Genomic DNA, 72,089 nt, shown 5'->3' on the forward strand with positions numbered 1-72,089 from the left:
GATCATGTCTTCGTAGATCTCTGTGAAGCGGGTAGTTGGTGGATTGGGGTCTGTAGGCTCTAAACCTGCATTGTTGGTTCCTTTGGCCTTATTGGCATCATTAGAGTCTCAATTGTTATATGACTTGGTGATGAAGAAACCTTGTAACTCGATAGTGGAGTAGGAATTCGGTACTACGGATATGCAGGTTCAGAGGCACTCGGTCTTGAATACACCGGTCTCTTGGCTGAATCTGATCTGGAAGGAAGAGACGTCTGGGATTGACTAATATGTCCCCGGGATATCTGTAATTCCATCATTTCTCGCTTTCGACCACTAGTTCAGTCTGATTGCGGTGGCATAAGTTTTTCATCAATCTTGTTAAAATCAGTGGCCTTATTATTCCTTAAGTTGGCCCATCTAACATTTTTCTTAGCCACGGATCTTTAATCGGTTGATGTCAACCGGAACATTGCTCCCCTCTATGTCCTAACTTACCACATTCGTAACATGCCACTACTCTTTCTTTTGACTGATTTAATATTATATGTTGTTATTTCTTGTAAAACTCTTCCATCTCTTGAACATATATTTCTATAGTCTCGCTTCTTATGCATAGTTTTTTTCCCCGTGACTTTGCTAGTTTCGTAATTGTTTGCCTTTTATTAGATTCTAATTGTCTTTCTTCAAATAGGCTCTAAGTCGATGATTGTAATATCCCTACTCCTTCTCGCAATCCTCCCTGTGTTGGGATGTTTACCCTTGAATCCTTTTGGGATTTATCCTTAAGATGGTGGTCGAGCTTTTCTTCTATCTTCTCTAATCTCTTTGTCAGTTGACTCACCATAATCATTTGAGCCTCAAACATCTCCGATTATCTTATTTCCATACGAGCCTGCCTTTGGGATAACTCCAAGACTACTTCTATCAATTGTTCTAATTTGGTGAGTTTACTCGACCTAGGTAGGTCTTCCCCACCAGTTTGACTCCTTGTCACAAGTCTAGTTGCACCAATATTTCCTTACATCTTTCCTAACTTGTAAGTTCAAAAATCTTCACTTTATCAGAAGCAAGGCACTTCTCTGAACCACACCGACATCATTCTCATAGAAGCATTAACTACTAGTACAATAAGGAATCTAGTAATGAATACCATTTTCATTTCTAACATAATGAACCTATAGTCTTATCCTACGCTTGCTAAGCTCTAAGGATTTCTAGACACAGAAGAGCTCGCAATCCCAATATGGAACTACTAATGAGCTCGAATATCAGACTCCTAATGACACTCTATGATTATCGCTAATGTCTGTGGTATCAGTCAACTCCTCAAAACACAATAGATCAGTATCCCATACGGATCTATTACTGTGCTCTGATACCATCTGTCGCACCCTGCCAAATACTAACACAAAACCCCATGTCAAAACTCGAGGTATTAGGTGGCACCTCGAAATTTCAACATGGTCTCCTCTGTTTATGTTAGCATTCCAAGGCGTTCAACCTGCACCTGATAAACGACATACAATCCTGCATATATATATACAAAATATAATACTAGCGGAAGCCTATATACATCTTGTAGACACCCCAATTTGAACGAACCCTCACTCGAAAGGGCCCAAAAACAATAATGTTCCAATAAATTCAACCAACGGGCCTCGATGGCCCGAATCATCAATTTTCACCAAAATCAAGGCCTCTAACACCTCTCAATGGGTTAGTGGGTCCATTAAAAGGATTCGGCATGATCCCATCTACCCTACTCCATTCAAAATATCGGTTTCCCAACAAAATAGGCCAACGGGCTTCTAAGGCCCAAAACGATAAAATATGGCAATTTTGAATAAATCAAGGCCCTAAGACCTCCTAATGGTCTAGGGGACCTATAAGAAGGGTTGCAACCCATCTTACACATGTTCAAAACCCCACCACACCTCCTTTATATCCAAGAGGAACCAAACGATTGATGAACTCTTCAAACGGGCCCAAAAAACCCGATTCGCCAACACGTGGCATTTTAATCAAATCACTGATTTCAAAAATTTCAAAAAAAAAAAATCAAAAAATAAAAGTGTGAGACTTGGGATGCCGACCCTTCATTTATCATCCACCACTCCGCCTTGAAATTCGTGAATACCCGAAACCTACCTAAGGCCCACAAGCCCAACTCATCCTCCTAGAATTCATTCTTACCGGACCCTAACCCAAATTACAATATATCACCTAAACCCTAACACCTACCCGCCCTCAAAAAGCCAATCCATAAACAACCTTGTATAACCCACAAACCCCCTAAACCCAAGCCCAACACTTAAAAACCCACTAACTATTACCCATATCCATCCAACTCATTACCGAACCCTAAACCTTAACCCATTACCCATTACCCATTACCCACATCAACCAATCAACCCCTCAACATCAAAAGATGACACATGTCATCACCACCTTTCACCTCCCTATCTAATCACCCACCCCATCACCATTCTCTAAACACTCAATCTAACCCACATCATCTCTCTCCAAAATCACCTCAACCCATACCCTACCCTAACCTACCCTATCCCCATTCTCTAACATCATCAACCACCCACACCTCAACCTATACCCTAATCCACCACCATTCTCTAACATCAACAACCACCCACATCACAACCAATATCTACACCCAACATTTTTCGTAAAACACTCCCACAAAATCACCTCAACCCCTACCTCCCTCATCATCAACCAACTAACCCACACCCCTCTCTCTAATCAAACAACCACCATCAACCAATCAACCAATCTCATCACCTCATCCTTTCATCACAAATGCCACATGGCATCATCCCCTCTCTCCTCCCAAAAATCAATTTAACAACCTCTTACACAACCCATTCTCCAAAATCTACACACCTCACCTCATCAACCAACCTAACAGTCCTTCTCTAAACAACCCTCTTACACCCTCACTTCCCCCATCAACCATCACTCATCTCATCTCACCAAACACTCTACCCAAATGGATTTGAGTAGGATCCAAACCATTTGGGTTGAAATACAACCCATTTCCCTCACTTACACAATTATCCTGACTTACACTTCAAATTTCAAACCTTCCACCTCTAAAACCCATGCCATTATCATCCCTTTTAAAATTTAACCCCATCATACCCCCAAACCTCCTCCCAACATCTATAAATACCTCCCCTCTCATCCCAAAAATGGTTATCAAGTCTCACAAGAAAAAAATAAGTTTTCTCTACTTATCTCTACTACTCTCTCCTACCACCCTCTAAAAAAGAAAGTAATTTTTCTCATACTCCACCAGAACTTGAAAAGATCTAGAAGAAGAAGAAAGAAGAGGAAAGAAGCTTCAAGGTGGGCTCTAAACTCCCCCTCCCCTCTCTCTCTCTAACCTTCTCCTCTTCCCTTTTCTAATACCCCCCTCTTCTATTTTATTTTATCTTTTTAATGATTGGACCCCAAGGCTAAAGGCTCATAAGGGTCATTTTCATCAATGAAATGACCCTATGATCAAGTAAAAAATGAATCCCTAACGAGGGTACAAACACTTCCACGTGGCACTTTATTTCCCAATATTTTGTCAAAAATCAAAATGATTGAGTTGTGTAGAGGTTACTATCACTTGACGAGGAGAAAAGGGTGCCTAACCCCTTCCCTTTTCTCCAACCAAGCCATTTATCCGAACCTCTAGGTTTGATTGGTTCCCTATCCATTGCGAGTCACTAACGCCAAAAATGGCAATTTTCCAAAAAATGTACACCGGGTGACCATTCACACCCATTTACAATTTGAATGGTGGCGACTCCAAACCATCGTAGATGTGACCGTCGTAATGACGAAAATCACGTATCTACACATCTAATAACGTACGATAGATCAGAATACGGAAGAAGAAATTTATATACAGGATTATACAAATATTCCTCACTCTAACAAAAGTCCTAACGCTTATAACAAAATCTATAATACTTTTAGACAAATCGATACCACTAGGGGTTATAACCCCAATACTCACCAAGTGATGAACTCTGGCTATCTATTTGACCCACCAGATGATTCTCACTCGTGCTCTATACCTTCCTCGCCAAGCTTCGGATATGAAACTAAAAAAATAGAGAAGGAAAATATGAGTAACAATGGTTACCCAGTAGGGAAGCAAGCAATTTCTGTCAATAACCTCCTAACATGAACAAATAAACATACTGAATCATTTTAAAATATACAAAATTTTACAAAAGAAATTACGATGAACTGATACATATAATCAAAGATGAGCAACTAAACATTTTAAAACTGATATTACATCAACCAACAGTACTGAGTATAGTATTTTCTTTTTATACAAATCTAATTTATCAAATGGGAACATTAAACTTGCATTTCATTTTATATATTAAAATAAGGCAACATATACATAACATGGTGGAGTAGTGGAATTAGAGAGTTGGGATTCACGACTGGATCACTCCTAGTCGGGACATGATGGTACAATTCTTTACTGACTTTCAGTTCCTGATTTTGTGGTCGGTCGCTGCATTTACCACGTTTGGTTGACCATTTATCCGGCTCAGGCCAGCCGTTTGCTGTGACCGTAAGCAATGGGTCTCTTTTCGATGTGTCAGAACGTTCGACTGCTATAGATTGTTAGTAATCACTGACTAATCATCTTCGTCTATGCCTATCAGGCGTACATGTGATTCCCAAATATACAAACCATTCGTATACGACCACCTTTACATTACAAGTTCACTGGTAAAGATAGAGAGGAATATCCCGGATTCAGGTGTGACTCCACTCTCATACGCGTCCCATACCACGTATGAGCTTGATGGTCCCTACTGTACATCCCAGGATAGTACATCACTCCGGATGATATGACGCACTATCCCTTCAAACATTCACAGACTCTTTAACAGCTCACAAAATAGCTACATATATATATTATTTGTTAACTAAAAATATTAATACTGATCCACACTGATCAATGTCATGGAAAATACTCAACAGGTTGATACATGAGATAATAGAAGTGTATTTGTTTGCATTCTACATCATTTCTTATTTTTTCAAATCTAATTTTATACTGTCAACCATCACATAAAGCATTCTATAGATTTCAACATTGCCTATTTTTGCACTCCTTTTTCACACTTGTGATAGAAGAGGGCTCAAACTCTTTTGATCTCTTATAACATCTTCTAGGTATTTCTTCAATAAATTTTTCAACTAAATCAATTGAAATATTTGGTGTTAACCTTTCATTCATATCATTAATATTTGCATCTAAATCATTGATAGAAACACGACTATCTTGCATAATTGAATAAGTATCATTTGGGGTCATACAATATTTTTTTGTTACAACGATCACACCAAATATTTAGTCTAGCTCATCTTCGTACTGTAATACCTTATATCGAAATTGATTGAAATGTTTATTTAACTGATAAAAGATATAAAATATAATCAGAAGAAAAAAAAATAACTAACTCATTTAACTTCAATTATCATATGAAAACAAAAAAAGTTATCAAAACATATAACTTTCATTGCTCATCAGTTGCTTCAAAGAATCTTGTATGTACATCTCATCCTAACCCAGATTTCATTATAAGATTCTTTCATGCTTTCCATTTATCATTTACATAATCCAATGATGCTTGTATTGATCTTTGGTGTAAGATTTTTTTACTTTTCTTCAAATATAGTTGTAAAATAACCATGTCCTTTTGAGGTTAGACTTTTTTCTCCTTTATCATATTTTTTAACTACTTCAATATAACATTCCATCCAAATTTTATATATCGTTGAATCCCGATATACCTTTACTGATGGTTAACTAAACATTATCTTGATAAAACTACATAAATAAAAAAAATTATAAATTTAGTGAAAAAGAAAGTAAGCTTCTATTCGCATGATTCTAAACAAAAGTCCTAAAAGGACTATTGGTGAAGTTATAATTTTATTAGAGAGCTATTAATGACAACCCAAATTTTACTTATTAAATATATAAAACAAGTAAATGGTTGGAAATAAGTAAAAGTTGTGGTGCCAATAGTTGTTGTTATTGAAGAAGAAGAAAAAGGAAAAAAAAAATAATGTTTAATAAAAGTCATTGTTGTAAATTTAAATGATTTTAATGAAAAAATCATGTTTTTTTTCTTTACAAGAAAAGAAAATAGTAATCAAGAAATATCATAATGCAAAGAGCACTTTAGAAAACATAGAAGTAAACAAAAACAACTCGAAGAATGCAAATTTAAAGAAAAATTAGTATAGTCAAGCACAAATAACACATACCCACACAGACCTGCACACACACACACACATATAGATCATATCCAAATCAAAAAACACGAAATCATCAAGCTTAGCTTCTAAAATTCATTAAATTAACAGAAAAAACTTATAGAACCAACTCAAATAACACTTTGATTTCTCTGAATATCGCTACATAAACAAAGAATAGTTAAAGTAAATCAAACCCTAATTCCTTATACTTTACTACAATAAATTGTGTTACCCAGAAGAAGAACTCTTTAATGGTTGATTTGATCAGAGATGAAGAGATCAAAGAAATAGAGAGAGTTTAAGCTCTTTAATGACAGATTCAATTAGAGATGACATGAGGGTTTGAAAGAGAAAGAGTTCGAAGAAGAAAGATTTGAGTTCTTTAATAACGAATGTGATTGGAGATGATGAGAGTGGAAACTATGAACAAACAAGAGATAATGGAGAAAAATCTTTAAAAACACCGAGTGGATGCTGAAAAGATTTGCTATCATGTGATTTTTGTGGAACCCTATTCACTTATTAATGGTTGAGAGGATCGACTAAAATTTCTGGATGAATCGACTGTCAAAAAGAGTTTTTACTCGGAAACTAGGAATGTGTTCAACACGTTGAGGCCTTTAGATGGGTTTTCCTAACAGAGCATTAGACATACATCTGTTTTCTCAGTCGAGTCATTTCTTTCACTCAGTTGAAGAATTCGATTTTGTTGACGGGCATATTCTTGACGCATAATGACGGCGCAATCCTATTGGAGGATTGATTGGAATATTTTTGCAACAATCCCTTCATTTTTAATTTTGTTTACATTCCATATACTCTTTATTAATTAAATTCAAATCCAAACATTGACATTTTCAATTGAAATATCAAAACACTTGTCTTACCTATGTAATAAGATTTTAATCCTTATTAAGGGTCTTTTTAGTCATATGGATAACCACATCACCAATCCAACATTACCACAACTCTCTAAATTTCATCGAAAGCCTCAAATCAAAAAAATAAAATTCAAGAAACAATTTTTTTTTTTTTTAGCTTAATGTAAGTTTTTGAAAATTACCAAATTGGCAAATCCAAAACTAAGGTTTCTGATCCTGAAAAAAAAAAAACTATATTTTTTTGAATGAAAATGATTTTCTCAAAAAATTCATATAAAAATAATAATAATGAATGAAAAATATTTTTCTAATTAACCTGCAAAAATAAAAGGAGGTGTTTCAACTTTTTACTATGAGAGATATTTTAAGAGAGGGGCTATTGACACCCCAACTTTTACTTTTTACATCCCAATTACTTAAATTAATTATCACACCCCAATTAAAAATCAAAACACACTCTTCAAATATTACTAAGGTTTGCCTCAAATTACAATCTCATCATAATAAAATATTATAGCACTCATTTAAACAATTTCAGTAGCTTTTTACAATTAAAAAATGTTCATATAAAATCCTAAACTTAAAAGAAAAGAATCTAAGAAAAAATAATGAGAGTTTCTATTGGCACCCCAACTTTTACTTATTCTCAACTATTCACCTATTTTCTTTATTTATTACTAAGATATGCCTCTATTTACAATCTCAACCAAATAAAAGATTATAGCACTTATTCAAAGAATTTCAATAGTTTTTTACAATTAAAAAAAGGTTCGTATAAAATCTTATACTTAAAACAAAAGAATCTAAAAAAAAAAATTAAGAATTTTTATTAGCACCCCAACTTTTACTTATTCTCAACCATTCACCTATTTTCTTCATTTATTACTAAGGTTTGCTTCAAATGACAATTTTAACATAATAAAATATTATAGCACTCATTCAAAAAAATTTAGTAGTTTTTTATTATTAAAAAAAGGTTCATATAACATCCTAAACCCAAAATAAAAGAATCTAAGCAAAAGAAAAGAAAAAAAAAATGAGAGAATTTCTATTGGCACCTCAACTTTTACTTATTTTCAACCATTAAATTGTTTTCTTTATTTTTAATGGAAGTGTAATAAGCAAAAGTTGGTGTACCAATAACACCTATCATAAAATATCTCTAATAGTAAAAAGTCGAACACCTCCTTTTATTTTTGCAGGTTAATTAGAAAAATATTTTTCATTCATTATTATTATTTTTTTCATTTTTTTATCTAAATTTTCAAGGAAATCATTTTCATTCAAAAAGCATAATCTGTTTTACATAAATTACTTTTTTATTTTTTTTCATAATCGAAAACCTTGGTATTAGATTGCCAATTTGGCAATTCATTTGAGCTCAATGACCCTTAGTAAGATTTCAAATTATACTAAGTAGGAAAAGTGTTTATCTAAAATACTTTATTGTGTTCAAGTAACCTTGGGCTCGCCTTGTGGTATCCAAAAACATGATCGGATGCTTCAATATTTTCGAGGACAAAAGTATATGAACTTTGTATAAATAAATCCCCAAAAAAATTATTTTTCACTGTTGTATTTCAATTTTAAGTTTGAGAGTTATTTGGAAGTTCAGTAATTTTCAAAAACTTATATCAAGCTCAAAAAAAAAAAAAAATTTATTTCTTGAATTTTATTTTTTTGATCTGAGACTTTCGATGAAATTTAGAGGGTTGTGGTAATGTTGGACTGGTGATGTAATTATCCATATGACTAAAAAGACCCTTAGTAAGGATTAAAATCTTATTACGTTAGTAAGACAAGTGTTTTACTATTTCAATTGAAAATGTCAGTATTTGGATTTGAATTTAATTAATAAAGAATATAAGGATTGTAAACAAAATTAAGATGGAGGGACTGCTATAAAAATATTCCAAGCAATAATCCTCCAATAGAATTGTACGGTCACTATGCATCAAAAACATACCCGTTAACAAAATTGCACTCCTCAGTTGGATGGACACGTGACACTTCTTGGAATGAATAATTCATGCACTAGACTAAATGATTGGTCCACCAAAAGCATTACTCCGTGTGTTTAGAAAGATTCTCTTATAATGAATTGTCGTTATAAAGGTACCACCGACCATTAAAATTCTTTATGAAAAGTGTATTTCATTTGATTGTTCAAGACTTGTCCTTAACACTTTTTGTCAATAGTTCTGATTAGTTTGATTTGGAAAAGTCCGACTATTGCTTTTGATTATATTTTCATCCAGAGCTTTGAAAATCTCTAGATTTGTTCATACAATTTTTCTCTAAACTAATTAATGGATATGACATCAGATATTAGCCAAACATTTTTGAAAAAAAAAATAATAATTATTTCAAACTAACAAAATAATAGATTTCGGATTGGGTATTTCTAATAGATGATTTAATCAACAATTTATGATTGTTAATGGATCTGAAATCCATTCGAATATGGTAACTTTGTTATGGATCGAGAATTTGAGTCTATTAGTGATCTGATTTGATAATTTATCTGATTAGTCATGTTCTGATACACTAGATGTCAACTCAATAAAATGTGAGAAATTATGCAAATTATATTATATGTTTTATTTAAAGATTAGGTTTCAATGACTCATATATTTATAAATTTACAACATTTATTCAAATTTTTCATAGCAAATTAGATTTCATCTAATTTTGATCCAATCTGATTATTATGAAATTAGATTCAATTCTTATTACATCAATTCGGACAGACCCCAGATTGACTTAATTAGAACAGTGGATGACATGACACAACCTTACAATTTCCATTTCTTGCAGCCACACCCACGTGTGCTAATCAGTTATATCACGTGGATTTGTCCATATATAGTTAAATTTCCAATCCAAAGTCAATTTATGAACCTCCATACTTGTTTGACTATTTAGGAAAGTGTAAGGGATTTTCGTTGAGATGATGTCATGCATTACGTCATTGTGATTGAGGATCCATTTGTTTGGATTTTTGGAGCAGGCTTTTTTTATTTTTTTTTTGCTTTTAAAATCAAAAAAATCAAATGTATGATATTTATTTGGACTTTTTTGGCCATGTAGATTTCAACTTAAACCTAAAAATAATTTTTAACAGTAATTATCCAAGAGAGGTTTTTCTATTTAATTTTTGCACAAAATTAAATACTACAAAATGACTTATGTGTAGTTACCGAAATACCCTCCATCTTTATTCTAATTTTCAATCAAAATTTTAACCTAAAACCCTCTTTCATTTTTTCGATTTTCAGCATAAAAGTTTAAAGTTGATCAATCGACCTCACCGCCACTTCGCCTCTCTGATCCTCCTAGTGCCACTTCTCCTCTTTGATCTTCCTCACGACGACCTCATCTCTTTGATCCTCTAAAACCGATCGATTACAGTCTTCATTGAAGCAAAAACTTGATAGCTTGTAATTTTTTCGTTCAATATGTCATCGACGCGATCAAGGTAAATCCGATCAAGCAAAAGATCAATTACAATCTCCATTGAAGCAAAATCGATCAATTACAATCTCTATTGAATACGCCATCGACACAATCAAGGTAAATCCCCATTTCTTCTTCTTCTTCTTCTTATTTTAACTTTTTTTTGCTAAATAAAAGATTTTTTTAATTACTAATTTTATTTTATTGGGTTGAATGTGTGATTATCTTTTTGGGTACAAAAATTGTAATACCCCAAGTTTTTAATTCGTATCTCGAGAAAATTAAATAGGAAAATTTTGCAAGTGGGACTTAAAGTAAAATACTCAGATTTTGTTATGTTCATTTTTAACGAAAACTAATTTTATCATTGGATTGAAAATGGCTGAAAAACATACTTTAGCCTGTAAACAAGCTCAAATTCGAGTTCGAAGATAAAAGTTACAGAATCCTCGATTTTCGTATAGGATAAGACCTAAAAAGGTAAATTTTTGTTAGAACACAAATTTGTAAAATACAATCATACCATTAGGTCCGCAACAAAAAATTATATAAAATGGAGTATTCATTCGTCATTTTTCAAATCCAGAAAATCAAAATATCGTCAACGATAAAACAAATGAAAAAATACAAAAAAAAAAAATGCCCCTTTGAAATTGCCTCGACAAGGCCATCCGCTAAATAACGAATAATGGTCCGATTACGTATCTCAAAAAATTTTAAAGAATAAGGAGTTGCCACCTAGTTTAAGTCTAGGAACTATAGATAACTTCAAAATGGATCGGGTATGTCCACGAGTAATAGGTAAGGGGTCAAATTACAGGTTTCGAAAGGTGTTAGGCACCGAACCCACCTGATCAAGATGATCAGTCTCTACTACGATCAAAAAATATCCTATGGTCAACATTCAAAGACTAAAGGTCAAATTAGAGTCCAATCATCATCGAATTACATCGGATTTACTAAACTAATCTTACAGCCAAAATAACTACATGGATTCTCAAATTTCGCATGATGAAACCCCACGATTTAGTAAGACTTACGTGACACCAAAATTAATTGATCAATTCGATCACATTTTGAGGAGTATGAAATCAATTTTCAATGTCATGTACACAAAATTAGTAAATTGGCTCATTGACAACATTTTATCAAAGAAATTCAATTTTGAATCGTTACATATGTTAAATTAGTGAGTTAACCTACACATTTCTAATCAAAGAAATTCGATTTTTTAAATTGCCACATGTATTACAATCAGTGAGTCGACTCGTTAATTTTTATTGAGAAAATCGATTTTAAATTTTTCGTTTACACAAAATCAGTGAGTTGACTCACATGCATATTTCATAGAAAATTTCAATTTTAAATTTTCAATGTATACAAAATCAGTGAGTTGGCTCACATATCCATTTTATAGAGAAAAAAATTAATTCAAATTTTTAATATACCCAAAATCAGTGAATCAACTTACAATTTTGATCAAGAAAATTTTGATTTTCTAAAATCACCACGTGCGTCAAAATCATTGATTTAACTCACATATCCATTTTATAGAAAAAAATCGATTCAAATTTCTAATATACCCAAAATCAGTGAGTCAACTCACAATTTTGATTTAGAAATTTTTGATTTTCCAAAATCACCACGTGCGCCAAAATCATTGATTTAACTCAAATATCTATTTTATAAAAAAAAAATTGATTCAAATTTCTAATGTACCTAAAATCAGTGAGTCAACTCATAATTTTGATGAAGGAAATTTTGATTTTCCAAAATTGTCATGTGCGCCAAAATCATTGATTTAATTCACATATCAATTTTATATAAACTAAAATTAATTCAAATTTCTAATGTACCCAAAATCAGTGAGTAGACTCAATAATTTTGATTAAGAAAATTTTGATTTTTTAAAATTGTCACGTGCGTCAAAATCATTGATTTAACTCACATATCCATTTTATAGAAAACAAATCGTTTCAAATTTCTAATGTACCCAAAATCAGTACATCGACTCAATAATTTTGATCAAGAAATTTTTCATTTTCTAAAATTGTCACGTGCGCCAAAATCATTAAGTTAACTCACATATCCATTTTATAGAAAAAAAAAAAATCGATTCAAATTTTTAATGTCCCCAAAATCAGTGAGTCGACTCAACAATTTTGATCAAGAAAATCTTGATTTTTCAAAATCGTCACGTGCGCCAAAATCATTGATTTAACTCACATATCCATTTTATAAAAAACAAATCGTTTCAAATTTCTAATGTACCCAAAATCAGTGCATCGACTCAATAATTTTGATCAAGGAAATTTTCATTTCCTAAAATCACCACGTCGCCAAAATCATTAAGTTAACTCACATATCCATCTTATAGAAAAAAATCGACTCAAATTTCCAATGTTCCCAAAATCAGTGAGTTGACTCAACAATTTTGATCAAGAAAATCCTGATTTTTCAAAATCACCACGTGCACCAAACTTAATAAATTAGCCCATACATTTCACAAAATCAACGAATTAATCCATTAATATTACAAAATGAGAAAATCGATCCAGTAATATTAATAATCAATTGATTGATCCATCAATATTTCATAAATTTTAAAATTTGTCATTAGTACCACGTACACCTCAAAAATCGACGAATCCATTTAGGTACATAAAAAAATTATGAAATCAAGAATAAATAAATAAAATAAATAAGTAAATAAAAAAAATTATCTTTGCCAAACGATTTCGGACGCTTGGATTCCTTCAACAAAAACTCAAAATAGCTTATGAGTAGTGCCGTGATCTTGCGAGTCTGATGTGTGAATCTTTCTCCAAAATTAATTTTTTGTTTTGTTTTGTAATTTTTTTTTTTTTTTGTTTGAATGGTTGAAAAAAATGATGTAGTGAAGAGGAAGAAAAATAGAGAGAGTGAAAGAAAGAAGATGGTTCGGGAGGTATCTTCTATTCTTGATTTTTTTTGTTTTGTTTGAAGAGGAAGAAAAAATGTTAATGGAAGAAGATAATTGTTGCAGATTTTTTTCTTTTTAAAATGGGAAAAAAGAAGGAGTGGGGTTACCGTCCAACGTGAGAGAGAGGAGTTGAGGACGTTAATGGAGAAGAAGGTGTGATTTTTTTTTTTTTAAGAAAGAAGAAGAAGGTTGTAGGTTTACTGGTGGAAAAAAAAAAATTTTTTTTAAGGGTAGCCTCAAAAACGTTTTTTCTCTCATTCAATGGTTCCCTTGATCCTATTTTATGGTGGTTTTATCATAAAACACGAAAGAGGAAGAGATGGAAGAGGTGGTGGAGGACATGGGTAGTTATGAGAAGTTGGAGAGAGGGAGATGGAGGACATGGGAAAGAGAGAGTTTGAGAAGAAAATATGTGTCCACGTTTTTTTCTTTCTCTCTTTTTATTTTTTTATTTTTTTATTTTTGAAAAATGGGGGTGGTGATCCCACGGTACTCGCCTTAATGATCTCTCATAGACCATTAAATTAATTGGTCGATTAGAACTCGATTTTAATTCAATCGGATTTGGATTTCAATTTGATCGAGTGGGTTTTGCTTTTGGTTGATTGATTTAATTTTGAATTCGATTGGACGATTTTAGTTTTGAATTTGGTTGCTCGATTTTAATTGGTCGATTGGATTTTAATTTCAATGTTAATTGATAAATTGGATTTTGATTTAAAAGTTTGATGGATTTCAATTTTCACTTTGCTTAATCGGTTGGATTTTAATTTAAATTTTGCTTGATTATGATTTGATTTTGAATTTCAATTTGATTTGGTTGATTCAATTTTAATTTAATTTTGATTTTATTTTGATTGGTTGATCGATTTTATTGATTCGAATGATTTTCAACTTGATTTTCAACTTGATTTGAATTGAATTTCGATTGGTTTTTGTCAATATTTTAATTTGATATTTAAGTTTAATGTTTAAATTTTAATTTTAATTTTATATTTTAATTGATTTCTTGATTAAATTTTAGTTTAATTTTTATTTTGTATTTTAATTAAAATTTAATTTGATTTTCGATTTTAAATTGTTGTTAAATTTTGAATTTTAATTTGATCTTAGTTAAATTTTAATTTAATTTTCAATTTGAATTTTATTTTGATTTTTAGTTAAAATTTGATTTGAATTTTAAATTGGTTCCTATGGTTGAATTTTAGTTTGATTTTTGATTTGAATTTTATTTTCCTAGAGATCAAGGTCTCTATGTTAGAGTTTGATATTGAGAGGTATTTTGATTTTTATGATTTTTTGACGATTTTTCTTGAATTTTTCTATTTTCATCGATTTGGGTCTCTTTAGACTTGAAAACACATTCTGAGTGCAATGGAGGTACTTTCGAGATTTTTTGGAAGTCCAAAATTTATGAGGGGTATTTTTATCATTTTGATGATTTTATTTGTAGATTTCTCTGTTTTCATCGATTTGAGTCCTGTTAGACTCGAAATCGTATTCTAAGTATAATGGAAGTACTTTCAAGATTTTTCAGAGGTCCAAAATTTATAAAGGGTATTTTCGTCATTTTGATGATTTTTACGGATTTTTTTGAATTTTAGCGTGAGACTTTTTTCAGTCCCTGTGTGATTATTTCTAAGTTATGATGTTGTATTTTTCTAGCGTAGCGTGATCTCTAAGTTATTGAACTGTGTATTGAACCTAAGCGTACGTACTTGCTAAGTCGAGTGTAAGATGTAGCGATCCTAAGCGTGCGTAAACTTCTATGTCGAGTCATGACGAGTAGGGGATGAAAAGGAATTAAAATTTGAAGGAATCAAGCAGTACTCACAAGCTTTCGAGTTCTTTTATGTTCATCATTAGGAATCCATAACAACCGAGTGACGAATTGTCGAATTGGGCAGATGCAAAAATGGGGTGTCTACACCCTCCAACCTTTATATAAAAGAATTATTTTCTTTTATTTCACTTCTTTCTCTCCAACAACCTAAACCCCCAACCATTTGAAAACCAAGGATTTCTTTCCTCTTCTCTTCTAGATCCATCGCGAACGAGCCATTGTTAAGCTTCGCTAAAGAAGAAGAAGTTGTCGGCGTCGACAAACTCTACGTCCTTACCTCCTTAGATCTTCATTTAATTTCTTCTTCCCCATTCTTCCATAAACAACCAATCACATACTTTGAGTTGATTCTAATGCATTCTACTCGAGGGCTTCATCGAATTAGCATTTGACTCGTCTTCCATCTAAGAAGGAAATGAGAGTGCCATTTCCAAGATCTTCTTGCAAAATTGCCGCAACCAAACACACCCAACCTTGATTTCCGTATTAGCTCATCATTTTCGACAATCACGAACTTCAGTAGGGGACTCTCAATTCTTATTGGTAATCGTAGATTGCTAAAATTGCATTTAGGACTTTTATCGAAATTGCGATGTTGTTTCGAATCGTATCATTTATTTCAAATTCATGTGAAACTTTCATATTTGATGGGTTTTTATTAAATTTTTAATTAATTGAATCGTGGGTGGGATAGTGGATCAAAAAATCGACGTGAAGACTCGAAAATTGGAGGAAAATCCAATTTTTCGCGTAATCTGCTAGATCTGTTTGCAAGACTAGCGGTGACATCACCAAAACTATGGTTCTGCCATCGCCAACTGCCACCAGAACTGAATTTGACATTTTGAATTCCGCACATTTTTGGAAACTCATTTCAATTAAATTTGTAATAGTTTTTAATTAAATTGTTAAAAATGAACTTTAAAGTTTGAAAACGATTAGTATTAAAAAAATTACACTGTTTTGATAAACACCAAAAAAAGTAGTTTGTCTTCGAAAAGGTCGAAAAGTGTAAATACTGAAAATGGGAAAAAATGAAAGAATCGATAAAATGGTAGAATCACACTCGAGGGGTGATGCCTGCATTTTACATGGTTGTGTTGTGTAGGGGTTGGTGAATGGATATCCAAAGGTAATTAATTGTGGTTGCATGTTTATTTCCTTTCTGTAGTGTGAAGCGCAATTTAATTTTTGTACTGTTATTTATTCTAAGCCAATGAGTCACTGTTGCATGATAAGAAACTAGATATCCATTTATTAATCATGTAATGTTAATTTCTTATTTGTTTTCAAATAAAAATGATATATATGTAGCTATTTTGTGAAATGTTAAAGAGCATGTAAATACTTGAAGGGATAGTCCATTTTTAATCATGTAAGGACAACAAAGCTTATACATCGTATGAAACGCGTATAAGAGTGGAGTTTATTCATCACTATCTTTATTAATGAACTTGTAATGTAAAGGTGGTTGTACACGAATGATGATGTATAATGGGAATCACATGCATGTTTGATAGACATAAACGAAGATGATTGGTTAATGATCACTAATAATCTAGAGTAGTCGAACGTTCTAACACATTGAAAAGAGACATATTGCTTACGGTCACATTAAACGGCCAGCCTGAACTGGATAAATGATCAACCAACCGTGGTAATGAAACGACTAGTTACAAAATCATGAACTAAAAATTCGTAAAATATTGCAACATTATGTCCCGACTAGGAGCGATCTAGTCGTAAAATCTCAACTCTCTAATTTCAATACTCTATAATTATGTATTACGTATATGTTATTTTATTTTAAATTATAAAATAAAAAGCATGTTTACTATTTAAACTTTATCATGTAGAATTGTATAAAAGGAAAATGTTATAGTATAAGTACTGTTGATTATTGTGATGTGAATTTTAACTCTTTATATGCTCATCCCTAACTATATGTATCGATTAATCGTAATTTATCTTATAAAACTATGCACATATTGAAATGATTGAGATTGCTTACTCGTTTATACTAAGAGATGTTATTAGCGGGAATTGTTTGTTTACCTATTGGGTAACCATTGTTACTTACCCTTTCCTTTTCGTATTTTAGTTTCAGAGCATGTTGTTGCCTAGGTGGGCGTGAAACCGACGAGTAAGGCACACCTGGTTGGTCATATTGATGACTAGAGTCTGCTACTTAGTGAGCATTAGGGCATATCTAGCTGCATTAGTCCTATGGACACCTCATTTTTGCACTTGCCTAATTAATCAACTCATCAACTCGATTACGACGGTTTCCAATAATGGATGAAATATCTTCAGTAGTCTAGCTATAGAGTCGACAATCCCAAGTCCTAAGATAAAATTTCACAACCAAAGAGTATGACTTGAGGCCTCAAAGTATGCCACTAATTCAGCCTCCATAGTAGGCAAAGCAATAATGCTCTGTTTCACTCTCTTTCCCATGATAGCTCCTCCTACTAGCAGAAATACGAAACTTGATGTAAACTTTCTACTATTAGAGCATCCAGCAAAATTTAAATCTGAGTATTCGATCATCTCTAGATTATCTAATCTTCTGTAAGTGAGCATATAGTCCTTTATCCCTTGTAGGTACCTCATAACTTTCTTTGCAACTTTCCAATGATCTATTCCTGACTTACTTTAATATCTCCCCAACATTCTAACTACAAAATTGATATCCAGTCTGGTACATGTCTAAGCATACATCAAACTCCCAATAGTTAAAACATATAAAATATCCTTCATCCATTCCCTTTCTAAATCATTCTGCAGACATTGCATCAAGTTCTCATTTCCCGATAGGTGCGTCACCATTAGAACAAGATTGCATATTGTATTTCTTTTAAGACTTTGTTGATATAATATTTCTGAGACAGTCCTAATAATCCTTGAGATCGATTCCTAAAGATTTATATGCCAATGAAATATGTTGCCTCACCCACATCAATTATCTTAAAATTCTTAGTGAGATAATTCTTGGTTTTGTGCAACAAACCAAGATCACTACTAGCTAAAAGAATATCATCTACCTATAGAACTAACATAATAAACTTGCTACTACTGATCTTCAGATATATATACATTGGTCAACAATATTTTTTTTAAATCTAAAGGAGATAATGGTATTGTTAAACTTTATGTACCATTGTCTTGAATCTTATTAAGTCCATAAATGAATTTCTTAAGTCTGCAAGTTAAACTTTCATTTTTTTTTTCTAGAAGTTTCATAATGGGCTGATTTTTGGCAAGGACACCATAGAGATCATCCTCACAAAAAATCAGCTCATTCCAAACATTTTTGCCCATATAAGACAAAACACGTTGTAGCTTTATGATTAGCTTTATGTGTATACGGATCCTAATCCTATATATATATATATAATAAATTAATCTCCATTTATTTTGGTTATACAAGTCTTGAGTTGAAAACCAAATCGATTTGATCGATTCTGTATTTTCTTAACTCAAAACCGAACAACTTGTTCCAAAGAAGCCAAAAGCTTTTGGTTTGGTTCGATTGTTGGATTGCACTAGACCAAGTTGCAACCCTAGTAACAACACCTAAGGGGCATGTTTTGTAATACTCAAAAAAACCTTATCTACCAGTGTACTTGCTTACCCTTTTAGTGAACCTACATTCAACTCAAGGGCATTAAGGTAATTTTTTTAATTATCAATACAATAAAAATTTATTAAAGAGATTAACTAGTTGCACACCATCCCTTATCAATTGCATTCCATCACTTATAAGTTCCCCTTCGCACTCTATTTGGAGGATTACATTCCAAAATAATTTAAAAAATGATACTCAAAACCTTTCATGAACCGAAGGGTAAATGGTTGAAGTCAAATCAACTATCCCCAAAGAGTTATCCTAGGGCCTAGCCATTGTAAGGCTTAATAAGTTGATGGAATTCATGTCAATACTTCAAATCAACATAGATAATGAAAATCCAAGAGATGGGATTTAAACGCAGGTTCATGTTAATTTATAAACAAAATCCAAATAATGATTAGAACATTAGTACCTTAGATTAAAGGCAAAGAGAACATAAAGCATAGAGTACAAGCATAGAATACAAAGTTGTAGGAAGATAAATAAACATTAAACCCGAAAGAGCTATGTATTGAAGTACAATCAAAGAGGTTAAAATAAAGGTAATAAAAAATAAAAAAAATTAAAATTAAAATTAAAAGATTTTTTAAGGTTGGAGTGCAAGCAGCGATTAGTGGTGTGCAACTAGTGGATCCCTAGAGCTATTGGTTAGGTTAGACTCTCAGCTTGAATCAGACCAAGTTGCTCTCCTAGTAACAACACCTAAGGGGCATGTTTTGTAACACTCAAAAAAAAAAAAAAAATTTATCCACCACTACACTTGGTTGCCCTTTCAGTGAACCTATTATTCAACTGAAACGCATTAAGGTACATTATTAAATTATCAGTACAATGAAGATTTATTAAATTATCAATACAATGACCAATCATTTTTGTAAAAAAATATATAAATAAAATATTATGATCGGTAGACTCATGGAAGGGGAACTCATATGTTCACTCACAATCCCAACCCTGCAAACATGAAATCCAACGATTGAGATAAGATATGTATCTCAAGAATCTCCATTCACATGGCCCTGAGATTTATCTTAATCGTGGGATTTCATGTTTACACTATCAATGTTAAAGATCGTGAGTGAACATATGAGTTCATTTTCCATGAGTCTACGGATCCCCACCCATAAATAAATATAAATTTGGATTTATAATCTTTCCATAAATATCAAAACACATGGATGGGATGATTAAATAATTTTAACAAAATACATATCTATTTTAGTAAAAAGAGCTTCTATTGCCACTCAACTTGTACTAATAGCACCCCAAGATGTGTGTTAATTCTTTGGTGATTTACATAGAGAGTTTATATTGGCACCCCAACTTTTACTTATTCCACCCCCGACTAAAATTAAAGAGAATAAGTAAAAGTTGGGGTGCCAATAGAAGTTCTCGTGTTTTTTTACTAGATTTTTTGGTTTTTGAATTTATATGAGCCCAATCATAATTGTAAACAACTACTGAAATTGTTTTAACGAATGTTATAATGTTGAGAAAATAATTTGATCCAAACTTTTGTAATATTTGAATGGTGTACTTTAATCTTTAATTGGAGTGTGATAAATAATTTAAGAATTGAGGTGCCAATAGCATCTCTCTTTATATAGGCCGAATTTCCATTTAGTGTGTTAAATATGACGAAATTTCAGTTTTGGTATATTATTTATTTTAATTTTGAAAACATGCTTTTATAGTGAATTCGTCACTTTTATAATCTATGAATTCGTTAATAAAAAATACTAGTGATTTTGCTTTATCAACTATCTCACTCATTGGTAATTTATCAATGAATTCATTGATTATAAAAGTGACGAATTCACCGGGAAAAACATGTTTTGGGAATTAAAATGAATAGTGTATCGAAATCCGAATTTTGGATATAAGTTGGACACGTTTGAATTGGGGTGATGTTAACAAAAGTTGGTGTGGCAATAGAGTATCTCTTTAGTAATTTGGCAATGAAAATGGGTCCCCGAGTTGTGACGTGCAAGTCGTCACGAAATTAAATTAAAGTTGAGTCAACCCATCCGAGTTTTTATATCAAGTTGCAGAGTAGGCCAAATGAACTTGTTGTCCCCAGTCCCCACCAGTTGGCTATTGTCAGAGAGAGAGAGAGAGAGAGAATGGATGGTGGCCACTCGGATGTCGGATTTCAAATGCGGACTTTTCGATGCTTTTTTAATCTCTAAAGCACTATTTTAAAATACCAGTTTTATCCTTCACACTGTTTTCTGTTATTCTCTCTTCATTTTCTTCTGTTTTTCTCTGCTTAAGCTCCAATGGCGACTGTTTCTGCAACTTCACTGAGTTTCGGATCTTTTTCCAAGCAGTCGATTGGGGCTGATTTGGTAGACTTCAGCTCTTCTATATTTTTATTTTTATTTTTATTTTTTTGTTTAAGTTTAGTAGGGTTTCAGATCTGCTTTATTTGTTGCTCTGTTTGTATGTGTTTTTTAATTATTTGGATTTGTGTTTGATGAGATTAGATCTAGGTAGATAATGAAACTTGGAAGATTGAAGAGAAAATGCTTATTTTTTGTTATGTTCTGTAGCTTGAATTTCGAATTTGCTCTCTCTATTTTATGTATATTTTGAATTTTGGTTGATAAATTGTTGCAGAGGCATCCATGCAAATTCTCTGCAACATGGAAACAGAATAGGTGAAAATTCAAGAGGGGAAGATTTAATCTGAAAATAAAAATATTTAAAAAAAAAATTAAGGTAAAGAGGATGCAGAGTAGTTTTTAATCTATTTAGGGAGCTGCTATTGCCACATCAACTTTTACTTCTTACACCCCAATGAAAAATAAAGAAAATAAGTGAAAGTTGGAGCACCAATAGAAGCTCTCTCTTTCTTTCTTTTTCCTTTTTTTGCTAGATTTCTATTTTTTGAGTTTAAGATTATATATGAGCCTAATCATAATTGTAACCAACTAATAAAATTGTTTGAACAAATGTTTTGCAATGTTGAGATTATAATTTGAGCAAAACCTTAGTAATGTTTGAAGGGTGTGTTTTAATCTTTAATTGGTGTGTGATAAATAATTTAAGAAATTGGGGTGTAATAAGTAAAAGTTGGGCTGCCAATAGCAGCTCTTTTTTATTTAAGGTGTAATTAGAATACCCTTTTTTCCTATTTTGATATTTATTAGAATTTGGAAGTATTAAGCTGGAGTTTTCTATGTAAGAGTCTATTAAGGTGAAATGTTGAGGATTGAGAATTGTGTTCTTTGGTTCGATCTTAGGAGTTTTAGCTGATTAATTTAAATCATCATGACCTGTGAAGGATCAAACCTAGGTGATCACTGCATCAGAAATATTTACAATTTTTTTCTCATAATTTTGAATGAAATCTAGATATAGTTTGTTTGATTAACTTAGAGACAGTGACATAGTGGGATATTATACCATTGTACCATACTATGCGAGAATGCATGTCATGTAGGGTTATGATATAGGTCGTGCCCTATTTGATCATGTTAAGGAATAATTTACGAAAATTATCATGTTAAGGAATGCATTAATCATATCGTTTGGATTCTGTGGATATTTGTTGCGGGCAAGAACATGTGATTTCCATGGAAATGAGTGGATGACAAACCAACACAAATATATGTTAAACAGCTTTTGTTTGAAAATTCTTGCTAGCAATACATAACGAATACAAACTGATTAACTTGAAGGCTTCGAATTCTAATTCTGTGTAGGTAACTGGAAGGACCTTGAATGCAAAGCTGGTCTCCTTTGGTTGCACAAAGAAGGGTTTTCCTTCTTTGAGGTCCTCACGCTTTCATGTCTCTTGCGGGGTATTCCTCAACAGCGCTTTTATTTTTAATGAAAATGATGTTTGCTAAGACACAACTTGACATGCTTCAACTTTCTTAATCCATAGGCCAAACCCGAGACCATAGAAAAAGTTTGTGAGGTCGTGAGGAAGCAATTGGTATTACCTCCAGACTCTGAGCTCACCCCAGAGTCCAAATTTGCTGCCCTTGGTGCCGATTCTCTTGACACAGTAAGCCACCATTATATTTTGAACTTTTTGTTATTTTCTAGTTCTATATGAAAAGCAATGTCGCCACACAGAGTAGTTAACAATTAGGGATGGTGATGTGTGTAGGTTGAGATAGTGATGGGATTAGAAGAAGAGTTTGGAATTATCGTTGAAGAGGATGACTCTCAGGACATAACAACAGTAAAAGAAGCAGCAGAGATGATAGAAAAGCTGATTGAGAAGAAGGATCAAGCTTAGAAAATGAAAACTGCTTTAGAAATCGGGTAGTGAGAGTAAGTAGAAGTTTTGCATCAGTGAAGGTTGTTTTGTTATGTCCTGTTGTGTTGTGTTGTTTTCTCCATTTTTATTTATTTATTAGCAGAAAAGCTAAGTAGGGGTGGTGGATGTTTGAATGATCTCACAAAAGTTACTGACTGGTGAGTGAATCTGTTTATGTCTAGTTTGTTAAAAGCTTCATTTTTCTTGTCTATCTTGCTTTTGGAGAAAGAGATGCATGCAACATGGTATTGAGAACTGGATTTTGGGATCATCGTATGAAATATCATTTTGTATCGATCATAGACATTTAAATTCTGAAAGCTGTTTATGTGTTGTTTTTTAATGAATTTAATTAAGAGTCGTGCTGGGGTGACACAGGATTTAATGTGTTTCTCACAATTCTGACATGGAGATGCATGCATAACCATAGATGGTTTTTTTTTCTCTCATATCGCGAGGAAACGCATCTATGGTTATATGCACATCCTACGTCAGACTTGTGAGAATCGCAGTAAATACTGTGCCATTCGAGCATTTTCCTGTAATTAATATATCATGTAGAGATTAATTTGATTAATAGCAAACATTTAAATAACTTTTGAATATTGTGTTAATAAATAACTGGGAATATTACTTTTTTGTTGCTTTAATTTTCACATCAATTAATGAGTGGAAAGAAGTTTCCTATTTGTTTTATTTTTACATGGATTGATGAAGTTTATCTTTTAATATAAAAATAAAGAGATCCTCCACCCTTTGGAATTGGACTGCAACTTGGGCAGGCTAAACCCAAACCCAATGGGTTCAACGTGTGACCTTGAGTCAGGTTTGGGCAAAATAAGTTGACTGAATCAAATCGGGTTGGTTTAAGTATAGATATCGGATTTTGCGAACCTAGCTTAATTTGGTTATAATTTACAAAAATAAATAAATAAATATATGTTTTTTTTTGTTTCTCATTCACATTTCAAACTTTAGTTAATCATCATCTTTTCAAGGACAAATCATTGTAATCTCTTTTTCGTTATAATTTAGAATAAAATAAATATATTTTATTGTTATATAAAATATTTACCAAAATGTGGAGGACCTTATCTTATTGTGTTGGTTGAAGATGACTGGTTTGGGAAAAATAAAGGTTTTTAATTCATTTTTCCTTAGTTTATAAATTGAAGATTTGAGGTCAAGGAGCATGTCATCGATCTTAAAATCATAGGAGGTGTTTAAAATATTCAAAAATTGCAGGGTTTAAATAAAACAACATCCCACCTTTTTCCTATAATTGATGTGTACTCTCTTGGGAGAGAACTCTCTTCAGGAACCCCCCGGGAAATACTAATGTTTAAGACTTCATGATAGTATTAGTATCTTCCATAATTTTAATTTTTCAGAAATTCTATTAAAATGTAATTATAATTTTATAAAAATATTTATTGTATTTATTATGCAAAAATTTATTAGGGTGGTACCTTAGTAAAAACACTAATTGTATAATACTAAGACATCCTTACTTCTTTCACACCCCCAAAAAATGCTTCAGATTCAATTTGGCTGAATTCTCTCAGAAAAAAAGAAAAAGAAAATCAATTTTAAATGATTCTAGTTGGGTCAAATTAACAATAGAGTCATGATAATATGACTCACCAGGTGGCATACTCAATCAACTCCCTGACTTGGACAAATTCGAGAATAGTAGATCTCGACGCATCAGGGTATCCCGAGACATAGATCTACGGTTCCCAAACTCGTCCACATCAGGGAGTCGATTGAGTATGCCACCTGACAAGTCATATTATTAACTCTTAAACAATATCGGTCCTACTTCCTACTTTGCAGAAGCATGCCAAGTCAAATGGGACTCAGTTTGAGTTTTAAAATCATGTTTTTTTTTTTTTTTGGAAAGTATAATATATTGACCAGAAAGGGGAAACAAGAAACAAAGAGGCCGAGAAAGTCTCAAATAAGAACAATAAAGAAAAGAAAAACAACATTAGTAATTACAAAATGAGTGCCATCTAAACACAAAATCATCAAATGTAGTCCCCGCAAACTCTATATGCTGCTTTGACCAAAGGTATAACAAACCCAAGATCTCCAAAAAACCTGCATGAGAGCTGCTACTCTGATTATTGAATACTCTGTTGTTTCTTTCGTTCCAGATCTCCCAAGCGATAGCCGAGGGGAGCAAAGCCCAAAGAATCTTTTTTCTGGTGTGGAAAATGTTACTAGTCCATTCTACTAACAACGAGGAGAACTTACGAGGAGGAACCCAATTCAAACCGAAGAGACCAAGGAATTTCGATCAAATATTATAAGAAAATGAACAATGGATCAACATATGATCGACAGATTCCCCATGTTTGGAGGAACATAGTTGGTGAAGTTATAAAAAAAAATGACATTTGAGGTGAAGTGAATAAAATAGGAGGTAAAATTGAGATTGTTGGCACATAGCAACACTTGAGTTGAGAAAATAGCAAAAGCTAATGAAGAAGATAAGTATAGAATAGAAGAAAAGTTGGTGACAGTACCTCAGGAGCTCTCAATCTTATAAATTAAGCTAAAGTGAAAAGTTACATATAATGCACGAATATGGGTTATAAGATGGAAGATAAGGTGGGCAGTTTGTAATATATCAACATATAAGATGGAATGCCCACCCATTATATGTATAGTGTAAAGTAAAATTTACATCATAGTACATTTGTCATAGTTTGCACTTCCATATCGCTGCAATTGTCAATATCGATATCACGAATAAGACTTGAGAGCTTGTTAAATTTGTTTGGAAATATACCATCATAAAAGAAGATAGAAGTTCATTGCAAGGTATTTGATCAAATATGATCGTTCAGTTGTTATAAAATAAATTACTAAAATACCACTAGAGAGAGAGAGAGGAGCAAAAAGAATTTTTCAAGAGATGAAAAATGAACATAAAGTTTGTGAATTAAGTGATTGTCTGATTCCATCATGTTCTGCTAAACAAGATCCAAACCCTTTTCTACTCTAGGAGTTTGGCCTTGGACTTGGAATCTGATAGTTCATACTTTTAGATGGAAAGAAAAGATAATTAATGAACAACTAAAAAGTAATTTATAAATTAGATGCATATAGTTAGTTATTTTCAATAAAAGAAGACCTGGCCATGGTACCTGCCACATGAGGAAGAGAGAACACTGAAATTGAATAAATAAGAAGAAAATACAAATAACATTCCAAGTTATTGAATTCTAAGACAAATTATTTTGCCCAAATCCTGAATATAGATTAATGTCTCACTCCTTACAGAACAAAATCTTTTTAAGTTCTAAAAATCAAAAGAATCACTTAAAGAGGAAAATGCTCCAACTCTAGCAGCTTTTTAGAGTGGGTAGCTGAGAAATACATAGAAGCAAAAGGCTCTCTTATGAGACACCAAATATTAGTAATTTACGTCGGTCGGTTACTGACCAATCACTAATTAAATACTGATAGTCTAAGCTTTGTGGTAAACCAATCAAACCAACTTACTCACAAGTGGCAGCAAACCCAATCGATAACCATAAAAATGTCTGGCCATTAATCAACTTCATTTGCCCATATGTAGAACTTGTGTGTGGTGGCTTCACATATTTCGTGACTAGAAAAGCCTCAGATGTGAAGTATCATTGAGTCTCTTTATTTGCCAACCCGTTCTTAAAGAATATTGTAATACTGTCATCGAAGAATCATCTATACAAATCTTATGTGACATCACTGGTCCACACCCAAGGAGACCTGTGAGGAGACACTTAATTGGTACTACATGAGTGAAGACGCCAATAGAGGTGGAGCAAGAAGAGGAAGAGCTTCTGACATTTACTTCATGAAGGTGGTCTTGGGTGGTGTTGTTCACTTCATGTCTGTTTATATCCTCCTCAGTCTCATTATCTCCAATTGTCGTCACAAACTGTAGCCTACTCTTACCAGATTTCTTCCTTGATAGGCCTAACCTAGGCTTATGCAGAAAGTCATAATGTGCTGGCGGGAGCACAGGTGTGTCCCGATCATGAGCTGAGTTTTGTTGGGGAAACACCTTGCTCTCATTCTGATGGAGTGATGGAAGATTATCCCCTCTCAGCTTTTCGGTCAATCCAAGGATTGTGCCATTAAGAAATTGGATCATCCGGAACTCCACTTGCCTAAGTGATTCTCCAGATGGCGCAGAGAAATCAGGTTGGAATTTGTCGATTAGACTCACCCTTTCAGGGGTGTATATCTCTGATTGGAGACAACCCTCCCATTGGCCTTGACTCATCTCGAGAAGTTCATCCGAGGATTGTATTTGTTCCTCTGCAAAATTCAATTCCTGACAGGTTCGATGCACCAATCATTAACTTAAGTTCAGATCAGAGGATGGCAATGGATCACAAATACTACATTCTCGGTTATATATCTCAGCACTCAATTACACATTCAGGAGACTACAATACAGACCACCCATGTTCCATCCAACATGTTGATATTATTCAATTAGTTTTTAGTCTTAATTATTAAACACTATCTTTCTAGTCTTCCTAATCTAAATTTGACAGATTAACATTCAGTCGGTACAGTAGGACCTTTGCAAGTTGTAACACCCACTTAGATGAATTCCAGAAATGGAACAAATAAAAAACAATTGTTATATAACACTGGAAGAAAAAACAAAGTGTATGTCATGCATCCATGCAGAACTTGATATCAGAATGTACAGTTTATCGTACCAATACCAATGATCTATGCCAAACGTTTTTATCAGAAGTGAAAGTTCAAAAAGAAAGATGGCACAAGTCAGCATGATCATCCAATTATTAGTTAAAAGTTTGTGCCACAAATATGCATACAGTATTGGAGTAGCAACTTATATGGCATCGCCAACTGTATCGATACCCAAGATGGCTCAAGTGAGAAAAAAAATAAAAGGGCTAATAACTTTGAGATATCTATCTGGGTATTGGCATATACCCCCCTTCCCCCCACAGATTTTCAAATGGATGACTTAACTGCAGTCTTCCATGAGAGACTAAGAATTAATTACAAGAATGTCCTCATTTTCAACCTCTTGCCAAAACACCTTCCCCAAAAACACATGGTAAGCATTCAAAGTAGTATCATGTTGTCCTTTTTGAGTTAAAATGATTGATTACTAGTATGAATGAATGCAACATAAAAAAATGCTACCAAATTTTAAAAATACAAATTAAAATATAACAAAGAAGCAGAGTGTCCCCATCTCTGAAAAATGCCCTTGACACACTCTCTAGTTAGAATCAGGCATCTGAGCCGCCACACGCAAGAAGTACAACTTAAATTCTCCCACAGTTCAAAATCTTATCAACAATGAAGCAAAACAACTTAAACTCTCTGGCAGTTCAATCATTCTTCCATTCTTAAAAATATATTTTTCGATAAGTCCTTTCTTAAATATTTGAATTTGCACATTTTGCCACTTTCAGGTCCAAACAATATCAGACTTGTTTTTCTATAATTTGGTTTCTAGAGCATAAAATAACAAATTGCAATGAAATATTTAATTGGATAAATGAGGCTTTAACCCTATGGCCCACAATGCATTCAACAATTTAAATGGCATATCCAGTGGGCATCACCATTTGATGTTTTCTACCATGATTTTACAGTAAAAATACTAACCCAGCCAGTACAAATGCTTTCTTTGAATTGCGGATCATACATGTAACAAAGACGTATACACGTGTCAATGGCCAACATAAGTATGGAATGTTACACACTCCCACAAACAAGATAAGCAACACGACTGTACAGTTTATTCTATATTTTAAGATATATTTTTGGAGCATGTTAGCTCATATTAAGAGCATAATATTAGGAAGTTTGTATTTAGATAAGCTGAATAACGTTTGAAAGAATAGTTCTCTATGGTAAAGTTGCCACCACATGTCTGACACATGCATACGACATAGAGTAAGACAAGGAAAATACTTGGGAAAGGGAGCGTGCTTATTACAAAGCAAACCATAGATTTATTTTTGAACTGAAGTCATCTAACAAAGACTGAGCCTTGGCATAGTAGATGTTTTATGTAGCATTAGCACGGTCATGGAATACCATTCCTAAACCAAGGGAATTTTAGGAACTGGAAAATAGAGAGAAAAATGTTATCAGAAAAAAAAAAAAGAGAAATGGGATCCCATCCCAAAGCATGATATAAAAGTTGAAAATAATTTCTAGGAGTTCATACTCTGAACAATAAAACTTCCTCAGTTATGAGGAAATCACATCCTACCATCAAATTAAAATCTCAAAGCTAGACAGCTCAGTGGGTCACATGTTACCGGCTCAGCTAGTACTTTCTGCCTCTATTAGGGTTCTCACTTCAGATATGCAGGATTCAAATCAAGGGTATCTTCACAGTTGATCTTCCTGAATCAAATGATGGTGCCTACAACATTGATTTTCTCGAGGCTAGCTATGGTGCCATTGCGATCCTCCTTTGTTGCCTCGTTCGTTCACTTCAACCCATCCTTTTCATTTCAACCCAACATTTATTTTCTTGAGACCAGCTAGGTGCCATTGCTATCATCCTTTGTTACCTCATTTATTTCACTTCAACCTCTCTCTCTCTCTTTCTCTCTCTTAAGTTCGCCTGTGCCTACAACACAAGCTTCTTCTTTGGGATTAAGGATGTAAAAGTGGGAAAAAATAGAAATAGGGGGTATTATTAAAAAAATGAGGTTAAGGAGTAAAAGAGGAAATATAGTAAAAAAGGGTTGAAGACGATAGGCAATAAAGCGGGCTTCACAAAAACTGTAGTTGGATGAGATGTTTATCCTAGTTGGATGGAAGTTTGTCCCCCACAAAACTAGACCCTACAGTTGTGTTGTATTGTATATATATATAGACAGAAAAAGATGGGTGCCTCGTCCTTTGATCCAACTAAAGAGAGATCACCACAGTGAAATCTACAAAAAGAGTATTTAGAGAGAACAATTTCTGATTTTGCTAATTATGAGATTGTAAGAGCTTCTCCATCAGACTTGCCATAGTCTATTAGGAGACATTTTAGAGAGTGAAAGGTCAAACACAACGGCTCCAAGAAGCGAACACCCAAGGGTTAGTGAGATAGCCAAGAACACACCTCAAGAAACAGAGGTCTTGAGTTCAATTCCCTCCCTTGGTTGTCACCCATAAGATTTATCCCAGAATGGGTGACATGCATGCCTCGTGGGATTAGTTGGGTGCTCAAAGACGTCTTGATACCCAAGGTATTAAATATCAATATAATAAACCACAATGGTTGTCTTCCCCCAATCTTTATCCCTCACATAAGTAGAGGTTGGGATTTAATCTCCCCACGAATCTTGAGGAACAATTCAACTTTATTCTTTTTCTCCCCTCTTTCCAAAAATACCCCTTCAACTTTATTGTTTTTCTCATCTAACCCTTTCTAATAATACTTCTCCAACTTTATTCTCTTTCTTCTTCTCCCAATTTTTCAATAATGCCCTTCCAACTTTATTGCCTTTACCTTTCTACCTTTTTTTTCCAATAATAAAACACAATTGTGGACCCCACTATGTTTATCCTCTAATCAAAAAGGTTGGAATTTAATCACTCTACGAATTTCAGGGATACTTTTAACTTTATTGTATTACCTTTTCCAAGAATACCTTCCAAACTTATTGCCTTTCCTCTCCTAACCCCCTTTCCAAAAATATCCCTCCAATTCAATCGTCTTTCCTCTACTACCATTTTCCAATAATACCCCTTCAAACTTATTGCCTTTTCTCTCCTACCCCTGAACCCTAAAGAGGATGCTCTTGCCGTAAGCATGGGCAAACTCTAGTATATATATACAACCGATGTTTTTCAGAGCATCTCCAACAATGTTAGCTAAAATAAAGAGCATCTTTTGTGAGAAAAAAACAACTAAAATTTACTTTAGCTAATCTTAAATTTGGTTTCAACTCCAAGAGACTCAACATTTCTTTCTCTAGTCATGATATTTTATATTATTTTGCTTTTATCAAATAAATTTATTTCATATTGTCCATTCTATTTGACACAAATTAAAATTTTGACCTTCATTCCCATTTTTGCACCACTTTTATTTTTTACCCAAATTGAAATTTTGATTTTCCCTTTGGTTTTTACTTTTTTTATAAATTCAACCATCTTCTTTTTCAATTTCACATAACTTTCAATTCTAGATTCTCTCAACTCCACTCTTCTTGCTTTTTATGTCTTACAATGATGCAATCAATATGCTTCTTAACAATTTTGATACCTACAATGAATTGAATATGTTGACAATTGGTATTATGGATGAATAACAACTTGATAGCGTGAGACAAACAAAACCATGCCATAATAGACTTTTGCAATTATTTTGCTAAAAATCTCGTATATCCTTCAATTCTATTTTAAAGGAGGTTCAAGAGTTCTCTTTTTCTTATCATTCAATTTACGATTGAAGCTCATAACCTATACTTTGTCCAAAACAGAAATGTTTATATTATCGTTAGTTTATCTTCACTTAAAAAGATTATCGTTGCATCTAGGATGCTTACTTAAAGAGTACCAACAGATTTTGTGGATGATTGATAACGTGATAATCGACGAAAGTACCACAATAAAAACACTAAAAAAAAAATTTGTTAAGACAATAGTGGTTACAAGTTTTTTATGAGTATTTGTGGCCATTGAACAATAACAAAAATGCTCAATTACTAATAAAATGTGAAAATTACAGGTTTCCTGGAATGTTCGAGGGTATTGATTGCATATGACTTTTGGATATGATATGCAATTTTTGAGTTTTCGAGATCTCATAATAATATCAATGTACTAAAACTATCTTCTTTAGTTATCAACCTAATTGAAGGACATATTGCTCTAGCCAATTACTCAATCAACAGTCATGATTAGACAATGGGATACTATCTTACCAATAGTATACATCATGGTCAAACAAAATCAAGAGTAAGAGAGACGTGCATATGAGCAAGAAAAACTTCAAATCAAACAAATGAAAGGAGATGAACGGATAATGTTGATAGAAACGAAAGGAATGCCTAAATTGCAAGTAGAATATTATCATCATCGTCAATTGGAATCCTTACAAGAAGATCTAATCATTCTTAAAAATTAGTACTTTTAAGCAATTATTGTTTTTTGTATTTGTAATTTTTAACATTTTCTAGTAATATTGATTTTTATTGTACTAATTTGATGTAATGGCTCATATATGTAATTTCTAATATGTTTTAGTAATATTGATCTTATTGTAGAAATTTATGTAATGACTCATATTATTGAAATATAATGTGTTTACCAAAATACTTAATAATACACCTCCAAATTCCAAAATACTAGTTCCTACAACCCCCTGTAATTGCCACCAATGCTCGACTAGGTCATTTTGGAGTTGATAATGTGTTTCTCTGTCCCGCATGCAATGTTGATATTGAATGAATTTCGTAAGTTCTGTCATATACTCATGCGACACTAATACGCAAGATCGATTGCATCATAATTTAAACTTGATATGTCAACATCCCACTCATATTCAACAATCATGTTATGCATTATAATATATGAAGACATTTATGTGATACTAACACGCAAGGACTTTCATACATTGCATCATAACTTAAATTTGTTTGGTTGACATCCCACTCATCTTCAATAATTATGTTGTGCATTATAATACATTCCTTCATGACATCTTTAAACGCTTCCAAAAACGTACAAGTCCACACACCATAGCAAAAGTTTCTTAGAACAACTCCAAAGGCTCGTTTCATATCCTTTCTTGCTAACTCTTGAGTTGCAGTAAAATATTTTCCTATAGAGATGGAATTATTTTCACAAACTTTGATCAAAAGGATATAACCATCAGCAAAATAGTATCTCATTGTTTAATCATAACCTTTGATTGATAACTTGTTGGAATAGCATGTTCTTCGACAAGATCGGTAAACAAACAAAATTGTTCAAGTACATTGATATCATTATGAAATTCTGGTAACCCAAAAAATGCATGTATCCAAATATCATATAAAACAACTTAAAAACTATCGTTGGTTCGTGGAAATGACATCATACATTCTTTTTCACACAATCGGACAATTCTTCCACTTCTAATACATACAGTCAATGCTCACCAACATTCCAAGAAACCACGACTTTCACCTTCTAGTTCCAATCTAGCGATGTCGTTGTTGTTTAGTGCCCTCAATTACTCATAAAAAAGCATATGTAACCACCGTCTTAAACAAACTTTTCAATCTCTTTATTGTGATATTTTTGTCGATTATCACGCAATTATCCACAGAATCTGCCACTACTATATAAACAACCAACCTCATTAGAGTGGTAATCTTCTAAAAGGAAGACAAACCAATAATTCTAGACGCATTTCTTTTTTAGACAAAATATGGGTTATGGGCTTCTACCACAAATTGAATATGGAGAAAAAGAGAATAATTTATCTAGAATCTACTTTGAAATAAATTTGGATGATACACGAGATTTTCAACAAGATAATCACGAAAAATTCTATCATGGACTTGAATAAAACCATAACGCAGTCTCATTTGTCTCTCGCTATCGAGTTGTTCTTCTTCCATAGCAGTTATTGCCAACATTTCTAATTCATTGTTAGAATTAGAATTACAAAGAAACAAATTGATTACGCGATTGTGCAAGCCATAAAAAGTCAAAAGAATGAACTTGAAAGAAGATAGAGTTGAAATGTGTGAGAAAGTGAAGAAGAAGTAGTTGAATTGATAAAGAAAAACGGAAGGAAAATGGGAGGAAAAATTCAAAGTTTAAATTTGGGTCAAAAATAAAAAATGACAAAATAATGGTAGGGAAAGTCAAAATTTTAATTTGGATCCAATAGAAGGAGGATTATGAAATACATTTTTTTGGGTAAAGGAAAAACAATATAAAATAGTATGAATAAAGAAAGTATTATTAAGACTCTTGGAGTTGAAACCAAATTTTAGATTCGGTAAAGTAACTTCTATTACTTTTTGACAAAAAATACCCTTTACTTTAGCTAGTATTGTTGGAGATGCTCTAAATAAGTAAAATTTTATCAATAGCACGGTGGATATCTATGATTACTTAAGAAGTTTCAAATCAGCCACCCAGCAATTCTCCGAAACGGAAGGCAAACGTTCACTTGTCAAAGGCAAAAGTTCCCCAGAAAAAGGAAAATTGGCCCTAGTATTGACTCAAGACCAGATAACAAAATTAAGAAAGGAAGATGTAAATGGAAACAGCAAAGAAACCACTAGATAAAACCTCGAGGTTTCCATTTGTAGTTTCCCAATCAAATTGATCCTAATTCTTGAACCGACAAACATTGTTATATCTCAGATAGGATGCAAAATGATGAATAGTCAATTGAAACTGAAACCAGATAGATAAGTTGAGCTCAAACCTGCAACCTTGCAAGTTGCAACTGATACCATCACTCATCTGAAATTTTCAAAAATATCAAAATGTTTCACCCATTAACCAAAGTTTCTAACCCCAAATTTTAATTGGCGACTAAAAATTCCAAATCAACCTAAAGTCCCATGATTGTTCAATCAACCTAGTGGATAAATCTGGTAGTCAAAGATCCTAAATTTACATTTCCAATATCCACTTTCTTCCTCAATTAACTCTGTCTCAATTCAAGCAAGGAATTGATCATAATTCAAATAGTATTCCTACCCGCATTTCAAATTACCAAATTCCGTGATAAACAGAACAAAGAAAATCAGAAATTTCAAATTAAATTACCTGACAAACAGATAATGCAGTTGTCCTCGCCCGATCCAATGGCGATGAATAAACAGCATTGAACCGAACCCCCTGAGAATTAAGGAACACTGCCAAAGCCCTTGCTTGTCGTTTGCCGTTCGATGTCAGCGCTGCCTCCGGCCACCGGCCACCAACCAAATCCGGCCTCAGATTCACGGCGCACTCCCCATGACTGATCAAGAAAACCTCCGTAATTGTCTGATCGTAGTCAAGAGTATCCGAAGAAAAACTCCTAGAGAATGTCGGTGGAGGTGGCAGCAATGGCGGTGGCGCAAGAACATTATACGGATCCCAAACCTTGATCGATGGCCCTAAACGTGGAGTTCCAATGGAAGAAAGCTGAGGTGACAATGGAGATGCCGATGCGTGACAAGGGAGCATCTCTGGTTCTTGTTCTAGAACCTTCTTCATCAATGGATTCTCCAGTTCTCTTTGCTCTGTTTCCCCGTTATCATCCTCTTCTTCTTCCTCTTCTTCTTCTTCCTCTTCTTCTTCTTCTACTTGGGCGGACTGAGAAGAACCCATTTGAACTGAATTACAGCAAAAACCAGTAAAATCCCCCAAATCTCCTCAAACTACAAACCATCCTCTTTCATTGGAGATTCTAAGGATTTTACCGTACGAGATTATCAGATCTAGGAGTTGTAAAGAACACATCTGATCTGAATTTTCCTTATTCAGGTCATTTGTTTGCAGATATGAGGCTCAGATCTTGAGGATGGATCTAGGGTTTGTGGCTTTCACAGTAAATGATGATGAGATCTAGGATTCGGTGACTCAGATCTGTCTCTATTTTAATCTTGCTCCCTCATTGAGTTCTTGAATGAACGAATAAAGATTTAGAGGAGATTTTACAGGGTCGCTTTGACGTTCGTCATCATGAGAGTTGGATTGGATTTCGACAAGAAAGATTGAGGAATTTAAACAGTTTGCTCATTTCTACCATTAAAGAGTTTTCTGACGTTTATTTTGACCGTTAGGGTCCTGTTTGGCGGAGTGGTGTGTGTTTTTTATTGGTGGGATATGGGGAGATTTGTGATTCTCTCTTCTATTTATGAAAAAAAAAAAAAATGAGATTTACCGGGCAGACCTATCTATTGAAATTTTATTACAATGACTAATTTAGTAAGATTTCAAATCTTACAAAGGATTATTGGACCATATAGACAATCAAATTAGCAATCCAACAACACAAACTTCTAGAATGCATGTAAAAACTCATATTCCATAGAATAAAATAAAAATCTTTTGATCTTAATAGTAGATGTTGAAAATGGATGGATATTGAACTTCCAAAATTTAAAATTCAAATTCAACTGTGCAAATTTTTTTTTTTTTCAAATTATTTTCTTAAAGTTCTTAGAATTTTATCCTTTATAATCTTGTACATCAAATCATGTTTTTGAATGCCACAAATTAATGTGGTTAGAATCCACTCCAAGGTATGTTACGTTACAAATTAACTACAAAAAAATTAGAAACTTATGACGTGGATCCCACTCTAGGATTTGCTCGGTAACGAATTTGATAAAGTAAGGTTTGGTAGGTAACGAACTTTATAAAGCAAGGTTCCCTTGGAGTTGTAAGAATTCCAAGGGAGTTTTTGTAATAAAAGTGCAACATAGTGTTTTGTAAAGTGGTTCTGAGAGTGGGATTTTAGCTTCTTCTCTGCCTGCGGATTTTCTTGGAGGATCGTCACCCTGACGAAATGCTACCACTTTATACCCAAAAAGATCAATGGTACCATAATTAATTAAATTTGGCAATTAGTTATTACTATGATGTATGATGGAAAACTCAACATCAAAAGAGAAAGCAAAGGTTACAATGATAGAGGAGACGTTGCGGTGTCCAACAATGAGGATGGGATGGCAAGGAGTACATGGAAGAAAAAAAAAGATTAGGGTTTGTGTTATATATTATTTAAGATGACTAAATATTTTATAGCTTATATATATATATATATATATTGAACAAAATATAAATTTTCCCCTCAAACATTAGTACTTCAATTGCAAATTTAGTGAGAATTGTCTTAATACTCAAATTTTATTTGTACCAAACTAATAGATTATACTACGACCCAATTTTAAATGGATCGCAAATATAGGGAAATAGATTTGGTACAATATGTTTGAACTCTAGTCGGATATCAATTATATGGCTACTCATTGTCATCCCTACCTAAACTTCCAAGAATAATATTTCGGATGCAATGGCTCACAGCTAGCTCATAAACCTATACAAGGTTATTATATTATTTCAAAGTTTACGGTAATTAATAATCTACTTCTATGTTAGATCAACTCTAGCTTTTGTGCATGTTATCCTCTACCTCTTGAAAAGTAAAATAATTTTCTTACGTTTTCTTTTAAAAATATTAATTTAAAAATAATTGTTAATAATTATTATAAACAAATATTTTTTTATCCTGATGCAGAGAACCATAAATCCAGCATGACTCTTGGTTCACGATCCAGCATGAATCTTGATTCATGTTCCAGCACGAATATTCGTTCACGATCCAGCATGAATCTTGATTCATGATCTAGCACGACTCTTGGTTCACGACTCTTGGTTCATGCACGAAAAAACATCGCCTCCTTTCCTATTGAAAAAACTTCTTTTTCATCATCTTCCAAAACCCTATAACCATCATCTTTAACATCTTCCAAAATCCTATTATTTTTCTCAAGCTGTTTCTTTGGATTACTTGAAGGCATAAACAAGTTGCTTCTTTGAACATAGTACTCTCTCTCTCCATAAACACACAAATTGATTCGTTTATGTTGTTTCTTGGGTATATTGTTTGGATTTTGCTTAAATTTACTTATTTCTTATGCTATTTTGGTCGATCTATTTCTTAATTAGGGATGAACAAGTTCTTTCTTAAGTTGTTTTTGGGTTGTATGATTTTTATACAATATTGTTTCTTAAGTTGTCATTCATTAATAATATCTCTATGCGACCAATTTTTGTCTAAACTATCATTTTCTATTCGAGAGCTTGGACCCATACTATATAGTTTAGTCGGTTGACAATTGCAATACAGCTTGTAGGTGTGGGTTTTTGGGTTCCACAATCTAGGCTGATATAATTAAGTTTTATAAAGAACTTACTTACTTTGTAGTTAATTTCCAAGCGAAACATTAAATGTTAGCAATCTCCAAAATCATACCCTAAAAAAATATCCTTAAAATAATTATATTTAATATTTAGGGATAAGAATTAGGGTTTTAATGTTATTTATGTAAATAATGGTTAAGGCTGAATTTACAAAACTGTTAATTTGCAATGCAACAAAATCTTTATGTTTTGTCACTAAAAGATAAACTAAGATTACTTTATAAAAATATTTTTGAAAAAAATAATTATGATTCTAGAATTTGATAATATAAAGGGCTTGACTTGAACATTAGAATTAGGATCACGAGAATAAAAATATTAAACATAAATTCAATATTATCTTATGCAGGTGCTAGTTAGTTTAGTTGGTAGTAAAGTCTCTGGGTGATAATACTAGAGACCTTCAAATCATGTTAGCACCGAGTTACTAAACTCATGAAAATCAGGCTTATCAATAAAAAAAAAATTCAATATTATCATATGCTCAAAGGTCATTTTCAATGTATGCCCTTGAGAGAGTTTGCAGTCTCCCTCCCGTGCATGAGGGGGGGGGGGGGGGGGGGTCTACATTAGGAGTGTACTTAGCTATGACTTATGTCTTGAGTTTTCAGTCTTGCATGTAGCTACAAGTTGAGTTCACATTTTCTAAAAAAATTAAGTTTCCTATATAATTTTCTTAAAGTCAAGCACACTTCTTGTTGATGCTTATTGTAATAACAAATCAATTTTTTACTAAGTTTTAACTAAATTGGTAGGTAAACTCAAGGTTTTTGATAGGTTAGTCTACCTTATTTCAGTTATTGCAGTAAAGGAATCACGTTATATAAGAGTGGACCCTATCATAAATAATATTAGAAATACTTGACAAATCATATGTCTAGGCTTATTGTTTGGGCATAAAATGGTATGGAGTATTTTTTTTTTTTCCCCTTTTTTTAGTGTATGTGTAAAGGGGCACTTATCTTAGTCAAACCCACAACTGCCCAAATTATATGGATGTCAATGTGTAATTTTTAATAAGTTATAGTAAAATTGGTAGGTAAAGTCAAGGTTTTGATGGATTGGTGTACCTTATTTCAGTTATAATAATATTGGAAACACAATAAATATGTAAGAGTGGATCCTCTCATAAATAATATTAGAATATTTAAAAAAAATTAGCAAATCATTTTTATATGCTTAAGCTGATTGTTAGGAAATAAAAGGATCTTGAGGATTTTTTTAGGTGTGTATAAAGGGACAAGCATCTTAATCAAATCCACAAATACCCATGTTTTATGGGTGTCAATGTGTCAGTTTTGGCTTGAGTACTAAGTATTGGTGTCCAAGACCTAATTTACATTTGAGGTTCTTGGTCTGATTCCAAGATTGAAATAGGTGCCACCACAAGTAAAAGGAAAAATTACTTAAAAGGATCATGAAGGAAGGATTTGATAAATTTGGGAATCCAACTCAAAACCAATTGGCAATGAGTGGAGAGGCCTAAGAGCTTATAAGGATAGAGATATGGCAATGAGTGTCCGATGTAGGATTAAACTCACATGCCCCCGCACATGTGAGCCAGACTAGGTCAAAACACATAGAGATATGAACTAGGTGACGTGGAGGAGAGAAAGGTCCGCTCTGATACTATGATAAATTTGAGTGTCCGATGTGGGACTAAATTCAACTTGATTTCTTTTAAAAAGATTCTTAAGTTTTGTGTTGTAGCTTGATAGTCCATTTAGTAAATTTTTTTACTTCTTAATGGTCCCTTATTATTGGCAAACTCACCACTTTTTATTTATCGTCAAACTCACCACTTTCTATTGTTGAGTCCACCACTTTTTATTTATTATCGAGTTCACAACTTTCATTGTCGAACTCACCACTTTTTATTGTCGAGTTTCACCACTTTTCATTGTTGAGTTCCCCACTTTTTATTTATTGTCAAACTCGACAATAAATAGTGGTGAACTCGACACTGGTAAAACCCACCCATTTTCAATTTTTTAGTTTTTCCGATAAAAATACGTGGAAAGATCAACTAAAAACTTGAGATAACAACTTGTTTAGATGATTTCAAACCAAAATGTTTCATCTAAAAACGAAAAGAAAAAGTGCAAAAAAAAAAAAAACCCTTTACTTTTTACAAATCTTTAAAATGTTTGAAAAAATCATTGAAAATAACTTCTTTTTTCCTTCTTAAATCTTTTCTGACGGAATAGTCTCTGAAACTCGATTGAGATGCCAAAAATCCGATTTTTTTAGATGAAAACGATGAGTTCAAATGGTTAGTGCATTCAATCGTAAGAAATGTAGGAAATAGGATTCATGGACTAATTAGAAATACATTTTTTTCTAAATGGACTATTAAGAGAGTCCTCGAAACTAAGGAATTATTTAGAAAAAAATCCCTCTACCAGGGTCCTTTAAGTAATTTTTCCCAATTAAAATTGTCAATTACCATTGTTACGACTTATGACAGAGAATACAACATCGAAAGGTGAAGCAAATGTGGTGCCATGCAACGGAAAAGGAGGGGACCGGATAACTGGGAGTACGTAAATGAAGACTAGGTAAGGAGATTTTAGGGTTTGTGTTATATTAAAGACTTAAACTTTCATAAATGAAAAAGAAAAGACTAACAAAAATATCATTTTCTCCACTAAAATATTAATAAAGCAATTACATAATTAGAGAAAATTTATTTATACTCAAATTTTGTTTATACCTAACTATTAGATCATAATGAAATGCAATTTTAAATGAAACCAGAATATAGATAATTGAAATTTGAATAATACGCTTGAACTCTGATTGGATATCAATTTTATGGGTATCCATTGACATTGCTACCTAACTTTCAAGAATGATAGTTCATTTGCAATGGCACACACGACAAGTCCATAAATTTATGCAACATTATAAATTATTTCAAAAGTCGTGGCTAACAAACAAAACATATTTAAATCCATATTCAGCTTTTGTGCATGTTATGAATATATCTAATAACCTTTCTATGCTTCACCAATGTCTGATTTTTTAATCTAAACCATCTTTTTCTATTTAAGAGCGTAGACTCATATCTAAGTTGGTTGACAAATTGGAATGTAGCTTTGAAGTGTGCATTTGGTTCAAATTTGGTTCAAATGTGGTTGACCTACCAAAAAAACCCTTGATTCTTAATCATCATCCCTTGTGACGCCATGGGCTTGTGTTACATTTTATATGTCATAATATCTACTAAAGGTTGCATGTGCCTAATGGGGCATCCTCTTTGGGGTTAAGGAGGTAAAAGGGAAAGATAATTAAATTAAAGGTATATTACTGAAAAGAAGGGAAAGAGGAAGGAGGAAAGATAATATGTAAATAGGGGTATTCTTGAAAAATGGTAAAAGAGAAAGAAAATAGAATTGGAGGGTATTTTGATAAAGAGAAAGGATAGGAAATACAATAAAGTAAAAACATTTTTTCTCAATATTTATGGAGAGATTAAGTCCCAATCCCTCTTTTTATTGGGAGTAAAGGGATTGTCTCCACCGTTGTGTTTTTGTATATAGATATAATAAAATAAGGGGACAACTATCCCCTTTTTCGTTTAAATCTTTATATCCATACAAAGAGATTTTGGGATTTAATATTATTGTGAATCTCGAGAAAATTTTAAATTTGATTGTCTTTTTTTTTCTCCCCCTTCTCATAATAATATATTTCCAACTTTATTACATTTTCCCTTCTACTCTATTTTTCAAAAATACCCCTTTAATTTATATATTTCATTTTCCCCCCCTTTTTAATAATATCCCTTAATAATTTTATTGTATTTCCTCTTCTTCCACTTTTTTAATAATACCCTTTTAATTTTATTGTCTTTGCCTCTTCTATCCCCTTAACCTTAAAGAGGATGCTCGTGCTACTTAGCATGGGTTAAACTCTAGTCATGTATAATTTCCCAAGTCAAGATTGGACATTAACAACCTCTAATATTATATTATTATTTTTTTATATTTTTAAATGTTTCTAAAAAAATAGTATTATTTTATCTTTTAGCGGTAAAAAAGAAAGGTTTTAGTGTCATTGTAGAATGACATTTTCATAAATTCAATTTTAAAAAAATTATTCATAAAAATAAATTTGTGTAAATAACATTAAAACCCTTATTTTTATTGATTGAATTACAAATAATATCATCATGCAATGACACTAAAAACTTTTTTTTTTTTTTAACTGCAAACATAAAATAAGATTACGTTTTAGAGACACTTTTGAAAAGAAGGATAATTTTGGAGTTTATTAATTTCAAATGCTTGGCTTGGACATTCACATGAGGGATGTGGATTCAAAAATCCAACAAGTTGCCTCAATATTTGCAGCGTAGCTTTAATTTTGATCTTATCTTAGTCTGAATTCTTCAATTGCAATGGATTGCCACCTGCCCAAATTACTCATTGCACACTAATGAATTTTTGCTCGGGAAACCATAAGCCCGACTTTTGACTCCCAACTTTGAATCCAACGAAGTGGGAGTCGTTCAACCATTAATACTTGACTGTGAAGAGAACCTTGGATCTTAAGGAGACACATGTCACCTCCTTGCAAGGGCGGAACTATTAAGGAGTTGGTAGGGGCAATTGCCCCCATAGAACTTTAAGATACTCTAATATTTTCAACTAATTCCATGCCCCATTTGTCCCCACTCCTTCACCTCTCTCCAATTTTTGGCCCCACACCCTCACCTCCCTCCCCCCTCTCAATGTTTTGTTGATGACATTGCCTCTTCACCGAGCCTTCTCATATATTAAATGGAAATGACCTAAATATCATTTTCTTCAACTTCTAACAAAAAACTTTTGAATTTTTCCCGAAAACCATTCATCTTCAAATTCTTCAACCATACAAATAACCATAGTTTGCCCCTACTACAAGAAAATCTGGGCCCCACCCCTGTCTACTTGGGGATGCCAATAAATCACCTGGCCCCTCCTCCATATTGTTTTGTTATACTATCACTCCAATTCCAATATGCTATAACTCCTTTGACGTTTTTGAAAATTAGAGACACCTCCTTGTCTTTTACAAATTAGTTTTGTACGAGAGACCATTATAAAATGCCCAGAGCACTCTTATTTTCACTTTTCTGACAAAAACTTTCGATTTTCTTTTTCCCAAAATCCATTGCCTTCAACTCTAAGATAAAATTGTTCAAACCAATTGAATTTCTTCAAGCTTGTTTTCAACCTCTCCGTAAAGAGTAGACTCAAGACTTACCATCCCAAAAAACCTAATCTTCAACCTCACCCAAAGTCTTTTCTTGTTCAAGAGGTTTGATAGTTGAAAGAGATAGAATATTTAGCTTGAATACAAGGATAAATTTTTTTATTGTTTCTTGGCAAAGGTTGAACTAGAGGGCATTTTGATTCTACATCACTAATATAAAACGGAAGTTAAGGTATATCACCAATTTGAAAACACAAGGTTATCTTTAAGCTCCATTAAAACTTGGAGAGGTTATCCAAAATTACCCAGGTGGTGTGGTTAAATAACCATTAATGATAATAATTTCATATATTGTGTGGTTTTGATGTGTAGTCATTATAGTATTATAATGTTGTAGTAATATCAGAGTCCTAACATTATTAGACTAGAGATTCAACATTGGGGATACGGGATCAATGTAGTGAGACTACGATTGTTGGAAATATAAAGTTTATATTTCACATTTGCAATATGTTTAATTCTGTTTTGATATTTTCGGTTTTCTACACTTGACTTTACACATCAATTACTCTAGATTCTTCAAAAATTCTAATCGATTATTTGTTATCATAATTTTATTCTTTTGCTTAGGATAGCACTCAATTCGTTAAGTTCGTTGTAACGGTCCAATTGGAGTACCCTTTGGAGCTTGAATTGTTATATCTTGAAGAGTAAACGCCTACATAACTATAGTACTATAACATAGGCAAATTTCACATTCTATCATACCTCAACCTTAATTACAAAAGAAAATAATGTTTTTCTATTGCATTCAATTACGAAATCGAAAGGTTTTCCAATCTTCTTTACTCACTTTTCTTAGAAATAAGTATCAATTTTCCAACACTTAAAATCCTAACTACTTGTCTCTTCCTGATACTTGAGACTAAGATAACTTGGACAACTTGGACAAGTCAAGTTGGGATAAAACCAACTTTGCAAACCCTCAATTTGGTTTCAAACCATAAATTCATCAGATACATCTTCGCTTAGATTCATTGTATTTGTCAAAATTACTTTCCAAAGATCATCGATTTGTTTATAAACGAAGAATCTATGAAATTGCAGGAGAAATAAAATTCAAACTTCCCAAAGATCATCAACTGTTTATGGACAAGAATCTGGCTTTACTTGTAGAACTTGCAAATAAGATCTGACTCGATTTTCAAATCCCAAAGGAACTTGAGATGACTCGGATAAATTTGTCAAAATTCCAGCCGATATGACTAGTATCTTGAATGAGTCAATGCCGATGCAATACCGAGACGACCCGAGTCATCTCGATCTCCAACCATTTTTGAAATCTTGAATCAGACACAAATAATAAATCCACCATTAATTAAACTCAGGTGGTGCAATGAGTTGCACTTGCACCGTATTATATACTACACGCACTATCAAACCTTTGTATTTGTTTGGCGTAGAAGTTACCGAACGCATGCTAGTGTCCGAAACCGCCACCGATAACATTTTTCTCTAAATTTCTGCCTTTATGAGATGCGTTATATCGGTCAAAACCGATACTCTCGACTCATGCTTTATTCACTTTTCTTAGATCCCAAGCAGTCCATCTCACTTTCGCTTTTCGAATTTCGATCCTACTAAGCTTTCCTCTCTCTCTCTCTCTTAGATTCCAATCGTAATGGATCGGATACGAACCAGAAGTCCTATATATTCGAGGCAGAGGAGTGGCGGTTCGAGCAGCACTGGTTCATCTTCTCCAGCAATGTCGCCAGCTCACCACCATTCCAGATCTTCGTCCAACTCTGGTCTCTCAAACATCAAGAGAACCCAAAACGTTGCTGCGAAAGCTGCGGCACAGAGGCTTGCGCAAGTCATGGCTTCGCAGACTGCAGATGATGATGATGATGATGAAGATGATGATCTAGGGTTTCGTTATGGTGCTCCTCCTCAATCTTATTCCAGCAATGTTCCTGCGATTTCAGCTGCTAGGCCTGCTAGATCTCCGTCTCCTGCGGTAATTTCGATGATCTGTGTTGGTTTTTATTTGTTGATGATTTGATGTGTTTTTTGTCTGGTTTCAAGTGAATTGGTGGAAATAAGTGAGATCGGAATTGATTTGGTGTTTTTCTATTGAGTTGATGTATTGCTGGAGAGTTTGTGTCTGAATTTTGATACATTGAAATAGAAGAATTTTGGCAATTTACTGTGGTTTTCGATCTGTTTTTTTTTTTCCTTTAATTTGAGGAAATAGCGAGATCTGATTTGTATTGGTGTTACTGTTGAAAGGATTATTTCTAGTTATTAGAGATCTGTTTTGGATGGGATCTTTGTTGAAACAAGTTTTGATTGAGAAATTTTTGTATCTCATTTGCACAATGTGGGATTTGTAAAACAATTAAAATTTGAAATTGTATGGGGATGTTATTTGTGTCTGATATTTTGACAAATTAAAATTTAAATCTAGGGAATTAAACAAATCTCCATAAAAAACTTGGAACATTGATTTATGTGCATGCAATGATATGCTTTCACAGTTTTCTTTTAATAGAGAATGGCTGAAGTTTGCAAATATGTGTGTTATGTTTTTTATATGGAGCAGAAGGCTAATTGTATTTTTCCAATTTTAATTAGTTAGGTCGGAACTTTGTTGAGCATACTCCATCAGTTCGCTCTACATCAGCTGGAAGGCCATCTCTAACTGTTCGCCCAACACCAATGGTACCACCCAGTAGAACATCACTGAGGCCCGCAGTTTCTATGCCACCACTAGACCCTCCAACTAATAGGCAAAGAGAGAAAAGGTAAAGAAATTTGCTGGTTTTTATTTATAAATTGTTTCTTGCCAACAAGATCTTCATCAAAACCTTAATCCAAATTTTCTGGATCCCCTGAACATATGATGTAAGCTCTTCTTTTGGTTTTTTCTCACCTGGAATGGTAAATGACATAGATGCATGCACAAAAATGGAGGAGAGATGGGTATTCTTAATTTCTATATTAGGGTGAAAGATTGTTTTGGAAGAAGACTTCTTCAAGGATACCTATGTAGAAAGTGATTTAGGGTTCAGAGAAGATAAAGTGAGAAAGAAGAGATGAAGAAATTCAAGAGAAAAGTTATGTTTATTATTTCTTCATTCCTATTTATATAAGTTACATGATAAATAAGAAAGGAAGAAATGGACATGACATGAACATAAATAAAAAAGAATTATATCTGATAACATTCCTCTTCAAGCTAGTGCAAAAATATCACACATTACTTATAAGATTATCAAAACTAACATGACCCAAGGCTTTAGTGAGGACATCGGCTAATTATTGTGATGTAGGAACAAAGATGGTGCAGATGTCATCGGAATTTACTTTCTCCCTGATTAAATGCCGGTCGACCTCAATGTACTTAGTGCGATCAGGTTGAATTGGATTACGAACTATGTTAATAGGAGGCTTGTTATCACAGTATAACTGAAAAGGCGGAGGAGGTGAACAACTTAGCTCGCAAAGTAATAGTTGTAATCAAAGTAACTCAAATATGCCTAGAACCATGGTTCTTAACTTAGCTTCGGCATTTGAGCGACCAAATACAAATTGTTTCTTACTGCGCCAAGTTATCAAATTATCACTCACCATAGTGCAATATCCAAAAGTTGAACGACATCTGTCCATGCTTCCACATGCATGTGACTATGTTAATGGAATAATAAACTTATTCCCAGACATCCTTTCAGATATCAAAGGATGCGTAGAGCAGCATTAAAATGTGTTGTATGAGGGGCATGCATGAATTGGCTAACAATACTTACTGCATAAGCAATGTCTGATCGCATGAGAGATAAGTAGATGTGCATTATTTGTGGACGATGTATATTTATATTCATTTTTCCTAGTTATTTACAGATGATGTAGCATTGGTTGATGAGATTAGAGGATTCAACACAAAACTAGAATTTTGAAAAGGGATATTGTAGTCTATGGGATTTAGAATAAGTAAAACCAAAGTGGAGCATGTGGAAGGAAATTTAGTATTGACACCCAAGATGAAGAATGACCAATAATAATTGATGGTCTAGAAATATCCCGAAGTGAACACTGTTGTTATCTTAGTTGCGTGCACATAAGGATGGAGAGATTGAGGAAGATGTTGCCCATAAAATTAGAGTTGATGGTTAAACTAGAGGTGCTCTTCTAGATTGGTTTATGATAGATACATATCAATCAAGTTAAAAATAAATTTTTTAAGATGACAATAAAACTAGCTATGCTTTATGACTGGAAAGACTAAGAAAGATAAAATTAGAAATGAATACATTTGAAAAAAAAATGGAGTAATTCCAATAGAAGATTAAATAAGATAAAGTTGACTGAGATGTTTTTGGCATGTTCAATGAAGGTTGATTACTGTCTCAGTTAGAAGAAATATTCAAATTGAAGGTTTTAAAAGAGCAAGAGGAAGACCCAAAAGAACATGGATGGAGATAGTGAAAGTAGCTATGAACATGTGGTTCTTTGAACAGATTGAGTGGAATGAAGGAAAAAATTTGTTTCGCCAACCCCAATTCTTTTGAAGAAGGCTTAGATGATCTTTGTCTCTTGATTGGTGAAAAATTATAAGTTTATCAATCGTTGATGCTTAACCACGATCCTTATTTTAAATTTGTGCACGTTGTCTCCTTAGCTGTAGTAATCAAAGGCACCAAGCAATAGGTAAATGAAAAGAGATACCTAGGCGCCACAGCTCTTAACCCCTGCCTTACCATCACCTAAGCAACTAAAATGTAACTTACATTTATTGAATTCAAAATAACTAAACAGATTCAAATAATCCAAACTTTCACTATTTTCTTAATTCAGAAAACTAATATGGTTTTTCCAAATCATGTAGCCTAAAAATAACGAAAAGGAGGAATTGAATGACTACATAATCATCAGAGCTGTCCTTGTTCTGTTCCCATTCACATGCATGTGAAAAAGAAGTGCTCATGTTAGCACTAGGAAGCCCAAGTAGCAGCTAACCAGACATCAAAATCACTAATAATAAGAATAATAATGTATAATATTGGTCCTGCCAAAAAACAACGCTATCCACTCTTGCCATCAGTGAATGAGAGAATGGAGTATGATATGTAGAAGGTAGGTTTTCCATTCAAAGAGGAGGAAAAAGCTAAAACTACCATATATTAGAGAGTATTACCAAATTGAAATCTTAAATAAAGCAACTTTCATTTAAACTTGCGTGTCATGTTTCAACGGCTAAGGCTTCCAACTGAGGAAGCAGTGGCCTAGGCAAAGTCTGACTACAATGGGCCATCATATTGTTCAAAGATAATGTATATTTCGCCTAAATGTATGTATGCAACCCCCCCTTCTCCCTCTATTTTAAGTTGGGGGACCTTATGTAAATTACAAACAGTTGTTTATGTGTGAATATGCATGTACTGTGTGTCTGTGTTCATATATGCATGGGGAGTTATGGGCAAGCATCATGTTCCTCCATCTTTTAGTTGAATACTGTCATTTAAAGAGGAGTTGATAAACTACTTGTTGAACTTGAGGTTAGATTCTTTTGATAGGTAGAGTATTTCCATGCACTTGTATTGCAGGTTTACATCAGACATGGAACATCTCAACAAAAAGGACATAGGAAATCAACGTGAAGCTTCTGCACTTCGAGATGAGGTATGCCACTCCCCTTCATTTGTCTCCCTGTTGTTAGAAATAAGCTCAAAACTATATTCGAGAAAGCCATTTATTGGTCAATTCAGTTATGTATGTCCTGGGCTTATAAAATGGAAACACAAAATGGGAACCTTGTACTTTGTTTATGAACTTTGGAAATATAATCCCTGAATACTTTGTTCTTAAGCTTATATCTGGTGATATTGCAGCTTGACATGCTACAAGAAGAGAATGATAATGTTCTTGATAAGGTGTGTTGTTTTTTAATTAATTTAGCTAACCATTTTGTATATATAATGTTTATGACATTTACATTCAAATCTGCTGTGCAGCTCCGAATTGCAGAAGAGAGGTGTGAGGAAGCAGAGGCCAGAGCTAAGGAGCTTGAGAAACAGGTTCGCTCTATTTTTCTTCTTTATTGTTTCTGGGATTGAGAGTTTGGACTTGTAAATAGTAGTTTTTCATGGATTGGATTTCTTTATATGGTTAGTTTCTATTGTCTCTCATTCCTGAAGCGGCAAACTCTTTTTTCCCATCTGCTGGATGTGGATCTATAGAGGCATTTTTAAGGACATACCTAAAAAGTAGCAAAACAGGACAGGTTTTCTGTAGCAGGCAGACTTGACACAGCTGTTGGTGAACTTTATGCCTACTTTTTTCTTTGTATCTCCATTTTATGGTTCTTTTGTGTACTGGCACATGGACCTAATCTATTTCTGTTTATATGGCCATGGCTTAAAATATCCCTCTCTTAAATTCTTGTATCCAGTAAAGGTGCCTAGAAGTACTGTTTCACTGATTAGTTCTGACTACTCATAGGTTGCTGCTCTTGGAGAAGGCGTGTCTTTAGAAGCCAAATTGTTGAGCAGGTACTTTTTGGTTTAGAAATAACCTAGTGTCTGCCATTCTTTATATTTCCGTTATGACATCTTATGTTTTTCATCTGCAGAAAGGAAGCAGCATTGCGTCAAAGAGAGGTAAGCAGTGAGCGATAGATAATATTTAGTTTTGAACATAATAAATGACTACCAGTTAAAGACAACTTGAGTTAATGTCATGTTTCAATATCAGTGCTGGAAAGGCACTTAAGTTTTAAAGGTGCCACAATGTGTTTGGTATTTCCTATCTTCGGGTTCAGATACAGTACAACTTATTCATTCTCAGATTAGGGGTTTCTTTTTCAAAACATGATTATATGATTCATTGGCTCAGGCTGCTCTAAAAGCAGCGACACAGACCAAGGATGGGAGAGATGAGGAAGTCACAGCTCTACGAACTGAAGTTGAGGTAAAGTGTGATACTCTATTAGAACTTTTATGATCTACTTTTGATTCTCATAAATTGCTAAACCTAATTTAGTGTGCTCTGCTGACAGTGTGGCTTAAAACTTTTACTTTCTTCTTTGATCAGAATGCAAAAGAAGAGGCTGCAGCTGCTGCAGAACAGCTTCGAGAAGCAGAGTCTGAAGCAAAAGCTCTTCGCTCAATGACACAGAGAATGATCTTGACCCAGGAGGAGATGGTCTGTACCTTTTTACTGTTGAGGAGTTTATTGCTAATACATTATTTTCTTTTTGGTTATTAAATTGTATATTGGATCCGTGTTTCAGGAGGAAGTGGTTCTCAAAAGGTGTTGGCTTGCTCGCTATTGGGGTTTAGCTGTAAGGCATGGTAATCTACCTATTTAGCTTATTTTTAGTTTCTCATGTTGGTAGAGGGATTCCCGATTATCCCCTGATTTTAGAGAGTTCTTCATGTGAAAGTAATTAACTGTTACTGCCAAATTCTCTTGTTTCTAAACTTCAGTGAGAGCTAAACAAATCATAAGAGGCTCTTGAGACCACTGAACCTCTAAGTAGCCGGTTAGATTTTCTTCTTTTTTTTTTTTTTTCGGGGGGGGGGGGGGGGGGGGATTCATTGCTTGTTTTGGTTTCTGAGTGATATAGGATCTGTAGTGCTTTGAAAACTCAACCATTCTGATTCTTATTATTGTATTAGCACTTGTAGGAATTTAAGCCTATTCTTCTATAGAGTTTGCATAAATGTTATTCAGAAGTGAAAAGTGTATGTGGACATGTCTTTAATTTTTATTTAAAAAGGTGTAAGATTTATTTGTTGAGGAATACGAGTACTTGGGTGATCAAGGTGACCAACTCCATACTAGGAAGATAAAATTAGTCTGTGGACTTAAAAACCTAGTCCCACCTGAATAATAACTCTTCAAAGAAGCCACTCTTAAATACCCCCCCCCCCCCCCCCCCCCCCCAAAAAAAAAAAAAAAAAAAAAAAAGGGCCCCATAATGTGGGTCATTCCCTTTGAATTTTCATCTGTTCCTCTCCTTCCAGGGTCCCCAACAGATAGCATAAGGGGTCAAACACCATAGATTTCTTTCTCTTCCCATAAAAGCTGTGAGTGCCAACTCTCAAAAAGAGAAACAACCAAGCTGGGGAAACAAGCTGAATTACGAAGCAAAGGCATAAAATGGATCTACAGTTACCTTGAAAAAGTGCAGTGGATTAGGACATGGTCAATCAATTTACCACTACTTTTGCACAAAGAACAGAGATTGACAGTAGCGATGCCTCGAGCAATGATGTCTTAGGTCAGAGTTCTGTCTAAAGTCACAGTCCAAGCATAGAAAGCTACCTTTGATGGGATTTTGTGTCCCCTGATAACAACAATTGGGAATTCCAGTTGGGACTGAGCGTTAGAGATCGATAAAAAGATATAGTACCCACCAATTCCATATGATCCCTCCTCTCAGGGAGAGCTTATCACTGTGGATATTTGGTTAATAAGGCCAGCTAATAATGACACTTCCCAATTTATTGAAATGTCTCCTAAGGCCAAAATCCCAATTTTGCTCAACCCCGACTTGGGTCATAAACTTGCCGATGGGTATCTTCTTTTTTATGAAGAGTACAAATTTGGATACTATACTTGAAGTGGTGCCCTGCCACACTATGGTTTTCCCTTAAAAGAACTTTACTCCGTTTGTCAATCCTGAAAGATATCCTCTACCGGAACTCAGGAAGAATCTTAATGATGCCTTTCAAACCTGTATCCATTTTCCTGCCAAACGTTCAAACTACAAACTTAGCCATCCACAGACATTGATCATCAACTCCAAACCTCCAAAGTCAGTTGCCTAACAAGGCTATAATCGTTTGTCTAAACTTACTGATTCCTAGCTCCCCCTGTTTCTTAGGTTTACAAATACAGTTCCATCTAACCAGGTGGAATTTATGCTTGCCATTCTTACCACCCCACAAGAAATCCTGAATCAATTTTTCCAGTTATACCTGACTTTCCTTTTCAAACACCAGTTGCCTTTATGATTTTGCAGGTATCTGTCTGGATATTGCAGTGACAAAACATGAGCACTGGTCATCGTTAGCGCCTCTTCCTTTTGAAGTTGTCATTTCTGCTGGACAAAAGGCTAAAGAAGAATCTTGGAGCCGAGGTTAGTCATCACAAGTTGATCTTTATGTTTTTTATTTTTCCCTTCCTTTTGCTTGCAAAAGGTTAAAAAGCTTGTTATAGTTTGATTTCCTGTGCTGATATTTCCTTCACGGATAATTTTTTATGCTAAACTTTGGTATCTGAAAATTTGAGCAGATGATGATGATTTAGACAGAAGCAAGCTTACACGAGATTTGAGTGATCTTACAGGAGAAGGCAATATTGAAAGTATGCTTTCAGTTGAAATGGGCTTAAGGGAACTAGCTTCACTAAAGGTGTCTTCTTCTTCCTTTCCACTTCAATTTCATTATGTTCTTTTTGGTTTTTTCAAGTAGATTTTTTTTCCTTTTCTTTTTGGAGTTAATTTCATAAGACCTTGAAATTTTTATTGTTTTTTCATACATTTTTGTTTTATTCCATCACGGTGTTGTTCATATCATGCTATAAGCATTTCTTTTTTGTGGAAAGCAATGCTTCACATGCTTGTTTTTCTGACTACTGTGTACAAGGTTGAAGATGCTGTTGTACTTGCTTTGGCCCAATACCGGCGCACAAATTTGGTTCGACAATCCATGTCAGGTTGGTCTTATTGTTATCTTCCGATGTGCCCGGTCCCTTTTTCTGTGTTTTTCAATGTGATCATTCCTTCTGTTGGAAATTTTGAAAAATGAATTTGCACTTGCTGGGTTCATTCTTTCCTTACATCCCACTCCTAAATTTTTTACTTATCCTCGATTCAATGTCGACTTTTTTTTTTTTTCAGTCAAAATGTATGAAATTTGTTAAAAATTTAGTCCAATTATTATTATTGTTATAGCTTTGGGTTCCAACATTCATTTTGTAGTTGTTTGGAGTTGCTGCAGCTTTGAAACTTTTCTCTTATAAAATCAAGGTCTCGACCCAATATTACTGTTTTCTTATCATCTTCTAGTTTTAGTACTCTGCAACAGTTTCGGTAAATGAGGATTCTATTTGCAGTACAATAGTCTGATCATATGAATATGTTCTGATTTTGGTGGAACTCTTTCATAACTTATAGTTGTGACTATGACTATGAGAAACTATGTGCTTACATTGAATGTTTCTTTTTTGTTGCGTGTTTTCTGCATCAGATCCCAAATCGCCTGGCGATCCAAAGTTTATGGAGGCATTTGGTAACAAATTTTATTCATTACATTACGTTTTAGAATGTGTAGATCTGCTAGTATAGAGGTAACTTATAGTAGCCAACAGCCAGAGCCCAAATGCATTGCAGTACAGATTGCAGACTCGTGGCATCCTTCTATGCCAGAAACGACCTAATGAGATGTTAGGAGATGTTTTTTGCCCAATATTGCCCTGCCCTGATATTACTCCGTAATCATCTGTTTTCTGGTTCTTATTAGAACACAAAAAAAAGTCAAAAATAGATGATTATCGGGGGAAAAAATGTTCGGATTTAGTTGTCCTTTGGCTCATGTCACATGTCTAATTGTTGACATGCTGCAAACAGACATGAGTCTCTCGTTTTATCCTTAATCATGAAAGGAAAGACGAGTTGGATGTTTGTAGTTTATCTGACTGGACTGACTGAGCATGGATCTCCTAGGTGGGACAACTGAATGATTGGTCCCCACCTACTGCATGTGACATATGACCGTGCCAATAGTATGTCGTCCTTGTCGTCCATTGAACATGTATCTTACATGTTCTCACTAATAGTAGGACCAGCACTTTCCCTCTTGAAGGGGGTTTGTGGCTTTTGTCTTCTTTGATGGTATTTGGGTCTGATGTGTGTGTTCCATTCATAGAAATTCCCTTGCAAGGCTAGTGACTATGGAACTGAGACCCATGTTTTCTTTCAGAGTTAACTCAAGAAGAGTCGGAAGATGTTCTTTTCAAGGAGGTATGATATAAACTTATTAGTAGCTTTTTTGGACGCTGCATATGCTTTAAATGATCCTTTACCTTTTGTCATTCCAGGCAAACTTCATACAAATTGTTAAATAGTAAATAAATAATTTGACACTCATTTACTTTTCACGTTAGACTATGTATTTGTTTACTTTTTTGGTAAAATTCCTCGATTAATAATAAATCAATTGAGAATGCTTGGTATGGTGCAAATCATTTGCAAATGCAAACTATTTTTTGAAATCAATTTTATAGGTGCCTGGTTACACAATGCAAATGGTGTGCATTGAGAAAGTTTTGCATGGATCACCTAAATTCTGAACAAATTTCAGCAAATGATTTGTGACAAAAAAAAGTATCGCAAATCATTCGATATATATATGGTATCCAGACTTAGTCCGACTAATCCCATGGACACGCCCATCACCATTTCCAACACTGGCCTTGTGTACTTGGCCTTTTAAAGCACCAGGGTGGTGGCCAACAAGCGGTAAAGTGTGATTAGAACTCAGGACCTCTGCTTCCTGAGGCATGGTCCTGGCCATCTCTCCAACCCCTTGTTGGTTCAAAATAATTTGATTCCAATCTACACATATCAAAATTACTAAAATACTCTTTATCAAAGAAATTAATCAAATTGCAAAAATACTGTATTTGTTACAGCAATATACACATAAATATACAATAGTACCCCTCATCAAAGATACATTAAATTATACATTGAAATTATAAAAATACCCCTCATTTAAAGGCATGGCTGTTGTCAACTGATTTGCATGCTTCCTGGTGGTAGCTTTTGTAGGAGATCGATCTTTTATGTGTAGGGTAAGGACATCCATTAAGATTGTTTTTATAGTTCTTAGCACTCTTCTTATGTAGGCATGGCTTATATATTTTTGGAGAAGAGCTAAAGCACATGGTGTTGAAGAAGATATTGCAGAAGAAAGACTTCAATTTTGGATCAGTCGTAGCAGTCAGTCACCAACTTCGCATGATGCCGTCGATGGTAATTTTTTGCCACTTGTTTTTAGTAATATAATACTCATTTGGCTAACATAAGTCCTAATATTTAGAGATCATCATCCATGACTTATACGTAGCTCTTGACATGATTGAATGGAGGAAAATGATTCATTCATCCGAGACCAAATCCTTGGGATAAGGCTTTGATGATCCGTCACTTATCCCTAGCTCTTGACATAATTGAATAGAGGAAAATGATTCATTCATCCGAGATCATATCCTTGGGATAAGGCATCTTTGATTTATCTCAAGGGCTTTAGAATAATAGGACCAAATACAGTATTGGAGTGCAACTTAAGTGATGACGCACATATATAGGAAGGGCCAGTAACAATTGATTGTCAACCAATACAACAAACCAACCAACTTCATTACTCTTTTCTTGTCCTCAAGGATGGATAGATGAAGATAGAATTGGAGTTGGATGGTTAAGTTGCAAGTGAATCCTTGGAGTTTTCTGTGAACAATGCATCCCGTTCAAATTAAAGGGTAAATCTCTTTTTTTTTTTTTCCCAACGTATGTAAGTAAAAGAACGAGAGGAGGAAGAGGTCGAGGGGACCTGCCCCAAGCAAACACAAAGAACAAACAAGACTCTCATCCATTACATACAATATCCCATCTACTTAACAAATTTTCAAAAGAAATCTCCCTCGAACACTTTGAAAACTCTAATCCAGAAAAATAACAGACCAACTATAGAAATGATAACATCTTGGAGAGTGCTCAATCCCATCGAATAATCTACAATTTCTTTCCTTCCATAATCCTCATCATATGGAAAATGGAATCAAACTCTTTTTTTATGCAGGACAGTGAGGGAAGAAGAGGAAATTTGGGGTTAGGGAGCTGGTTTTGGATTGGGTAAATTGAAGACATCTTCTCAGTCTTTCACCTTAGAAGAACAATGGTCTCCTACAATGCCACATATTCACCCATTACATGGGATTCATCCAATTTATTTTTGTGACTTAACATCCAGTCGAGAGTCTTGAGTTAGAAATTTGCAGTCAGCGAAATTTATTAATTTTTTACCTTCACGTCTCTGTGCCACATCTAATGCCAGATGCCAAAATTTTCTTAATGATTGTGAAGAGGACATCACAGAGATAGGTCCACCTTGCTAATAGAATATAAACAAGAAAACTTGTGATTTTATAAAATTTAATCTAACTTCAAGTTATATTTGTTGATTGAATGCACCATTTTTCTCATACATTCATTCCAGTGTCTAAAATATTCAGTAAGAATTTGGACTCAATTGATAAGATTTGAAGATAAAAACACAGATAGTGTATCACTTATGATGGGTGTTTCTTCCCACAGTGGAGAGAGGGTTGATGGAGCTAAGGAAGGTGGGGATAGAGCAGCAATTGTGGGAAGCATCGCGTAAGGAAATTGATCAAGCATCTTTGATTCCTATTGCCACTCGCGAACCTGCTGCAGATGCAGAGTCCTCTCCCTGACAATAGCTGCTTAGAGGTACTGATTTATTTTGGTGTTCTGCTTCTTTATCATATGTTCATTCAGGTCGACAGAGTATCTGTTCTGTTGATTTTTCTGTACCAATATCATCTGTGTTATGGCGACCCCATCTGTGAAATCCAGGATCATTGTATTACTACTGAGAGATGAGGTCGTACCCACTTCAACCCATACATTCCTTAAGGGTCCTTTTAGATTGATTGTGCGAAAGGTTGAATTTTTCTTTCTTTATTATTTGTTTTTTTTTGTTTTTTTCAATTTATTTTTTTGTATCAGCTTGCAATTATTTGAATTTGTGTTCATTGGATCTTTTCTTCTTCTTTTATTTTTCTTTTCAAATGAATGAATGAGTGGAATTCGGTTTTCTTGTTATTATCTCTCTGTAAAATACTCTGTGATCTGCAATTGTAACCAGTTGGAATTTTATGGGTGTGAAGGGTTTGACCTCTATAGCCAGTGTGCCTGGCCAAATGGTTGTCATTTATGGTTGCATAGTTGAGCTTTCACTCTTGTTAAGAAACCTTTGATTTTCTCTAGAACAACCCCAACCCAGCTGCCGGGCCCCTCCTCACCAAAAACAGTATAAAAAAAAATAGGGTGAAACCTCAAAACTCCATCTTCTCAACCTCCAAGCGTCAAGAGGTTAAAGACTTTTAGCAATTTTTCAAGAGGGTTTATGGGTTTTAAACAATTCATCCTAGAAGTTGAAGAATTTGAAAAGTGGGATTTTGGTACAACAGGTAGAAGATGACCAAGGATTATGCCATTTCTTCCTAGCCACTTAAAGAAGACCATAATAAAGTGGTAAATCAGCGGTTTCAATCAGGTTGGACCTGAGGTCGTAACTTCTATGGGTCGACTCAATTGTAAAATCCATTTAAAAAAAAAAGCTAATTGGCCTGCCCAATTCAACCGGTCTCCCAATCAGATTTGCCAAAGGAATGGTCAAATTATGTAGCTATTTATAAAATTACATCTCCACAATTTGATGAAATTTGAGATGGCCCTCTTATGTTTTGAAATTGATGAAATGCTCCCTCTAACCTAAGGTCTTCTTTAATAAATTAATGGAAAATGATCAAACTTAAATAAGATTTTTATTGTTTGGCCAACATGAATTGGCATGTTGGAAAAATAACATTACAACCGTATAAAATTTCAAGATTAGATCAGATTTAAAATAAATAAAATATAGCATAATTTTTTTTAGCTTGATCCATACTTTGAAAATGGACCAACTGCAAAAAAAAATTATAGTTTTGAAGTGTAATCTCCTCGTTTCGTTCTCATCATTTTTAATTCAATTTCATATGTTTTTTGTTCAACCTAGTATCATCATGTTCATCTCAATCTCATCTCAAAGGCATTTTTTTGACCCAATGCTTAGAGTATGCACATAGAAAATATTGGAAAAAAAACCGAAAGAAAATGAAATTAGTTAATACCTCCCCTCCTATAAATATTAATATCAATTTTACCCCTTGTGCAATAAATAATATAAATAATATTTTTCTTGATTTTTTGCACGGAAGTTTAAGTCTTGAGGTCAAAATTGTTAAAAGAGCTCACTTGAGAGTTCAAACCCACACCCATTCACAAAATATGAGATCTTTAACTTGATTAACCAAAATCGAAATCAAATTCAAAACTGTTATTAGTAAAAGCAATGGATTTAAATAATAGAAACCTAACACACTCTGAGAACAATCCAACAATAACAAATAGAAACCCTAACTAGAATAATGAGAAAATGGTAAAACCTTTAGTTCGTGTTTGTTAGACAATATATGGTATCCAACCCTAGGGTCAAGTACGCTATTCTGGTAGTCAAGTGTTTGTTATGCCCTCTATTGATGGCATATCCGAATATCGCATCAAAGATGTGTTTTGGGTAAATCAGAAAACGTGGAAATCGAAATCCCACTACATAACGGGGATTCCACTTTTTGTCTTTCCATTCTCACTTTTGAGTGATTTTTTTGCTCATAGCCCAACATCCATTTGACATATGGTACAGATGATGTAAAAACATATAAGAGATAGAATTTCTCTCCAGCCCATAGTGAGAAGAGTCGTGCTAGAGTGACCTCAACAAGAGACACACGGGGATATCTTGACGTGGTGGTGCGTAGATGTTCGTAGATACATTTTATGAGTATCTCGAGGAAACATCTATAGATAAACACAGCCATCACGACAAGATTGTCCCCGATTGAGGTCACTCCAACATTAATCTAGTGAAAAAACATAACTTCCTAATTAGATCACCTTGTAGAATTCAAAAACATGATCCAATACCATAGTATTGTACAAGACAAAATTCTATGTATTTTACCAAATAAAAATAAAAAAGAAATTATTTTCCACCGTTTTGAATTTTAAATTTGAGTGATTTGCAGCCATCCATTTTCAACACCATGGATCAATCCCAAAAAACTATGCTTTTTTATTTTACCATGAGATTTTTTTTAATGAAATCTAGAAGGTTATAGTGTTTAATTGCCAATATGATAATCCATTTGGGTCCAAAACCCTTTTTAAGTTTTGAAATCTTAAAACTGAAATTTGCGGGCAGAGGATATGTGGGCAAGAAAGAGAATTCTCTCTGTTGCTTATGTTATCTGCATCATATGTCAAACGGGTATTTGGCTGTGAGCAAAATATCACTCTTCTCACTAACCTTATTATCTTAGTAAGATTTGAAATCTTAATATGGGTATTTGGGCCCACGTGAATTACCACATTGGCAACCAACATAGCAGCCTTCTTGATACCATGGAAAATCAGGGATTAACAAAAAAAAAAATAATAATAAAGTGATAAAATCATATATTTTTTAACTTGATCCAAGGTGTTGAAAATATCTGACTCTCAAAACTTAAAATTTAAATTTAACATTGAAAAACAATTTTTTTTCTCAATTTTATATTTCTTCAAATTTCTTAGAATTTTATCCTTAATAGTCTTGTGGCGTCGGATCATCTTTTGATAGCACAAGGTGATCCAATCAATAAAGTTTCCTTTGTAAGGAAAGTCTCTCTCTCTCTCTTATATAGCAAACATAGAGATCTTTCCCTTCGTCCTCTAATCAAACACCTCTCTCTCTCTCTCTCTCTCTCTCCTTCCTTGAATTGATCCATTAATCTCTCTTACATCTATTTTTATCAATTTTTTTCCTTACTTTTTTTTTTTACTTTCGTTTGCAATGATTTATTTGGTCCACTTTTGAATGACATGAAAACAAAGGAAATTGAATTGGATACACAATGATGTGATTCTAGGTTGGAGGGATTTTTATATTATTTTATATTTTTGTCATTTCAAAAGTTTTGAAATCATATTTTTGTATTTATTCCAAATAATTTAAAGAATGTATCATAGTTTAAGAAACTACATAATACATAGCTATTACTACTTATACTTAAACCAAGTTTGAGTTTACAAGGTCAATCTATCATTCCTACATTTAAAGTAACATATACAACGTTCAAATGAAAAACATCTATCAATATTATAATATAAAAAAATATACATAATACGAACACGACGGTGTATTTGATAAGAAAGCGGAGGAACACGTCGATATAATCGCCTTAATTATGCCAATTCGATATTCCAGACTTCAAATTCGACATGGAATCCCATCGTTATAATCTAAATTTGTGACCAGGGTCTAGCATACCACACTTTCGAGATCATTTATTCAGCTTAGACTAACGGTTGACCAAAAACCCAACACTAAGTTTATCAAATGGGGAAGTCTACCGTTTGACGACTGTAGACCAATAATGATTACTAATTAGCCTAGGAGATCTTTTGCATCAACGCCTATTAAGAGGCAATATATGTGAACCCCGACTATTTCTCTACTATATATAGACCACCTTTACATACAAAATTCTCTAGAAAAGAAGTAGGAAAAATTTTCAGATCTTATAAGCTGTAATATGCTTTAAGGTATCTCATATTACCGAAGAGCATATGACATCTACTACTTTCCTAGAATGATCCACCGCTTCTAGATATACAGCAACGCGTCACTCTTTGTAGGTTTTCTATGATTCTTTATTGGTAAGCAAAATAGTTTTTATTTTGTAATATAAACTAGTTTCTTTTTATAAAAAATACAAGCAAGATTCGGTAGTGTCCTCTAGTGACATCTATTTGTCATTTCATCCATCCATCTATCGTATCTCACATGATCGTAGGAACGTGAGATATACATTCGTCTATATATCTATCATGTCTTACGTGGCATGGCCACTGCATAAGGTTAGAGGCACTATCTCATTAATTAGTCGAGAACATACATTCTTTCTATCCATTCATTAATCGATTGATCAATCCATCGTCTAACTTCTTACATATCTATCAAGGTATTTTCGCTTTTAAAGTTATTCGAGATCCATAGAGCATCAACCAATTCCATTCGATGGTTTTGGTTGAGTAGAAAGACTCGAAAAAATATAATAAAGTCGAAAAAACTGTAAAAATTTGGTTAAGTGTTGGAAAAAATAATTTTCAAAATTGTTTAAATTGAAAATAGATTTTTGTAAATAGAATCCCTCAATAACATGAAAAATGCCATGTAATTTTTATAATTTCATTCAAAGGAATAATAAAGATATCAACTTTGAAAATCGAGGAAAAAAGTTAAAATTTACGTTTTGTTCTTGAAAACAAAAATAAAATTTTGATATGATGAGATTTGGGTTTTAAAATCATTTCCAAAGTTTCCAAATGGGGGTAAAACTTTATCTCATTAAAAAACTTAAAGTAAATGGAAAATGTTTTCAATGAAATGTAAAGTTGGAAAAACAGTTGAAACACACTATAAGCAAATAGTACTGGCGGTGGCAGAAAGCTATTTTTGACGGTGCCACTGTCGGTATGCCACTGCCAATATAAAATTTGGCAATGGCAAAAATTGATTTCTGACAGCAATAAAAATGGTGCCACCGCCAAACACAAACAAAAACTCAATTTCTACAACATTCATCCAATTTTTGTCTTAACTTTAACCAACATTTCTACAAAAATAATTTAAATCATAGATATACAAGAAATACCAAACAAATCAATATGATCAAGTCATGAATTTGAATAGTACATCATATGGAACAAATAACATTTTCAATTCGATTATCCAAAATGTACAAAATTAATGAAGTAGTCGATAATTGAAAAATAACAATAATGTCAAAGATTTCAATTGATTTTTTAATGAAATTTGGTATAACTAGATAGTAGAAGGGAAGACATCCTACCTCAAATCATTTTCGACGATTGATCGGAGGTAAAGAAATTGCACGGAAGTCGAGGTTGGGTGGTCTTGGATGCGAAACAACCAGTGGTTGCGAAGACCATGATGATGACACTATCTTTCCCTTCTACGATAGAGGGAAAAACTTTTTCTAAGTAGATGAAATCCCTAGTGGAATGTGTTAAAACCCACTCGCTGATTTTTTATGGAGAATGGGACTAAAGAAAGATAAACGAAGATCAATGACAGTGGAAATGTAGAGTTTATCAATGCCAACAACTTTATCTTCTTTGTCGAGGCTCAACAATATCTTGTTTGCGATAGATCTTGAGGAGAAGAGGGTTGAAACATTTGATATTTTGATCGGCTAGGTTTTGATTCATTTTGAGATAAGAGAATGAATAAAAGAAACTTAAGTTTCTTTTAAATAAAGATTTGAGGGGCAAAGTTGATATTTTCTCATGTGATGGTAATTTGACTTTCTGGACTCGAAAATTGATGAATAAATATTCTATTCCTTTTAATTTTGTGTTGCGAGCTTAATGGTACGATTGGATTTGACTAATTCTCGTTCTAACAAAGATTCACCTTTTTAGGTCCCGACCAACACTAAAATCAAGAATTTTATAATTTTTTCGTCCAAACTCGAATTTGAGTGTTCTTATAGTCTAAAGTATGTTTTTTTAGCCATTTTGAATCCAATGGCGAAGTCAAATTCCGTTAAAAATGAACATTAAAAAATCCAAGTATTTTATCCTAAGTCCCTCTTTCAGAATTTTCTCAAAATTTAACTATTTGATTTTCACGAAATACAAATTAAAAACTAAAGGTATAACAGAAGCTCTCTCTTATTTATATATTAAGGGGGGGGGGGGGGGATTAGGACTTTATATGAGCCTAATCATTATTGTAAACAACTTCTGAAATTGTTTGAACGGAGTGCTTATAATGTTTTGTAATGTTAAGATTATAACTTTGTAATGTTTGAAGAGTGAGTTTTAATATTTAATTGGCATGTAATAAATAATTTAAAAAATTAGGATGCCTATAGCAACTTTTATATGATTTTTATTTGTGTCCCAACTACCTTTTTTAAGATGAGTCGTGATGATATGATAGCCCTCTCTAACATACGCCCCTATCACAAAAGCGTAGATCATTTGCCTCAAGATACACAAGGAAAAGATTTATGATTGTGTGTATCCCAAGACAAATGATCTACATTTTTGTGATGGGGCATATGTCAAAGAAGGGAGTCAAAAAATCATTACACTTTTAAGATTTGAAATCTTACCAAGGCAACGTGCTAGTCTGAAATCTGAAAAGCAATGACGTTGTCTTATTTTCGAATGGCTACTAGTGTTATGGGCGCCCAACAATTTAGCTTGGGTGTTCACATATTTTTGAAAAATCGATTTTTTTTTTTTTTGTTTTGTTTTGTTTAAGTGGGGTTTAGATTTGGGCACCTCACATGTTTTCCATTCCACTTCATTCTCACTTCCCTTCCTCCAACAACAATAGTTTTTGAGGCTATCTTCCCCGATGATGACCAAACTCCAGTAACATCACCAAAAATCATCCATCTCCGACGAGAAGCTTCATATTTTCTCATTCACCTCTCTCTCTCTCCTTCTAACATAGAAACTCTCCCTATGTTTATATTTAAATTTATATATGTTAGAATTAGGATTTTATATGAGACTGATGAGCCTGATCCTAATTTAAAACAACTTTTGAAGTTGTTTGAATGTGTTAATGGTTTGTAATGTGGAAGTAATAATTTGAACCAAACTTTTGTAATGTTGGGATGCTAATAGCAATATATATATGGGTCCCGTTCAGCACCAAACATTTTGGCCAACATTTTAGCCAATCATTTTTGTCCTACATGGGTTAGAAGTTTTGGTGTAGAGATCATCCTCACCAAAAACCAGCCCATTCCAAAACTTGTAACCCCGTGTTTACAAGTTGAAAATTTGTGGACTGTCCATTTTTTGTAAACCATTTTTGATGGGGTTAGAAGTTTTGGAATGGGCTGATTTTTGGTGATGATGATCTCCTCACTGTAGAGATCATCCTCACCAAAAATCAGCCCATTCCAAAACTTCTAACCTTGAAAAATGTTTTGCCAAAATGTTTTGCCAACATGTTTGGTGCTGAACATTTCCCTATATATATATATATATATATGGGTGGTGTTCAGAGGCCCGAAGGGGAGCCAAACATTTTTCAATGTATGGGTTAGAAGGTGTGGAATGGGCTGATTTTTTGTGAGGGTGATCTTTATAATGAGGAGATCATCCTCACCAAAAATCAGCTCATTCCGAAACTTCTAACCCCATCAAAAGTGGTTTACAAAAAGTGGACGGTACACAGTTGTTTTACTTGTAAACTAGGGTTAGAAGTTTCAGAATGAGCTAATTTTTGGCGAGGATGATCCCTTCACCATAGAGATCATCCTCACAAAAAATCACCCCATTCCGAAACTTGTAACCCTTACTTTGAAAAATGTTTGACTTTCTTTAAGGCCTCCGAATAGTTCCCTATATATATATATTAAAAAAAAAATTGGCTAGTGCCAACAGGACCTTGTTGACATGGCCCTAATAGCATCAACAAGAGCCTATTGACACTGCCTAAAAAATAAATTTGATCTCATGTCTACAGGATCCTGTCACATAGGAGGTTTTGTTTTTAATTTTTTTTTTTATTGATGTTGGCAAGACCTTAATCGAGTTGACAGGATCCTACCGATATTGTCTAAAAAAACCTTTTTGATCTCATATCAACATAGAAGGTTTTTTTTTTTTGCTAGACAATTATGAGAATAAGAGATATTATGAAAAAAAATAAAACGAGCCAATGATGGTTATAAGTCGTAGGTGGTGCAACGGTTATGATGGTGATGGTAGTTAAAATGGGTGAAGAGATGAATATTTTGGTTGTTGGGTGATGATTTTGCAGGCTGTGAGAGATGCAACCTTTGTTAGCAATTCGAAACACGGTAAAAATTCGATATGGAAGAATTCGAGTTTTATTCGATTTTGGATTGCAAAAATTCAGTCAAAAATTCACTAAACAAGAAACATGCGATATATACTTTATACGTGTTTTATACTTTCAACATAAAAAATTCGAAAACAAATAATTTGGTAAATTTTGAAAGGGAGACAAGTTATATACTAATATAGTTATCAAAATCCAATGCTTTTTGTAGACACCCCCAATTTGCAAGGGCCAATTTCAGAAAAGGTCCACAAAAAGTATGTTTCAAGCCAAAATACCAACGGGAGGCCTAAAGATCCAAATGTTCACAAGTCTTATATTTTGTTAAAATAAAAACCCAAGAGCCTTTAATTGACCTATGACCCCACAATAAATATCATTTTTAAATTTTTTAATGCATCCATGCATTTGCTAAACAAACCCATTTCTAAACCTGTTCACCCTCTTGGTCCACTACATTCCTTCAACCTCTAAACCCATTTCTATACCTTACCTAAAACCCATATCAATTCTAAGTTCTCTATATTTCATAAACCAACTCAAGGTCCATTCAAATCCCCAAGCCTAAGCCCAGTCAATCCATCCGACCAACCAATAAAATGCCCACTGACCCAAGCCCATTAGCATAATCCAACCGTATTACCATTTCTAAACCACTCCAAGCCCATTACCTTTCTTAAACCAACTCTAGGTCAATTCAAAGCCCACTTCTAAGCTATCCCAAATTCCAAGCCTATTATCCTAGTTTAGACCCCAACTCCTGGCTTCTACTTCTCCTAGACATAGAAGCCTACAGCTGAAGTTGCAAGCTGTACAGAACAGACCCTAAGCCAACCACTTCTAAACCCACTCTTATTCAAAACCCATTTTTAAGCCTAACCAACTCTAAGTCCACTACTATTTTCAAATCACCCTTAAACTCATTCCAAGTCCATTACCTAAACCACTTCTAAAACCCAACCCATTTTAACTTCCAACATTACCATATCCAACACTATTCCTAAACTAAGCTCAATACTATTCCCAATTCAAACCTAAGCCCACAACCTTTTCTAAATTTTCTATAAAGCCTAATTCATATCCAATCCTAGCCCATTGACACATGTTAAGATCCAAATGACATAGAACCCCATCATCTTGCCACGTGTCACCCTTCAATTAGTTCTAGTCAAAATCCAACCTTCACCATTATTTATTTATTTATTTACACACCTCCATCATATTGCCATATGTTACCACCTCCTTCATGCTCCCAATATCAATCCACCAAAATCCTATCATTTTCAACAAAAAAAAAACTATTTTCTAAGTGTAATCATAAGCATCCATTCTCATAAGCCAACACTACACCCCTTTTGACTTGATTTCTACTCAAGCATCAAGGAATGGCCTACAAGGTACAGCCCACATGGGCTCCACTTAAAGACATGGCTCAAGAGGCCCATGCCTCACTTTTCCCATTTTTACCCTTGAGATATTTAAAATTCCAAAGTCTTAAAAATTTCACGTCTTTTTGTCCATTCTTTCAAATTGGACACTTTTAACCCAAACAATACCTACGAAAATCTATAAAATCCACCCCTCCCACAAGAAATTTCATGCTTGAACTCAATTCTGCAAGTCTCAAAGCTATGCTTACATGTTCTAAAATTTCTCTCTCAATCGAGAATTCTCGACTCAAAGCCCTTCCTCTCGCCAAACCTCTTTCAAGTTGAATTATTTACTAAAATGCCCCCTAACTTAAAATCTCCCTCAATCTCAAGGCTCAACGCAAACTTTCTCAAATCCTAACTCAAGTACACCTAAAATTAATAACAAAGACTTCCTTGAAGACAAAAGAAAGAACACAAAGAAGAAGAATAATCAAGAAAGATGGGTTTAGGATTTTAATTCAAGTATTACATCCTCTCTCCCACTTCTCCCCCCCCCCCCCCCCCCCCCCCCACCCCCCTTTTATTTTTTTCCTATACAAACCTAGGATGTAGTGGATACCCACTCCCACCTCGGTAGATTGGGCTTAGGCTTGGTTGAAAAGGAGAGGGTTGAAGCCTAACCCACTTATCTTGTTCATGCATCACAATGTAAATCATGCACCCACTATCACACATGCATGACGATGATGGAGAATTGTTTTCCTCTATTGAGAGGTTGAACCACTAAGTTCCTAGCCATAACATGCATGCATTTTACCTTTCTTTAAAAATTATGGGATTTTAGCTAATAATGCTGCAGTTATTAATATTAAGAAAATAAAGACGTTTTGAAAGTAAATAGCTAGAAGGTAGTTTGGCTATATTAACCCTTAAATTTTATTTTAATATCAAAATATTCTTTTGTAATTTCGTCTCTTACCTTTTTCTCTTTAAAAACCAACTAAACTTGTTCATCTCTCCTCTGTTGAACTCGATGAACCCTAAAGCAGATATGGAATCAAATGTCTTCTCCGCTATTGAAGTCGATGTTTGAATGGTCAAGTATATATATATATATATATATATATATATATATGGCTATCATATTAGTTTTTATTTTATTTTTTTCATCAGATTTAAACATAGATGGAAAAAAGAAACTATTTGTGTTGGTCTTGCCAACAACCAAGTCATTTTGCACCAGACTATTGAAAGAAAGTTGCATGCTTAAATTGTCACGAAGGGACGATCATTTCCTTTGTTATTAAGTCAGACATACGAAACAAGCCTTAAAAGATTGTGGGTAGTTTTTCTTTACCGACCAAATTGAGAATAAGGACATCATCAACAAATCAATCAAAATTATTCAACATTGATGAGTTCTCTTGTTTTTTTGAAGAAACAACACGAGTGGCATATCTAAAGATGTGAAGGTGAAGATGAAGATTGATTTGATTGCAAAAGCTAAAAGGCCTCGTGAATATATAAATATAGTTCGTAATATTGGAGTTGTGTTAAACATTTTCTTGTTTTAATCAGTCTTTAGGATTACTATGTAACTTAATCGAATTTTATTGTTAACATATATTCTCAGTATATGTTTTGTGAGTATTTATAAAAATTGAAAAATGTTAGCTCACATCTTAATATTGATATAATCGCGTATGTTTGCTTTTTAGGGAATTTGAAATATGTGTGTAAATTTGGAAGTAAAATATTACTAATAATACTAAAGAGAAACATTATTAACAAAATTACTAATAATAATAAAGAGCAACAATATTTTTTTGGAAAATAAATAGCAACATTACTAACAAGATGTGCGACTAACAATAACATAAAGCAACAGTTAAACAAAATAGACTAATAAAACAAGTATGAACACTGTCAACTAGGATTCCTAATTTATATCACTAGTCTCACTTTCATTAACCATTTGATACAATAAATGTAGATTAAACTCATCAAGAATGATTTCTCATTCTTCACTTGGAAGATCAAGATAGGCACTAATTCTATCATGTTGTATGTTGCGTAGACGCATTCTTGTATTATCTTTTTAAACATGTTGAAGTGTTCGATCAAATACCGACAATGTATTCTTCGCCATTCACTTTGCTCTTTTTGGGGGGATTTTTTCTCCGATTTCACGCATCTCTTTCCTAAGATATAATGCTTCGTTGAGTAGCCAACGGCACTAGTTGTTTCTTTCGTTGAAAAATTCTTCATTTGATTCGATGTTTTGTAAGTTTTCTCATATATAAGCATGGGTTGCATCCTTTAAGCAATCTTTTGATTTTTTTTGTCCAATCATTTGAGTAGCTTTCTTCATTACTTGGGAGTTAAATATCTTCAAAGTTTTCTTACTATTCATCATTCGTGTAGTTCTCTTCAAAGTTTTTGTTACTACCATTGCTAATATGAATAGGAGAGTTGGAATCAGAACAAGGCATCTCTGTTTCAAGTGAGGAAGATGGAATGTATTTCAAATGTTTATTATGAAACTTCCTTATATAAAGCCTTTTTTCTTGAGTGTAGAGTAGAATTGATTAGTATTATGTCACAGTTCGTATGTGCTAGTGTTGAGTTTTAGCCTTACTTCATTAAGTGTAAAAATGGAATTAGTTAGTAATAAGTCATTAAATGGTTGTACATTGATAAGTTTGAAGTGTTTTGTCATTAATTGTCAATCATGTATGTATAAAAACAATTTTTTTTTAAAGAAACTATTGATTTTTAGTCCACTTAGAAGTCCCATTTTCAAAAAATTATATCACAATGTGTTTGAACACTCCCTCTGTGATATCACATCATCAACATAACTATCACAGTTATAGGTGATGTACCATCATTATAAAGTGGTTTCGAAATATAATTTGAAGTAATGAGTGAGGAGCTTACCTTTTTTTATTGACTAAATGATGATTGTGGTGATGATCTTGAACCAAAGATCTAAAAGTTACACGTCAATTGAAGTCTAATTTTGATAATAGAAAGATTTTCATAGGCAAATAAAGGAGATTGAAACAATATTTTTCAATTTTTAATAACTATGTTTTAGAAAATTATTTCTCATTCAAGCCTTGTAATTTGCTCTATCAACAAAATGATCTAAAATCATTGTGATTGTCCAAATAGGTCTTTAGATATAGTTCGAGAAGATCAATATCTTCCAAACTAATAAACTTATATCGATAGACTATCTTTTAGTTTAACTCGCTCATCCTTAAGTTCACCAAAGTTCAAAAATAACTTGACGAAATAAATGCTATTATGAAAATATGTGAAAACTACAATAAAATCGTTAGTTATGTTATAATGGTAATAATACTAGCATAAATGAAGATGGATTAAATTACATAAATATATTGGGAATGAATGGATAGAGCCTACAATAAAATTGTTTGTTCATAAAGAATCAAGTTAATTCTAACAAAATGCATCCTAGGATCTTAGTCAATCCTTTCTCTTTCATAACTTTTCTGAATCTCTTTGCATCATCCCATATCTCAACAGATACATATATATTGGTCAAAAGAGAGTAATAACCACTTGTGTCAGGCTCCCACTCAATATAATGTTGTGTTACAACCTCACTAAGCTCAACATTATAATGTAAACCTTAAATAAACCACCATATGCAAGTGTGTTGATTATACTTATATTGAATACTACATTGTTAAAATACCCCACTCCCACCAATAACATATTTAAATTTTTTCACCAGCCTATTTAAAATTTAAGATATTACATATCAAATATTGGATACTACATTGTTCAAATACCCCTCTTTTACTAATAACAGACCACTACCCAAATAGATGCCACTAGTCTAAAATAGCAAAACCATTTTAGTAACATAATTTAGACTACACTTCAGTACACCTATAAAAGAAGAAACACATTATGAATTTAGATAATAAATTCAAAATAATACCATAGTGAAAATGACTAGAAAACAAATGTAAATTCTAAGATGACCTCACAATCAAAGAGTCACATCAACAATAATAGACTTTGAGAAAATAGACATTATTGGAATGACTCTATATTCTAGATTCAAAGAAAGTTCAAAATGAGTGGCATAGAAATATTTACATAAAAAAATTTCATTCGATTGATCATTACATGACAATGGTGCTTAGGAGGCTCATACTTTCTATCCCACTAAACTCACAAGCATACTTGCATTAAAATGATGACTAGGCCATTATCATCCATATTCAACATATGGTGTAGCCACTATCAACATTGTCAAAGTAAAAAAAAAAATCCATTAATAAATAATAAGAAACAATAAAATTTTGTTCACCACATCTAGATATCAATGTAATAATAGTCTTTCAAAAATGGCAAACTTACAACCTTCCTACTCCAACTAGTTGTAATTTCTCAAATATTGGTCTTATATCAAAACAACATTTTTGTAAGGATATATTACACTAAATCCTTTATAAGTTTTATTATATTTTTTTATGTCATGAGCCTTAATATAAAAAAAATTTTCCTTATCCTGAATGCGCCTAAGAGATGATATAGTTAGCTATTGTTATTCATTTGACTAAAATTTTTTTTAACTTCTACCATCTTACATTGTAGGCTAAGACTATTTTTATATTAATATTATGACACTCTAAAAATATAGACATTTATCACATAAGAAGAAAATGTTATTTTAGAAACAACACCACTTAATCATTGCTATTAGCATTCTTCACAATTTTAATGGGACATTATGCAACAATTCATCACAAGGTTTTTCATGAGCCAGATTATAAAATTCATCACATTGATTGTAAGGCCAGTCACCATTGTGCCTCATATTAGATGCTTCAACAACTTAAATCAAAATTAAAAAACACAGTAACTATATAGCATCAAAAATACCAAACTCAATAAAATATTTTTAACCATACATATATATTAGTTGTAGCAATCTTTTAAAATGACAAAAGATTACAGCGTCAAAATAAAGTTTTTATTACGAAAAAAATAATTGGGGGGGAGGGGGGGTACTAACAAGTGTGGATTTTGTTACCTAAACAAATAAATTAAAAGTAAGACACGAGTGTATTTGTATTACCTTATGTATGAGTGGAAAGTAGATGAATGAGAAGAGACTCATTGGCATAATGTGGATTTTTGCAACTCCACCTATTGTGATTGAATTTCTTATACTTTGAACAACGCAGAGCCACACATATAATTGATTGTGACTCGATTATTCTGTTATATGATAGATCAACTAGTCTTCTACCCACAGGTGGAATTAATTTCGATCCACTGTCAACGTTGGCTATAAATGAATATTCACAATATATGAAAAGTATTTGACATGTGTAGCATGATAAATATTGATAAAAAATTACCTCTTGCAATAAAATTAAAGATCATACCCTCTATTCAGAAT

At 33.4% G+C, this 72,089-nt stretch overlaps 3 protein-coding genes across 4 annotated transcripts; 2 read left to right on the top strand and 1 right to left on the bottom strand.

The window, feature by feature from the left end:
• The first annotated feature begins 21,186 nt into the window (after positions 1 to 21,186).
• LOC147398380 (acyl carrier protein 1, chloroplastic-like) lies at positions 21,187 to 23,540 on the top strand. Its single transcript, XM_086447560.1, has 4 exons — positions 21,187 to 21,406; positions 22,766 to 22,864; positions 22,951 to 23,073; positions 23,179 to 23,540. The coding sequence occupies exons 1-4, from the start codon at positions 21,338 to 21,340 to the stop codon at positions 23,308 to 23,310; spliced, it is 423 nt and encodes a 140-aa protein (XP_086303686.1). The 5' UTR covers positions 21,187 to 21,337; the 3' UTR covers positions 23,311 to 23,540.
• Positions 23,541 to 26,494: 2,954 nt separating this feature from the next.
• LOC147398381 (uncharacterized) lies at positions 26,495 to 36,106 on the bottom strand. Its single transcript, XM_086447561.1, has 2 exons — positions 35,113 to 36,106; positions 26,495 to 27,661 (listed from the first exon to the last, which is right to left on the bottom strand). The coding sequence occupies exons 1-2, from the start codon at positions 35,656 to 35,658 to the stop codon at positions 26,954 to 26,956; spliced, it is 1,254 nt and encodes a 417-aa protein (XP_086303687.1). The 5' UTR covers positions 35,659 to 36,106; the 3' UTR covers positions 26,495 to 26,953.
• An 8,807-nt stretch (positions 36,107 to 44,913) lies between these two features.
• Positions 44,914 to 57,370, top strand: LOC147398382 (coiled-coil protein). Of its 2 annotated transcripts, none has more exons than XM_086447562.1 (17): positions 44,914 to 45,475; positions 46,093 to 46,262; positions 49,062 to 49,137; positions 49,347 to 49,388; positions 49,470 to 49,532; positions 49,957 to 50,006; positions 50,087 to 50,114; positions 50,350 to 50,424; positions 50,548 to 50,658; positions 50,747 to 50,807; positions 52,484 to 52,600; positions 52,756 to 52,874; positions 53,109 to 53,178; positions 53,712 to 53,753; positions 54,444 to 54,484; positions 55,372 to 55,498; positions 56,840 to 57,370. In XM_086447562.1, exons 1-17 carry the CDS (start codon positions 45,140 to 45,142, stop codon positions 56,977 to 56,979), a joined length of 1,668 nt encoding a protein of 555 aa, XP_086303688.1. In that variant the 5' UTR covers positions 44,914 to 45,139; the 3' UTR covers positions 56,980 to 57,370. The 2 variants fall into 2 exon arrangements, with proteins under 2 accessions (XP_086303688.1, XP_086303689.1); XM_086447563.1 differs by having other exon boundaries at positions 45,336 to 45,475; positions 46,097 to 46,262.
• Positions 57,371 to 72,089: the final 14,719 nt, after the last annotated feature.

Source organism: Akebia trifoliata, chromosome 7 (assembly GCF_017979445.1).
Source record: "Akebia trifoliata isolate Shusen 1 chromosome 7, ASM1797944v1, whole genome shotgun sequence".
NCBI lineage: Eukaryota > Viridiplantae > Streptophyta > Magnoliopsida > Ranunculales > Lardizabalaceae > Akebia > Akebia trifoliata.

Coding starts and splice junctions, on each gene's coding strand:
- LOC147398381 (XM_086447561.1), bottom strand. CDS start 35,658: ATGGGTTCTTCTCAGTCCGCCCAAGTAGAAGAAGAAGAAGAGGAAGAA. Junction 27,662..35,112: donor CTGCATTATCTGTTTGTCAG/GTAATTTAATTT, acceptor CGAACCTGTCAG/GAATTGAATTTTGCAGAGGA.
- LOC147398382 (XM_086447562.1), top strand. CDS start 45,140: ATGGATCGGATACGAACCAGAAGTCCTATATATTCGAGGCAGAGGAGT. Junction 49,389..49,469: donor ATGATAATGTTCTTGATAAG/GTGTGTTGTTTT, acceptor TCTGCTGTGCAG/CTCCGAATTGCAGAAGAGAG. Junction 50,659..50,746: donor TCTTGACCCAGGAGGAGATG/GTCTGTACCTTT, acceptor TCCGTGTTTCAG/GAGGAAGTGGTTCTCAAAAG.
- LOC147398380 (XM_086447560.1), top strand. CDS start 21,338: ATGGCGACTGTTTCTGCAACTTCACTGAGTTTCGGATCTTTTTCCAAG. Junction 22,865..22,950: donor GCTTTCATGTCTCTTGCGGG/GTATTCCTCAAC, acceptor CTTAATCCATAG/GCCAAACCCGAGACCATAGA. Junction 23,074..23,178: donor GTGCCGATTCTCTTGACACA/GTAAGCCACCAT, acceptor TGATGTGTGTAG/GTTGAGATAGTGATGGGATT.